The 70,330-nt window shown below is 54.5% G+C and overlaps 2 protein-coding genes across 2 annotated transcripts; one reads left to right on the top strand and one right to left on the bottom strand.

Moving 5' to 3' along the window:
- Positions 1-30,353: 30,353 nt before the first annotated feature.
- LOC137915008 (anoctamin-10-like) lies at positions 30,354-38,417 on the bottom strand (the record flags this gene model as incomplete). Its single annotated transcript, XM_068758487.1, has 10 exons — positions 30,354-30,407; positions 32,702-32,818; positions 33,544-33,672; positions 33,806-33,997; positions 34,085-34,273; positions 34,353-34,427; positions 34,517-34,572; positions 35,779-36,163; positions 37,878-38,062; positions 38,294-38,417. Coding segments are annotated over 10 exons (1,506 nt in total), but the record flags the coding sequence as incomplete, so codon positions are not given.
- A 1,773-nt stretch (positions 38,418-40,190) lies between these two features.
- LOC137915007 (SNF-related serine/threonine-protein kinase-like) lies at positions 40,191-55,338 on the top strand. Its single transcript, XM_068758486.1, has 7 exons — positions 40,191-40,246; positions 42,622-42,834; positions 51,889-52,023; positions 53,168-53,366; positions 53,456-53,559; positions 53,728-54,358; positions 54,919-55,338. The coding sequence occupies exons 1-7, from the start codon at positions 40,191-40,193 to the stop codon at positions 55,336-55,338; spliced, it is 1,758 nt and encodes a 585-aa protein (XP_068614587.1).
- Positions 55,339-70,330: the final 14,992 nt, after the last annotated feature.

Genomic DNA, 70,330 nt, shown 5'->3' with positions numbered 1-70,330 from the left:
GTGGAGCGCCGTCCGTGGGGTAGATGTCCCCTGAGGACCACTTTGGAGCGACGTCTGACGGCCGCGGGGTAGATGTCCCCTGAAGATGACTGTGGAGCGACGGCACGGGTAGCTGTGGTTTGAGTACCGCTGTGGAGCGCCGTCTCGAGGTAGATGTCCTTTGAGGACCGTTGTGGAGCGACGTCCATGGGGTAGATGTCCCCTGAGGAGCACTGTGGAGCGACGTCTCCAGGGTAGATGTCCCCTGAGGACCGCTGTTGAGCGACGTCCGCAGGTAGCTGTCCTTTGAGGACGACTGTGGAGCGCCGTCTCCAGGTAGATGTCCTATGAGGACCGCTGTGGAGCGCCGTCTCGAGGTAGATGTCCTTTGAGGACCGTTGTGGAGCGCCGCCTGTGGGGTAGATGTCCCCTGAGGACCATTTTGGAGCGATGGCCGACGGCCGCGGAGTAGATGACCCCTGAAGACGACTGTGGAGCGACGGCGCGGGTAGCTGTGGTTTGAGGACGACTGTGGAGCGACGTCTCCAGGTAGATGTCCTCTGAGGACCGCGGTGGAGCGCCGTCTCGAGGAAGATGTCCTTTTAGGACCGCTGTGGAGCGCCGTCTCCAGGTAGATGTCCTTTGAGGACAACTGTGGCGCGACGTCTCCGGGTAGCTGTGCTTTGAGGACGACTGTGGAGCGACGTCTCCGGGTAGATATCCTTTGAGGACGACTGTGGAGCGACGTCTCCAGGTAGATGTCCTCTGAGGACCGCGGTGGAGCGCCGTCTCGAGGAAGATGTCCTTTTAGGACCGCTGTGGAGCGCCGTCTCCAGGTAGATGTCCTTTGAGGACAACTGTGTCGCGACGTCTCCGGGTAGCTGTGCTTTGAGGACGACTGTGGAGCGACGTCTCCGGGTAGATATCCTTTGAGGACGACTGTGGAGCGACGTCTGGAGGTAGCTGTCTCCTGAGGACCATTTTGGAGCGATGGCCGACGGCCGCGGAGTAGATGACCCCTGAAGACGACTGTGGAGCGACGGCGCGGGTAGCTGTGGTTTGAGGACGACTGTGGAGCGACGTCTCCAGGTAGATGTCCTCTGAGGACCGCGGTGGAGCGCCGTCTCGAGGAAGATGTCCTTTTAGGACCGCTGTGGAGCGCCGTCTCCAGGTAGATGTCCTTTGAGGACAACTGTGGCGCGACGTCTCCGGGTAGCTGTGCTTTGAGGACGACTGTGGAGCGACGTCTCCGGGTAGATATCCTTTGAGGACGACTGTGGAGCGACGTCTCCAGGTAGATGTCCTCTGAGGACCGCGGTGGAGCGCCGTCTCGAGGAAGATGTCCTTTTAGGACCGCTGTGGAGCGCCGTCTCCAGGTAGATGTCCTTTGAGGACAACTGTGTCGCGACGTCTCCGGGTAGCTGTGCTTTGAGGACGACTGTGGAGCGACGTCTCCGGGTAGATATCCTTTGAGGACGACTGTGGAGCGACGTCTGGAGGTAGCTGTCTCCTGAGGACCATTTTGGAGCGATGGCCGACGGCCGCGGAGTAGATGACCCCTGAAGACGACTGTGGAGCGACGGCGCGGGTAGCTGTGGTTTGAGGACGACTGTGGAGCGACGTCTCCAGGTAGATGTCCTCTGAGGACCGCGGCGGAGCGCCGTCTCGAGGAAGATGTCCTTTTAGGACCGCTGTGGAGCGCCGTCTCCAGGTAGATGTCCTTTGAGGACAACTGTGGCGCGACGTCTCCGGGTAGCTGTGCTTTGAGGACGACTGTGGAGCGACGTCTCCGGGTAGATATCCTTTGAGGACGACTGTGGAGCGACGTCTCCAGGTAGATGTCCTCTGAGGACCGCGGTGGAGCGCCGTCTCCAGGTACATGTCCTTTTAGGACCGCTGTGGAGCGCCGTCTCCAGGTAGATGTCCTTTGAGGACGACTGTGGAGCGCCGTCTCCAGGTAGATGTCCTTTGAGGACCGCTGTGGCGCGCCGTCTCGAGGTAGATGTCCTTTGAGGACCGCTGTGGAGTGCCATCTCGAGGTAGATGTCCTTTGAGGACCGTTGTGGAGCGCCGTCCGTGGGGTAGATGTCCCCTGAGGACCACTTTGGAGCGACGTCTGACGGCCGCGGGGTAGATGTCCCCTGAGGACCACTTTGGAGCGACGTCTGACGGCCGCGGGGTAGATGTCCCCTGAGGACCACTTTGGAGCGACGTCTGACGGCCGCGGGGTAGATGTCCCCTGAAGATGACTGTGGAGCGACGGCGCGGGTAGCTGTGGTTTGAGTACCGCTGTGGAGCGCCGTCTCGAGGTAGATGTCCTTTGAGGACCGTTGTGGAGCGACGTCCGTGGGGTAGATGTCCCCTGAGGAGCACTGTGGAGCGACGTCTCCAGGGTAGATGTCCCCTGAGGACCGCTGTTGAGCGACGTCCGCAGGTAGCTGTGCTTTGAGGACGACTGTGGAACGACGTCTGGAGGTAGCTGTCTCCTGAGGACCATTTTGGAGCGATGGCCGATGGCCGCGGAGTAGATGACCCCTGAAGACGACTGTGGAGCGACGTCTGGAGGTAGCTGTCTCCTGAGGACCATTTTGGAGCGATGGCCGACGGCCGCGGAGTAGATGACCCCTGAAGACGACTGTGGAGCGACGGCGCGGGTAGCTGTGGTTTGAGGACGACTGTGGAGCGACGTCTCCAGGTAGATGTCCTCTGAGGACCGCGGTGGAGCGCCGTCTCGAGGTAGATGTCCTTTTAGGACCGCTGTGGAGCGCCGTCTCCAGGTAGATGTCCTTTGAGGACAACTGTGGCGCGACGTCTCCGGGTAGCTGTGCTTTGAGGACGACTGTGGAGCGACGTCTCCGGGTAGATATCCTTTGAGGACGACTGTGGAGCGACGTCTCCAGGTAGATGTCCTCTGAGGACCACGGTGGAGCGCCGTCTCCAGGTACATGTCCTTTTAGGACCGCTGTGGAGCGCCGTCTCCAGGTAGATGTCCTTTGAGGACGACTGTGGAGCGCCGTCTCCAGGTAGATGTCCTTTGAGGACCGCTGTGGAGCGCCGTCTCGAGGTAGATGTCCGTTGAGGACCGCTGTGGAGCGCCGTCTCCAGGTAGATGTCCTTTGAGGACCGCTGTGGAGCGCCGTCTCGAGGTAGATGTCCGTTGAGGACCGCTGTGGAGCGCCGTCTCCAGGTACATGTCCTTTTAGGACCGCTGTGGAGCGCCGTCTCCAGGTAGATGTCCTTTGAGGACAACTGTGGCGCGACGTCTCCGGGTAGCTGTGCTTTGAGGACGACTGTGGAGCGACGTCTCCGGGTAGATATCCTTTGAGGACGACTGTGGAGCGACGTCTCCAGGTAGATGTCCTCTGAGGACCACGGTGGAGCGCCGTCTCCAGGTACATGTCCTTTTAGGACCGCTGTGGAGCGCCGTCTCCAGGTAGATGTCCTTTGAGGACGACTGTGGAGCGCCGTCTCCAGGTAGATGTCCTTTGAGGACCGCTGTGGAGCGCCGGCGCGGGTAGCTGTGGTTTGAGTACCACTGTGGAGCGACGGCCGCAGGGTAGATGTCCCCTGAGGAGCACTGTGAAGCGACGTCTCCAGGGTAGATGTCCCCTGAGGACCGCTGTGGAGCGACGTCCGCAGGTAGCTGTGCTTTGAGGACGACTGTGGAGCGACGTCTCCAGGTAGATGTCCTCTGAGGACCACGGTGGAGCGCCGTCTCCAGGTACATGTCCTTTTAGGACCGCTGTGGAGCGCCGTCTCCAGGTAGATGTCCTCTGAGGACCGCAGTGGAGCGCCTTCTCGAGGTAGATGTCCTTTTAGGACCGCTGTGGAGCGCCGTCTCCAGGTAGATGTCCTTTGAGGACGACTGTGGAGCGCCGTCTCCAGGTAGATGTCCTTTGAGGACCGCTGTGGAGCGCCGTCTCGAGGTAGATGTCCGTTGAGGACCGCTGTGGAGCGCCGTCTCCAGGTACATGTCCTTTTAGGACCGCTGTGGAGCGCCGTCTCCAGGTAGATGTCCTTTGAGGACAACTGTGGCGCGACGTCTCCGGGTAGCTGTGCTTTGAGGACGACTGTGGAGCGACGTCTCCGGGTAGATATCCTTTGAGGACGACTGTGGAGCGACGTCTCCAGGTAGATGTCCTCTGAGGACCACGGTGGAGCGCCGTCTCCAGGTACATGTCCTTTTAGGACCGCTGTGGAGCGCCGTCTCCAGGTAGATGTCCTTTGAGGACGACTGTGGAGCGCCATCTCCAGGTAGATGTCCTTTGAGGACCGCTGTGGAGCGCCGTCTCGAGGTAGATGTCCGTTGAGGACCGCTGTGGAGCACCGTCTCCAGGTACATGTCCTTTTAGGACCGCTGTGGAGCGCCGTCTCCAGGTAGATGTCCTTTGAGGACGACTGTGGAGCGACGTCTCCGGGTAGATGTCCTCTGAGGACCACGGTGGAGCGCCGTCTCGAGGTAGATGTCCTTTTAGGACCGCTGTGGAGCGCCGTCTCCAGGTAGATGTCCTTTGAGGACGACTGTGGAGCGCCGTCTCCAGGTAGATGTCCTTTGAGGACCGCTGTGGAGCGCCGTCTCGAGGTAGATGTCCGTTGAGGACCGCTGTGGAGCGCCGTCTCCAGGTACATGTCCTTTTAGGACCGCTGTGGAGCGCCGTCTCCAGGTAGATGTCCTTTGAGGACGACTGTGGAGCGACGCCTCCAGGTAGATGTCCTCTGAGGACCGCGGTGGAGCGCCATCTCGAGGTAGATGTCCTTTTAGGACCGCTGTGGAGCGCCGTTTCCAGGTAGATGTCCTTTGAGGACGACTGTGGAGCGCCGTCTCCAGGTAGATGTCCTTTGAGGACCGCTGTGGAGCGCCGTCTCGAGGTAGATGTCCTTTGAGGACCGCTGTGGAGCGCCGTCTTGAGGTAGATGTCCTTTGAGGACCGTTGTGGAGCGCCGTCCGTGGGGTAGATGTCCCTTGAGGACCACTTTGGAGCGACGTCTGACGGCCGCGGGGTAGATGTCCCCTGAAGATGACTGTGGAGCGACGGCGCGGGTAGCTGTGGTTTGAGTACCGCTGTGGAGCGCCGTCTCGAGGTAGATCTCCTTTGAGGACCGTTGTGGAGCTCCGTCTCGAGGTAGATGTCCTTTGAGGACTTTTGTGGAGCGCCGTCCGTGGGGTAGATGTCCCCTGAAGACGACTGTGGAGCGACGGCGCTGGTAGCTGTGGTTTGAGGACGACTGTGGAGCGCCGTCTCGAGGTAGATGTCCTTTTAGGACCGCTGTGGAGCGCCGTCTCCAGGTAGATGTCCTTTGAGGACGACTGTGGAGCGCCGTCTCCAGGTAGATGTCCTTTGAGGACCGCTGTGGAGCGCCGTCTCGAGGTAGATGTCCTTTTAGGACCGCTGTGGAGCGCCGTCTCCAGGTAGATGTCCTTTGAGGACAACTGTGGCGCGACGTCTCCGGGTAGCTGTGCTTTGAGGACGACTGTGGAGCGACGTCTCCGGGTAGATATCCTTTGAGGACGACTGTGGAGCGACGTCTCCAGGTAGATGTCCTCTGAGGACCACGGTGGAGCGCCGTCTCCAGGTACATGTCCTTTTAGGACCGCTGTGGAGCGCCGTCTCCAGGTAGATGTCCTTTGAGGACGACTGTGGAGCGCCGTCTCCAGGTAGATGTCCTTTGAGGACCGCTGTGGAGCGCCGTCTCGAGGTAGATGTCCGTTGAGGACCGCTGTGGAGCGCCGTCTCCAGGTAGATGTCCTTTGAGGACCGCTGTGGAGCGCCGTCTCGAGGTAGATGTCCGTTGAGGACCGCTGTGGAGCGCCGTCTCCAGGTACATGTCCTTTTAGGACCGCTGTGGAGCGCCGTCTCCAGGTAGATGTCCTTTGAGGACAACTGTGGCGCGACGTCTCCGGGTAGCTGTGCTTTGAGGACGACTGTGGAGCGACGTCTCCGGGTAGATATCCTTTGAGGACGACTGTGGAGCGACGTCTCCAGGTAGATGTCCTCTGAGGACCACGGTGGAGCGCCGTCTCCAGGTACATGTCCTTTTAGGACCGCTGTGGAGCGCCGTCTCCAGGTAGATGTCCTTTGAGGACGACTGTGGAGCGCCGTCTCCAGGTAGATGTCCTTTGAGGACCGCTGTGGAGCGACGTCTCCAGGGTAGATGTCCCCTGAGGACCGCTGTGGAGCGACGTCCGCAGGTAGCTGTGCTTTGAGGACGACTGTGGAGCGACGTCTCCAGGTAGATGTCCTCTGAGGACCACGGTGGAGCGCCGTCTCCAGGTACATGTCCTTTTAGGACCGCTGTGGAGCGCCGTCTCCAGGTAGATGTCCTCTGAGGACCGCAGTGGAGCGCCTTCTCGAGGTAGATGTCCTTTTAGGACCGCTGTGGAGCGCCGTCTCCAGGTAGATGTCCTTTGAGGACGACTGTGGAGCGCCGTCTCCAGGTAGATGTCCTTTGAGGACCGCTGTGGAGCGCCGTCTCGAGGTAGATGTCCGTTGAGGACCGCTGTGGAGCGCCGTCTCCAGGTACATGTCCTTTTAGGACCGCTGTGGAGCGCCGTCTCCAGGTAGATGTCCTTTGAGGACGACTGTGGAGCGCCGTCTCCAGGTAGATGTCCTTTGAGGACCGCTGTGGAGCGCCGTCTCGAGGTAGATGTCCTCTGAGGACCACGGTGGAGCGCCGTCTCCAGGTACATGTCCTTTTAGGACCGCTGTGGAGCGCCGTCTCCAGGTAGATGTCCTCTGAGGACCGCAGTGGAGCGCCTTCTCGAGGTAGATGTCCTTTTAGGACCGCTGTGGAGCGCCGTCTCCAGGTAGATGTCCTTTGAGGACGACTGTGGAGCGCCGTCTCCAGGTAGATGTCCTTTGAGGACCGCTGTGGAGCGCCGTCTCGAGGTAGATGTCCGTTGAGGACCGCTGTGGAGCGCCGTCTCCAGGTACATGTCCTTTTAGGACCGCTGTGGAGCGCCGTCTCCAGGTAGATGTCCTTTGAGGACGACTGTGGAGCGCCGTCTCCAGGTAGATGTCCTTTGAGGACCGCTGTGGAGCGCCGTCTCGAGGTAGATGTCCGTTGAGGACCGCTGTGGAGCGCCGTCTCCAGGTACATGTCCTTTTAGGACCGCTGTGGAGCGCCGTCTCCAGGTAGATGTCCTTTGAGGACGACTGTGGAGCGACGCCTCCAGGTAGATGTCCTCTGAGGACCGCGGTGGAGCGCCGTCTCGAGGTAGATGTCCTTTTAGGACCGCTGTGGAGCGCCGTCTCCAGGTAGATGTCCTTTGAGGACGACTGTGGAGCGCCGTCTCCAGGTAGATGTCCTTTGAGGACCGCTGTGGAGCGCCGTCTCGAGGTAGATGTCCTTTGAGGACCGCTGTGGAGCGCCGTCTTGAGGTAGATGTCCTTTGAGGACCGTTGTGGAGCGCCGTCCGTGGGGTAGATGTCCCTTGAGGACCACTTTGGAGCGACGTCTGACGGCCGCGGGGTAGATGTCCCCTGAAGATGACTGTGGAGCGACGGCGCGGGTAGCTGTGGTTTGAGTACCGCTGTGGAGCGCCGTCTCGAGGTAGATCTCCTTTGAGGACCGTTGTGGAGCTCCGTCTCGAGGTAGATGTCCTTTGAGGACTTTTGTGGAGCGCCGTCCGTGGGGTAGATGTCCCCTGAAGACGACTGTGGAGCGACGGCGCTGGTAGCTGTGGTTTGAGGACGACTGTGGAGCGCCGTCTCGAGGTAGATGTCCTTTTAGGACCGCTGTGGAGCGCCGTCTCCAGGTAGATGTCCTTTGAGGACGACTGTGGAGCGCCGTCTCCAGGTAGATGTCCTTTGAGGACCGCTGTGGAGCGCCGTCTCGAGGTAGATGTCCGTTGAGGACCGCTGTGGAGCGCCGTCTCCAGGTACATGTCCTTTGAGGACCGTTGTGGAGCGGCGTCCGTGGGGTAGATGTCCCCTGAGGACCACTTTGGAGCGACGTCTGAAGGCCGCGGGGTAGATGTCCCCTGAAGATGACTGTGGAGCGCCGTCTTGAGGTAGATGTCCTTTGAGGACCGTTGTGGAGCGCCGTCCGTGGGGTAGATGTCCCCTGAGGACCACTTTGGAGCGACGTCTGAAGGCGGCGGGGTAGATGTCCCCTGAAGACGACTGTGGAGCGACGGCGCGGGTAGCTGTGGTTTGAGTACCACTGTGGAGCGACGGCCGCGGGGTAGATGTCCCCTGAGGAGCACTGTGGAGCGACGTCTCCAGGGTAGATGTCCCCTGAGGACCGCTGTGGAGCGACGTCCGCAGGTAGCTGTGCTTTGAGGACGACTGTGGAGCGACGTCTGGAGGTAGCTGTCTCCTGAGGACCATTTTGGAGCGATGGCCGACGGCCGCGGAGTAGATGTCCCCCGAAGACGACTGTGGAGCGACGGCGCAGGTAGCTGTGGTTTGAGTACCACTGTGGTGCGACGGCCGCGGGTTAGATGTCCCCTGAGGAGCACTGTGGAGCGATGTCTCCGGGGTAGATGTCCCCTGAGGACCGCTGTGGAGCGACGTCCGCAGGTAGCTGTGCTTTGAGGACGAATGTGGCGCGACGTCTCCGGGTAGCTGTGCTTTGAGGATGACTGTGGAGCGACGTCTCCGGGTAGATATCCTTTGAGGACGACTGTGGAGCGACGTCTCCAGGTAGATGTCCTCTGAGAACCACGGTGGAGCGCCGTCTCCAGGTACATGTCCTTTTAGGACCGCTGTGGAGCGCCGTCTCAGGTAGATGTCCTCTGAGGACCACGGTGGAGCGTCGTCTCCAGTTACATGTCCTTTTAGAACCGCTGTGGAGCGCCGTCTCCGGGTAGATGTCCTCTGAGGACCGCGGTGGAGCGCCGTCTCGAGGAAGATGTCCTTTTAGGACCGCTGTGGAGCGCCGTTTCCAGGTAGATGTCCTTTGAGGACGGCTGTGGAGCGCCGTCTCCAGGTAGATGTCCTTTGAGGACGACTGTGGAGTGCCGTCTCCAGGTAGATGTCCTTTTAGGACCGCTGTGGAGCGCCGTCTCCAGGTAGATGTCCTTTGAGGACAACTGTGGAGCGACGTCTCCAGGTAGATGTCCTTTGAGGACGACTGTGGAGCGCCGTCTCCAGGTACATGTCCTTTGAGGACAACTGTGGAGCGCCGTCTCCAGGTACATGTCCTTTGAGGATGACTGGAGCGCCGTCTCCAGGTACATGTCCTTTGAGGACGACTGTGGAGCGCCGTCTCCAGGTAGATGTCCTTTGAGGACCGTTGTGGAGCGCCGCTTGTGGGGTAGATGTCCCCTGTGGACCGCTTTGGAGCGACGTCTGACGGCCACGGGGTAGATGTCCCCTGAAGACGACTGTGGAGCGACGTCTGGATGTAGCTGTCGCCTGAGGACCACTGGAGCGACGTCCGTGGGGTAGATGTCCCCTGACGACCACTTTGGAGCGACGGCAGATGGCCGCGGGGTAGATGTCCCCTGAAGACGACTGTGGAGCGACGGCGCGGGTAGCTGTGGTTTGAGTACCGCTGTGGAGCGCCGTCTCGAGGTAGATGTCCTTTGAGGACCGTTGTGGAGCGCCGTCCGTGGGGTAGATGTCCCCTGAGGACCAGTTTGGAGCGACGTCTGACGGCCGCGGGGTAGATGTCCCCTGAAGACGACTGTGGAGCGACGGCGCGGGTAGCTGTGGTTTGAGTACCACTGTGGAGCGACGGCCGCGGGGTAGATGTCCCCTGAGGAGCACTGTGAAGCAACGTCTCCAGGGTAGATGTCCCCTGAGGACCGCTGTGGAGCGACGTCCGCAGGTAGCTGTGCTTTGAGGACGACTGTGGAGCGACGTCTCCAGGTAGATGTCCTCTGAGGACCACGGTGGAGCGCCGTCTCCAGGTACATGTCCTTTTAGGACCGCTGTGGAGCGCCGTCTCCAGGTAGATGTCCTCTGAGGACCGCGGTGGAGCGCCTTCTCGAGGTAGATGTCCTTTTAAGACCGCTGTGGAGCGCCGTCTCCAGGTAGATGTCCTTTGAGGACGACTGTGGAGCGCCGTCTCCAGGTAGATGTCCTTTGAGGACCGCTGTGGAGCGCCGTCTCCAGGTATATGTCCTTTTAGGACCGCTGTGGAGCGCCGTCTCCAGGTAGATGTCCTTTGAGGACAACTGTGGCGCGACGTCTCCGGGTAGCTGTGCTTTGAGGACGACTGTGGAGCGACGTCTCCGGGTAGATATCCTCTGAGGACGACTGTGGAGCGACGTCTCCAGGTAGATGTCCTCTGAGGACCACGGTGGAACGCCGTCTCCAGGTACATGTCCTTTTAGGACCGCTGTGGAGCGCCGTCTCCAGGTAGATGTCCTTTGAGGACGACTGTGGAGCGCCGTCTCCAGGTAGATGTCCTTTGAGGACCGCTGTGGAGCGCCGTCTCGAGGTAGATGTCCGTTGAGGACCGCTGTGGAGCGCCGTCTCCAGGCACATGTCCTTTTAGGACCGCTGTGGAGCGCCGTCTCCAGGTAGATGTCCTTTGAGGACGACTGTGGAGCAACGTCTCCAGGTAGATGTCCTCTGAGGACCGCGGTGGAGCGCCGTCTCCAGGTAGATGTCCTTTGAGGACCGCTGTGGCGCGCCGTCTCGAGGTAGATGTCCTTTGAGGACCGCTGTGGAGCGCCGTCTCGAGGTAGATGTCCTTTGAGGACCGTTGTGGCGCGCCGTCCGTGGGGTAGATGTCCCCTGAGGACCACTTTGGAGCGACGTCTGACGGCCGCGGGGTAGATGTCCCCTGAAGATGACTGTGGAGCGACGGCGCGGGTAGCTGTGGTTTGAGTACCACTGTGGAGCGCCGTCTCGAGGTAGATGTCCTTTGAGGACCGTTGTGTAGCGCCGTCCGTGGGGTAGATGTCCCCTGAGGACCAGTTTGGAGCGACGTCTGACGGCCGCGGGGTAGATGTCCCCTGAAGACGACTGTGGAGCGACGGCGCGGGTAGCTGTGGTTTGAGTACCACTGTGGAGCGACGGCCGCAGGGTAGATGTCCCCTGAGGAGCACTGTGAAGCGACGTCTCCAGGGTAGATGTCCCCTGAGGACCGCTGTGGAGCGACGTCCGCAGGTAGCTGTGCTTTGAGGACGACTGTGGAGCGACGTCTCCAGGTAGATGTCCTCTGAGGACCACGGTGGAGCGCCGTCTCCAGGTAGATGTCCTCTGAGGACCGCAGTGGAGCGCCTTCTCGAGGTAGATGTCCTTTTAGGACCGCTGTGGAGCGCCGTCTCCAGGTAGATGTCCTTTGAGGACGACTGTGGAGCGCCGTCTCCAGGTAGATGTCCTTTGAGGACCGCTGTGGAGCGCCGTCTCGAGGTAGATGTCCGTTGAGGACCGCTGTGGAGCGCCGTCTCCAGGTACATGTCCTTTTAGGACCGCTGTGGAGCGCCGTCTCCAGGTAGATGTCCTTTGAGGACAACTGTGGCGCGACGTCTCCGGGTAGCTGTGCTTTGAGGACGACTGTGGAGCGACGTCTCCGGGTAGATATCCTTTGAGGACGACTGTGGAGCGACGTCTCCAGGTAGATGTCCTCTGAGGACCACGGTGGAGCGCCGTCTCCAGGTACATGTCCTTTTAGGACCGCTGTGGAGCGCCGTCTCCAGGTAGATGTCCTTTGAGGACGACTGTGGAGCGCCGTCTCCAGGTAGATGTCCTTTGAGGACCGCTGTGGAGCGCCGTCTCGAGGTAGATGTCCGTTGAGGACCGCTGTGGAGCGCCGTCTCCAGGTACATGTCCTTTTAGGACCGCTGTGGAGCGCCGTCTCCAGGTAGATGTCCTTTGAGGACAACTGTGGCGCGACGTCTCCGGGTAGCTGTGCTTTGAGGACGACTGTGGAGCGACGTCTCCGGGTAGATATCCTTTGAGGACGACTGTGGAGCGACGTCTCCAGGTAGATGTCCTCTGAGGACCACGGTGGAGCGCCGTCTCCAGGTACATGTCCTTTTAGGACCGCTGTGGAGCGCCGTCTCCAGGTAGATGTCCTTTGAGGACGACTGTGGAGCGCCGTCTCCAGGTAGATGTCCTTTGAGGACCGCTGTGGAGCGCCGTCTCGAGGTAGATGTCCGTTGAGGACCGCTGTGGAGCGCCGTCTCCAGGCACATGTCCTTTTAGGACCGCTGTGGAGCGCCGTCTCCAGGTAGATGTCCTTTGAGGACGACTGTGGAGCAACGTCTCCAGGTAGATGTCCTCTGAGGACCGCGGTGGAGCGCCGTCTCCAGGTAGATGTCCTTTGAGGACCGCTGTGGCGCGCCGTCTCGAGGTAGATGTCCTTTGAGGACCGCTGTGGAGCGCCGTCTCGAGGTAGATGTCCTTTGAGGACCGTTGTGGCGCGCCGTCCGTGGGGTAGATGTCCCCTGAGGACCACTTTGGAGCGACGTCTGACGGCCGCGGGGTAGATGTCCCCTGAAGATGACTGTGGAGCGACGGCGCGGGTAGCTGTGGTTTGAGTACCACTGTGGAGCGCCGTCTCGAGGTAGATGTCCTTTGAGGACCGTTGTGTAGCGCCGTCCGTGGGGTAGATGTCCCCTGAGGACCAGTTTGGAGCGACGTCTGACGGCCGCGGGGTAGATGTCCCCTGAAGACGACTGTGGAGCGACGGCGCGGGTAGCTGTGGTTTGAGTACCACTGTGGAGCGACGGCCGCAGGGTAGATGTCCCCTGAGGAGCACTGTGAAGCGACGTCTCCAGGGTAGATGTCCCCTGAGGACCGCTGTGGAGCGACGTCCGCAGGTAGCTGTGCTTTGAGGACGACTGTGGAGCGACGTCTCCAGGTAGATGTCCTCTGAGGACCACGGTGGAGCGCCGTCTCCAGGTAGATGTCCTCTGAGGACCGCAGTGGAGCGCCTTCTCGAGGTAGATGTCCTTTTAGGACCGCTGTGGAGCGCCGTCTCCAGGTAGATGTCCTTTGAGGACGACTGTGGAGCGCCGTCTCCAGGTAGATGTCCTTTGAGGACCGCTGTGGAGCGCCGTCTCGAGGTAGATGTCCGTTGAGGACCGCTGTGGAGCGCCGTCTCCAGGTACATGTCCTTTTAGGACCGCTGTGGAGCGCCGTCTCCAGGTAGATGTCCTTTGAGGACAACTGTGGCGCGACGTCTCCGGGTAGCTGTGCTTTGAGGACGACTGTGGAGCGACGTCTCCGGGTAGATATCCTTTGAGGACGACTGTGGAGCGACGTCTCCAGGTAGATGTCCTCTGAGGACCACGGTGGAGCGCCGTCTCCAGGTACATGTCCTTTTAGGACCGCTGTGGAGCGCCGTCTCCAGGTAGATGTCCTTTGAGGACGACTGTGGAGCGCCGTCTCCAGGTAGATGTCCTTTGAGGACCGCTGTGGAGCGCCGTCTCGAGGTAGATGTCCGTTGAGGACCGCTGTGGAGCGCCGTCTCCAGGTACATGTCCTTTTAGGACCGCTGTGGAGCGCCGTCTCCAGGTAGATGTCCTTTGAGGACAACTGTGGCGCGACGTCTCCGGGTAGCTGTGCTTTGAGGACGACTGTGGAGCGACGTCTCCGGGTAGATATCCTTTGAGGACGACTGTGGAGCGACGTCTCCAGGTAGATGTCCTCTGAGGACCACGGTGGAGCGCCGTCTCCAGGTACATGTCCTTTTAGGACCGCTGTGGAGCGCCGTCTCCAGGTAGATGTCCTTTGAGGACGACTGTGGAGCGCCGTCTCCAGGTAGATGTCCTTTGAGGACCGCTGTGGAGCGCCGTCTCGAGGTAGATGTCCGTTGAAGACCGCTGTGGAGCACCGTCTCCAGGTACATGTCCTTTTAGGACCGCTGTGGAGCGCCGTCTCCAGGTAGATGTCCTTTGAGGACGACTGTGGAGCGACGTCTCCGGGTAGATGTCCTCTGAGGACCACGGTGGAGCGCCGTCTCGAGGTAGATGTCCTTTTAGGACCGCTGTGGAGCGCCGTCTCCAGGTAGATGTCCTTTGAGGACGACTGTGGAGCGCCGTCTCCAGGTAGATGTCCTTTGAGGACCGCTGTGGAGCGCCGTCTCGAGGTAGATGTCCGTTGAGGACCGCTGTGGAGCGCCGTCTCCAGGTACATGTCCTTTTAGGACCGCTGTGGAGCGCCGTCTCCAGGTAGATGTCCTTTGAGGACGACTGTGGAGCGACGCCTCCAGGTAGATGTCCTCTGAGGACGACTGTGGAGCGCCGTCTCGAGGTAGATGTCCTTTTAGGACCGCTGTGGAGCGCCGTCTCCAGGTAGATGTCCTTTGAGGACGACTGTGGAGCGCCGTCTCCAGGTAGATGTCCTTTGAGGACCGCTGTGGAGCGCCGTCTCGAGGTAGATGTCCTTTGAGGACCGCTGTGGAGCGCCGTCTTGAGGTAGATGTCCTTTGAGGACCGTTGTGGAGCGCCGTCCGTGGGGTAGATGTCCCCTGAGGACCACTTTGGAGCGACGTCTGACGGCCGCGGGGTAGATGTCCCCTGAAGATGACTGTGGAGCGACGGCGCGGGTAGCTGTGGTTTGAGTACCGCTGTGGAGCGCCGTCTCGAGGTAGATCTCCTTTGAGGACCGTTGTGGAGCGCCGTCTCGAGGTAGATGTCCTTTGAGGACTTTTGTGGAGCGCCGTCCGTGGGGTAGATGTCCCCTGAAGACGACTGTGGAGCGACGGCGCTGGTAGCTGTGGTTTGAGGACGACTGTGGAGCGCCGTCTCGAGGTAGATGTCCTTTTAGGACCGCTGTGGAGCGCCGTCTCCAGGTAGATGTCCTTTGAGGACGACGGTGGAGCGCCGTCTCCAGGTAGATGTCCTTTGAGGACCGCTGTGGAGCGCCGTCTCGAGGTAGATGTCCGTTGAGGACCGCTGTGGAGCGCCGTCTCCAGGTACATGTCCTTTGAGGACCGTTGTGGAGCGCCGTCCGTGGGGTAGATGTCCCCTGAGGACCACTTTGGAGCGACGTCTGAAGGCCGCGGGGTAGATGTCCCCTGAAGATGACTGTGGAGCGCCGTCTTGAGGTAGATGTCCTTTGAGGACCGTTGTGGAGCGCCGTCCGTGGGGTAGATGTCCCCTGAGGACCACTTTGGAGCGACGTCTGAAGGCCGCGGGGTAGATGTCCCCTGAAGACGACTGTGGAGCGACGGCGCGGGTAGCTGTGGTTTGAGTACCACTGTGGAGCGACGGCCGCGGGGTAGATGTCCCCTGAGGAGCACTGTGGAGCGACGTCTCCAGGGTAGATGTCCCCTGAGGACCGCTGTGGAGCGACGTCCGCAGGTAGCTGTGCTTTGAGGACGACTGTGGAGCGACGTCTGGAGGTAGCTGTCTCCTGAGGACCATTTTGGAGCGATGGCCGACGGCCGCGGAGTAGATGTCCCCCGAAGACGACTGTGGAGCGACGGCGCAGGTAGCTGTGGTTTGAGTACCACTGTGGTGCGACGGCCGCGGGTTAGATGTCCCCTGAGGAGCACTGTGGAGCGATGTCTCCGGGGTAGATGTCCCCTGAGGACCGCTGTGGAGCGACGTCCGCAGGTAGCTGTGCTTTGAGGACGAATGTGGCGCGACGTCTCCGGGTAGCTGTGCTTTGAGGATGACTGTGGAGCGACGTCTCCGGGTAGATATCCTTTGAGGACGACTGTGGAGCGACGTCTCCAGGTAGATGTCCTCTGAGAACCACGGTGGAGCGCCGTCTCCAGGTACATGTCCTTTTAGGACCGCTGTGGAGCGCCGTCTCAGGTAGATGTCTTCTGAGGACCACGGTGGAGCGTCGTCTCCAGTTACATGTCCTTTTAGAACCGCTGTGGAGCGCCGTCTCCGGGTAGATGTCCTCTGAGGACCGCGGTGGAGCGCCGTCTCGAGGAAGATGTCCTTTTAGGACCGCTGTGGAGCGCCGTTTCCAGGTAGATGTCCTTTGAGGACGGCTGTGGAGCGCCGTCTCCAGGTAGATGTCCTTTGAGGACGACTGTGGAGTGCCGTCTCCAGGTAGATGTCCTTTTAGGACCGCTGTGGAGCGCCGTCTCCAGGTAGATGTCCTTTGAGGACAACTGTGGAGCGACGTCTCCAGGTAGATGTCCTTTGAGGACGACTGTGGAGCGCCGTCTCCAGGTACATGTCCTTTGAGGACAACTGTGGCGCGCCGTCTCCAGGTACATGTCCTTTGAGGATGACTGGAGCGCCGTCTCCAGGTACATGTCCTTTGAGGACGACTGTGGAGCGCCGTCTCCAGGTAGATGTCCTTTGAGGACCGTTGTGGAGCGCCGCTTGTGGGGTAGATGTCCCCTGTGGACCGCTTTGGAGCGACGTCTGACGGCCACGGGGTAGATTTTCCCTGAAGACGACTGTGGAGCGACGTCTGGATGTAGCTGTCGCCTGAGGACCACTGGAGCGACGTCCGTGGGGTAGATGTCCCCTGACGACCACTTTGGAGCGACGGCAGATGGCCGCGGGGTAGATGTCCCCTGAAGACGACTGTGGAGCGACGGCGCGGGTAGCTGTGGTTTGAGTACCGCTGTGGAGCGCCGTCTCGAGGTAGATGTCCTTTGAGGACCGTTGTGGAGCGCCGTCCGTGGGGTAGATGTCCCCTGAGGACCACTTTGGAGCGACGTCTGAAGGCCGCGGGGTAGATGTCCCCTGAAGACGACTGTGGAGCGACGGCGCGGGTAGCTGTGGTTTGAGTACCACTGTGGAGCGACGGCCGCGGGGTAGATGTCCCCTGAGGAGCACTGTGGAGCGACGTCTCCAGGGTAGATGTCCCCTGAGGACCGCTGTGGAGCGACGTCCGCAGGTAGCTGTGCTTTGAGGACGACTGTGGCGCGACGTCTCCGGGTAGCTGTGCTTTGAGGATGACTGTGGAGCGACGTCTCCGGGTAGATATCCTTTGAGGACGACTGTGGAGCGACGTCTCCAGGTAGATGTCCTCTGAGAACCACGGTGGAGCGCCGTCTCAGGTAGATGTCCTCTGAGGACCACGGTGGAGCGTCGTCTCCAGGTACATGTCCTTTTAGGACCGCTGTGGAGCGCCGTCTCCGGGTAGATGTCCTCTGAGGACCGCGGTGGAGCGCCGTCTCGAGGTAGATGTCCTTTTAGGACCGCTGTGGAGCGCCGTTTCCAGGTAGATGTCCTTTGAGGACGACTGTGGAGTGCCGTCTCCAGGTAGATGTCCTTTGAGGACCGCTGTGGAGCGCCGTCTCCAGGTACATGTCCTTTTAGGACCGCTGTGGAGCGCCGTCTCCAGGTAGATGTCCTTTGAGGACAACTGTGGAGCGACGTCTCCAGGTAGATGTCCTTTGAGGACGACTGTGGAGCGCCGTCTCCAGGTACATGTCCTTTGAGGACGACTGTGGAGCGCCGTCTCCAGGTACATGTCCTTTGAGGACGACTGTGGAGCGCCGTCTCCAGGTACATGTCCTTTGAGGACGACTGTGGAGTGCCGTCTCCAGGTAGATGTCCTTTGAGGACCGTTGTGGAGCGCCGCCCGTGGGGTAGATGTCCCCTGTGGACCGCTTTGGAGCGACGTCTGACGGCCACGGGGTAGATGTCCCCTGAAGACGACTGTGGAGCGACGTCTGGAGGTAGCTGTCGCCTGAGGACCACTGTGGAGCGACGGCCGCGGGGTAGATGTCCCCTGAGGACCACTGTGGAGCGACGTCCGTGGGGTAGATGTCCCCTGACGACCACTTTGGAGCGACGGCCGACGGCCGCGGGGTAGATGTCCCTTGAAGACGACTGTGGAGCGACGGCGCGGGTAGCTGTGGTTTGAGTACCACTGTGGAGCGACGGCCGCGGGGTAGATGTCCTCTGAGGACCGCTGTGGAGCGCCGTCTCCAGGTACATGTCCTTTTAGGACCGCTGTGGAGCGCCGTCTCCAGGTAGATGTCCTTTTAGGACCGCTGTGGAGCGCCGTCTCCTGGTAGATGTCCTTTGAGGACAATTGTGGAGCACCGTTTCCAGGTAGATGTCCTTTGAGGACAACTGTGGAGCGCCGTCTCCAGGTACATGTCCTTTGAGGACGACTGTGGAGCGCCGTCTCCAGGTACATGTCCTTTGAGGACGACTGTGGAGCGCCGTCTCCAGGTAGATGTCCTTTGAGGACCGTTGTGGAGCGCCGCCCGTGGGGTAGATGTCCCCTGTGGACCGCTTTGGAGCGACGTCTGACGGCCACGGGGTAGATGTCCCCTGAAGACGACTGTGGAGCGACGTCTGGAGGTAGCTGTCGCCTGAGGACCACTGTGGAGCGACGTCCGTGGGGTAGATGTCCCGTGACGACCACTTTGGAGCGACGGCCGCGGGGTAGATGTCCCCTGAGGACCACTGTGGAGCGACGTCCGTGGGGTAGATGTCCCCTGACGACCACTTTGGAGCGACGGCCGACGGCCGCGGGGTAGATGTCCCCTGAAGACGACTGTGGAGCGACGGCGCGGGTAGCTGTGGTTTGAGTACCACTGTGGAGCGACGGCCGCGGGGTAGATGTCCTCTGAGGACCGCTGTGGAGCGCCGTCTCCAGGTACATGTCCTTTTAGGACCGCTGTGGAGCGCCGTCTCCAGGTAGATGTCCTTTTAGGACCGCTGTGGAGCGCCGTCTCCTGGTAGATGTCCTTTGAGGACAATTGTGGAGCACCGTTTCCAGGTAGATGTCCTTTGAGGACAACTGTGGAGCGCCGTCTCCAGGTACATGTCCTTTGAGGACGACTGTGGAGCGCCGTCTCCAGGTACATGTCCTTTGAGGACGACTGTGGAGCGCCGTCTCCAGGTAGATGTCCTTTGAGGACCGTTGTGGAGCGCCGCCCGTGGGGTAGATGTCCCCTGTGGACCGCTTTGGAGCGACGTCTGACGGCCACGGGGTAGATGTCCCCTGAAGACGACTGTGGAGCGACGTCTGGAGGTAGCTGTCGCCTGAGGACCACTGTGGAGCGACGTCCGTGGGGTAGATGTCCCGTGACGACCACTTTGGAGCGACGGCCGCGGGGTAGATGTCCCCTGAGGACCACTGTGGAGCGACGTCCGTGGGGTAGATGTCCCCTGACGACCACTTTGGAGCGACGGCCGACGGCCGCGGGGTAGATGTCCCCTGAAGACGACTGTGGAGCGACGGCGCGGGTAGCTGTGGTTTGAGTACCACTGTGGAGCGACGGCCGCGGGGTAGATGTCCTCTGAGGACCGCTGTGGAGCGCCGTCTCCAGGTACATGTCCTTTTAGGACCGCTGTGGAGCGCCGTCTCCAGGTAGATGTCCTTTTAGGACCGCTGTGGAGCGCCGTCTCCTGGTAGATGTCCTTTGAGGACAATTGTGGAGCACCGTTTCCAGGTACATGTCCTTTTAGAACCGCTGTGGAGCGCCATCTCCAGGTACATGTCCTTTGAGGACCGTGGAGCGCCGTCTCCAGGTAGATGTCCTTTTAGGACCGCTGTGGCGTGCCGTCTCCAGGTAGATGTCCTTTGAGGACGACTGTGGAGCGCTGTCTAGAGGTAGCTGTCGCCTGAGGACGACTGTGGAGCGATGTCTGGAGGTAGCTGTCGCCTGAGGACCACTGTGGAGCGACGTCTGACGGCCACGGGGTAGATGTCCCCTGAAGACGACTGTGGAGCGACGTCTGGAGGTAGCTGTCGCCTGAGGACCACTGTGGAGCGACGTCCGTGGGGTAGATGTCCCGTGACGACCACTTTGGAGCGACGGCCGACGGCCGCGGGGTAGATGTCCCCTGAGGACCACTGTGGAGCGATGTCTGGAGGTAGCTGTCGCCTGAGGACCACTGTGGAGCGACGTCTGACGGCCACGGGGTAGATGTCCCCTGAAGACGACTGTGGAGCGACGTCTGGAGGTAGCTGTCGCCTGAGGACCACTGTGGAGCGACGTCCGTGGGGTAGATGTCCCGTGACGACCACTTTGGAGCGACGGCCGACGGCCGCGGGGTAGATGTCCCCTGAGGACCACTGTGGAGCGACGTCCGTGGGGTAGAGTTCCCCTGACGACCACTTTGGAGCGACGGCCGACGGCCGCGGGGTAGATGTCCCCTGAAGACGACTGTGGAGCGACGGCGCGGGTAGCTGTGGTTTGAGTACCACTGTGGAGCGACGGCCGCGGGGTAGATGTCCCCTGAGGAGCACTGTGGAGCGATGTCTCCGGGGTAGATGTCCTCTGAGGACCGCTGTGGAGCGCCATCTCCAGGTACATGTCCTTTTAGGACCGCTGTGGAGCGCCGTCTCCAGGTAGATGTCCTTTTAGGACCGCTGTGGAGCGCCGTCTCCTGGTGGATGTCCTTTGAGGACAATTGTGGAGCACCGTTTCCAGGTAGATGTCCTTTGAGGACAACTGTGGAGCGCCGTCTCCAGGTACATGTCCTTTTAGAACCGCTGTGGAGCGCCGTCTCCAGGTACATGTCCTTTGAGGAACGTGGAGCGCCGTCTCCAGGTAGATGTCCTTTTAGGACCGCTGTGGAGTGCCGTCTCCAGGTAGATGTCCTTTGAGGACAACTGTGGAGCGCTGTCTAGAGGTAGCTGTCGCCTGAGGACCACTGTGGAGCGACGTCCGTGGGGTAGATGTCCCCTGAGGACCACTTTGGAGCGACATCCGACGGCCGTGGGGTAGATGTCCCCTGAAGACGACTGTGGAGCGACGGCGCGGGTAGCTGTGGTTTGAGTACCACTGTGGAGCGATGGCCGCGGGGTAGATGTCCCCTGAGGAGCACTGTGGAGCGACTTCCACAGGTAGCTGTGCTTTGAGGACGACTGTGGCGCGACGTCTCCAGGTAGATGTCCTTTGAGGACCGCTGTGGAGCGCCGTCTCCAGGTACATGTCCTTTTAGGACCGCTGTGGAGCGCCGTCTCCAGGTAGATGTCCTTTGAGGACAACTGTGGAGCGCCGTCTCCAGGTAGACGTCCTTTGAGGACCGCTGTGGAGCGCCGTCTCCAGGTAGATGTCCTTTGAGGACGACTGTGGAGCGCCCTCTCCAGGTAGATGTCCTTTTAGGGCCGCTGTGGAGCGCCGTCTCCAGGTAGATGTCCTTTTAGGACCGCTGTGGAACGCCGTCTCCAGGTAGATGTCCTTTGAGGATGACTGTGGAGCGCCGTCTCCAGGTACATGTCCTTTTAGGACCGCTGTGGAGCACCGTCTCCAGGTACATGTCCTTTTAGGACCGCTGTGGAGCACCGTCTCCAGGTACATGTCCTTTGAGGACGACTGTGGAGCGCCGTCTCCAGGTAGATGTCCTTTGAGGACGACTGTGGAGCGCAGTCTCCAGGTAGATATCCTTTGAAGACGACTGTGGAGCGCCGTCTCCAGGTAGATGTCCTTTGAGGACCGCTGTGGAGCGCCGTCTCGAGGTAGATGTCCTTTGAGGACTGTTGTGGAGCGCCGTCCGTGGGGTAGATGTCCCCTGAGGACCACTTTGGAGCGACGTCTGACGGCCGCGGGGTAGATGTCCCCTGACGATGACTGTGGAGCGACGGCGCGGGTAGCTGTGGTTTGAGGACGACTGTGGAGCGACGTCCCCTGAGGACCACTTTGGAGCGACGTCCGACGGCCGCAGGGTAGATGTCCCCTGAAGACGACTGTGGAGCGACGGCGCGGGTAGCTGTGGTTTGAGTACCACTGTGGAGCGATGGCCGCGGGGTAGATGTCCCCTGAGGAGCACTGTGGAGCGACGTCTCCGGGGTAGATGTCCCCTGAAGACGACTGTGGAGCGACGGCCACGGGGTAGATGTCCCCTGAGGAGCACTGTGGAGCGACGTCTCCAGGTAGATGTCCTTTGAGGACGACTGTGGAGCGCCGTCTCGAGGTAGATATCCTTTGAGGACGACTGTGGAGCGCCGTCTCCAGGTACATGTCCTTTGAGGACCGCTGTGGAGCGCCGTCTCCAGGTAGATGTCCTTTTAGGACCGCTGTGGAACGCCGTCTCCAGGTAGATGTCCTTTGAGGATGACTGTGGAGCGCCGTCTCCAGGTACATGTCCTTTTAGGACCGCTGTGGAGCGCCGTCTCCAGGTAGATGTCCTTTTAGGACGACTGTGGAGCGACGTCTGGAGGTAGCTGTCGCCTGAGGACCACTGTGGAGCAACGTCCGTGGGGTAGATGTCTCCTGAGGACCACTTTGGAGCGACGTCCGACGGCCGCGGGGTAGATGTCCCCTGAAGACGACTGTGGAGCGACGGCGCGGGTAGCTGTGGTTTGAGGACGACTGTGGAGCGACGTCTGGAGGTAGCTGTCTCCTGAGGACCACTTTGGAGCGACGTCCGACGGCCACGGAGTAGATGTCCCCTGAAGACAACTGTGGAGCGACGGCGCGGGTAGCTGTGGTTTGAGTGCCACTGTGGAGCGACGGCCGCGGGGTAGATGTCCCCTGAGGAGCACTGTGGAGCGATGTCTCCGGGGTAGATGTCCCCTGAGGACCGCTGTAGAGCGACGTCCGCAGGTAGATGTCCTCTGAGGACCGCTGTGGAGCGCCGTCTCCAGGTACATGTCCTTTTAGGACCGCTGTGGAGCGCCGTCTCTAGGTAAGGTAGATGTCCTTTTAGGACCGCTGTGGAGCGCCGTCTCCAGGTAGATGTCCTCTGAGGACCGCTGTGGAGCGCCGTCTCCAGGTACATGTCCTTTTAGGACCGCTGTGGAGCGCCGTCTCCAGGTAGATGTCCTTTGAGGACAACTGTGGAGCACCGTCTCCAGGTAGATGTCCTTTGAGGACAACTGTGGAGCACCGTCTCCAGGTAGATGTCCTTTGAGGACAACTGTGGAGCGCCGTCTCCAGGTAGATGTCCTATGAGGACCGCTGTGGAGCGCCGTCTCCAGGTACATGTCCTTTGAGGACCGCTGTGGAGTGCCGTCTCCAGGTAGATGTCCTTTTAGGACCGCTGTGGAGCGCCGTCTCCAGGTAGATGTCCTTTGAGGACGACTGTGGAGCACCGTCTCCAGGTACATGTCCTTTGAGGACGACTGTGGAGCGCCGTCTCCAGGTACATGTCCTTTGAGGACGACTGTGGAGCGCCGTCTCCAGGTACATGTCCTTTGAGGACGACTGTGGAGCGCCGTCTCCAGGTAGATGTCCTTTGAGGACCGCTGTGGAGCGCCGTCTCCAGGTAGATGTCCTTTGAGGACCGCTGTGGAGCGCCGTCTCCAGGTAGATGTCCTTTGAGGACCGCTGTGGAGCGCCGTCTCCAGGTAGATGTCCTTTGAGGACCGTTGTGGAGCGCCGTCCGTGGGGTAGATGTCCCCTGAGGACCGCTTTGGAGCGACGTCTGACGGCCACGGGGTAGATGTCCCCTGAAGACGACTGTGGAGCGACGTCTGGAGGTAGCTGTCGCCTGAGGACGACTGTGGAGCAACGTCCGTGGGGTAGATGTCCCCTGAGGACCACTTTGGAGCGACATCCGACGGCCGTGGGGTAGATGTCCCCTGAAGACGACTGTGGAGCGACGGCGCGAGTAGCTGTGGTTTGAGGACGACTGTGGAGCGACGTCTGGAGGTAGCTGTCTCCTGAGGACCACTTTGGAGCGACGTCCGACGGCCGCGGAGTAGATGTCCCCTGAAGACGACTGTGGAGCGATGGCCGCGGGGTAGATGTCCCCTGAGGAGCACTGTGGAGCGACTTCCACAGGTAGCTGTGCTTTGAGGACGACTGTGGCGCGACGTCTCCAGGTAGATGTCCTTTGAGGACCGCTGTGGAGCGCCGTCTCCAGGTACATGTCCTTTTAGGACCGCTGTGGAGCGCCGTCTCCAGGTAGATGTCCTTTGAGGACAACTGTGGAGCGCCGTCTCCAGGTAGATGTCCTTTGAGGACCGCTGTGGAGCGCCGTCTCCAGGTAGATGTCCTTTGAGGACGACTGTGGAGCGCCCTCTCCAGGTAGATGTCCTTTTAGGGCCGCTGTGGAGCGCCGTCTCCAGGTAGATGTCCTTTTAGGACCGCTGTGGAACGCCGTCTCCAGGTAGATGTCCTTTGAGGATGACTGTGGAGCGCCGTCTCCAGGAACATGTCCTTTTAGGACCGCTGTGGAGCACCGTCTCCAGGTACATGTCCTTTTAGGACCGCTGTGGAGCACCGTCTCCAGGTACATGTCCTTTGAGGACGACTGTGGAGCGCCGTCTCCAGGTAGATGTCCTTTGAGGACGACTGTGGAGCGCAGTCTCCAGGTAGATATCCTTTGAAGATGACTGGAGCGCCGTCTCCAGGTAGATGTCCTTTGAGGACCGCTGTGGAGCGCCGTCTCGAGGTAGATGTCCTTTGAGGACTGTTGTGGAGCGCCGTCCGTGGGGTAGATGTCCCCTGAGGACCACTTTGGAGCGACGTCTGACGGCCGCGGGGTAGATGTCCCCTGACGATGACTGTGGAGCGACGGCGCGGGTAGCTGTGGTTTGAGGACGACTGTGGAGCGACGTCCCCTGAGGACCACTTTGGAGCGACGTCCGACGGCCGCAGGGTAGATGTCCCCTGAAGACGACTGTGGAGCGGCGGCGCGGGTAGCTGTGGTTTGAGTACCACTGTGGAGCGATGGCCGCGGGGTAGATGTCCCCTGAGGAGCACTGTGGAGCGACGTCTCCGGGGTAGATGTCCCCTGAAGACGACTGTGGAGCGACGGCCACGGGGTAGATGTCCCCTGAGGAGCACTGTGGAGCGACGTCTCCAGGTAGATGTCCTTTGAGGACGACTGTGGAGCGCCGTCTCGAGGTAGATATCCTTTGAGGACGACTGTGGAGCGCCGTCTCCAGGTACATGTCCTTTGAGGACCGCTGTGGAGCGCCGTCTCCAGGTACATGTCCTTTGAGGACCGCTGTGGAGCGCCGTCTCCAGGTAGATGTCCTTTGAGGACCGCTGTGGAGCGCTGTCTCCAGGTAGATGTCCTTTGAGGACATCTGTGGAGCGCCGTCTCCAGGTAGATGTCCTTTGAGGACGACTGTGGAGCGCCGTCTCCAGGTAGATGTCCTTTGAGGACGACTGTGGAGCGCCGTTTCCAGGTAGATGTCCTTTGAGGACGACTGTGGAGCGCCGTCTAGAGGTAGATGTCCTTTGAGGACCGCTGTGGAGCGCCGTCCCGAGGTAGATGTCCTTTGAGGACCGCTGTGGAGCGCCGTCCCGAGGTAGATGTCCTTTGAGGACCGCTGTGGAGCGCTGTCCGTGGGGTAGATGCCCCCTGAGGACCACTTTGGAGCGACGTCTGATGGCCGCGGGGTAGATGTCCCCTGAAGACGACTGTGGAGCGACGGCGCGGGGTAGATGTCCCCTGAGGAGCACTGTGGAGCGACGTCTCCGGGGTAGATATCCCCTGAGGACCGCTGTGGAGCGACGTCCGCAGGTAGCTGTGCTTTGGGGACGACTGTGGCGCAACGTCTCCGGGTGGCTGTGCTTTGAGGACGACTGTGGAGCGACGTCTCTGGGTAGATGTCCTTTGAGGACGACTGTGGAGCGCCGTCTCCAGGTACATGTCCTTTGAGGACGACTGTGGAGCGCCGTCTCCAGGTAGATGTCCTTTGAGGACGACTGTGGAGCGCCGTCTCCAGGTAGATGTCCTTTGAGGACCGCTGTGGAGCGCCGTCTCAAGGTAGATGTCCTTTGAGGACCGTTGTGGAGCGCCGTCCGTGGGGTAGATGTCCCCTGAAGACGACTGTGGAGCGACGGCACGGGTAGCGGTGGTTTGAGGACGACTGTGGACCGACGGCCGCGGGGTCGATGTCCCCTGAGGAGCACTGTGGAGCGACGTCTCCGGGGTAGATGTCCCCTGAGGACCGCTGTGGAGCGACGTCTCCGGGGTAGATGTCCCCTGAGGACCGCTGTGGAGCGACGTCCGCAGGTAGCTGTGCTTTGAGGACGACTGTGGAGCGACGTCTCCGGGTAGATATCCTTTGAGGACGACTGTGGAGCGCCGTCTCCAGGTACATGTCCTTTGTGGACCGCTGTGGAGCGCCGTCTCCAGGTACATGTCCTTTTAGGACCGCTGTGGAGCGCCGTCTCCAGGTACATGTCCTTTTAGGGCCGCTGTGGAGCACCGTCTCCAGGTAGATGTCCTTTGAGGACGACTGTGGAGCGCCGTCTCCGGGTACATGTCCTTTGAGGACGACTGTGGAGCGCCGTCTCCAGGTAGATGTCCTTTGAGGATGACTGGAGCGCCGTCTCCAGGTAGATGTCCTTTGAGGACCGCTGTGGAGCGCCGTCTCCAGGTACATGTCCTTTTAGGACCGCTGTGGAGCACCGTCTCCAGGTAGATGTCCTTTGAGGACGACTGTGGAGCGCCGTCTCCAGGTAGATGTCCTTTGAGGATGACTGGAGCGCCGTCTCCAAGTAGATGTCCTTTGAGGTCCGTTGTGGAGCGCCGTCCGTGGGGTAGATGTCCCCTGAAGACGACTGTGGAGCAACGGCGCGGGTAGCTGTCCTTTGAGGACCACTTTGGAGCGACGTCTGACGGCCGCAGGGTAGATGTCCCCTGAAGACGACTGTGGAGCAACGGCGCGGGTAGCTGTCCTTTGAGGACCACTTTGGAGCGACGTCTGACGGCCGCGGGGTAGATGTCCCCTGAAGACGACTGTGGAGTGGCGTCTCCAGGTAGATGTCCTTTGAGGACCGCCGTGGAGCGCCGTCTCCAGGTACATGTCCTTTTAGGACCACTGTGGAGCGACGGCCGCAGAGTAGATGTCCCCTGAGGACCGCTGTGGAGCGACGTCTTCAAGCAGGTGTCCTCTGAGGACGACTGTAAAACGACGTCTCCGGGTAGATGTCCTTTGAGGACGACTGTGGAGCGCCGTCCCCAGGTAGATGTCCTTTGAGGACGGTTGTGGAGCGCCGTCTCCAGGTACATTTCCTTTGAGGACGACTGTGGAGCGCCGTCTCCAGGTACATGTCCTTTGAGGACCGCTGTGGAGCGCCGTCTCCAGGTACATGTCCTTTGAGGACGACTGTGGAGCGCCATCTCCAGGTAGATGTCCTTTGAGGACCGCTGTGGAGCGCCGTCTCCAGGTACATGTCCTTTGAGGACGACTGTGGAGCGATGTCTGGAGGTAGCTGTCCCCTGAGGACCGCTGTGGAGCGACGTCTGCAAGCAGGTGTGCTCTGAGGACGACGTCTGCAGGTAGGTGTCCTCTGAGGACGACTGTGGAGCCACGTCTGCAGGTAGGTGTCCTCTGAGGACGTCTGTCCCGGAACAGTTCATTTCATTAGCTAACTGTCCCTGAAGGTTTGTTGTCCTGCTTCACTGAGTGAACCATCGCTGCTCCTTCGTGTCTCTCCAGGAGGTAAGAAATACTCGGGACAGTGGTTGGACACTCAGCGTCATGGCAACGCTGTTGTCTGCTCCCAGTACGGCGTGTATTATGAACAACAGGATGAGTACAAGTATTCATAACATACCTTTGAGGTGTGGCCTGAGGAGCTGCAGGCGCCAGCGGGCTCCGTTCAGGTCATTTGTGTGATTCAGGAATACGTAATAGAAGCATGCTTTTCTAGTTTGTTTGTTTTTTGCATTCTTTCAGTACTTCTAAATACGCACTCGACACGTGTCCCTAAACGGGACATTCTGTTTGTTGAACTGAGGCAACATTATACTGAAGTGTAACTTGAAACATTATAAATGTTGAAAGTGTTTTATTGTGTTCCTGAAAGTCCGCGTCTTTATTCAGCAGCAGCTTCACCCCATCAGACGTTTGGGGAGCCCATACAGGAAGTCAAGCCTGTGCTCCACGGCGACTTCCTGTGGTGCACGGATGACCTGCTTCCTCTCTTCCTCCATGTGGTGCGTTGTCTCTCACACACACACACACACACACACACACACACACACACAGATCTGTTTGCTGCTCTACTCCACAGGATCAGGAATCTGGGAGCTGAGGTCAGTCTGATGGAACATTGAATGGATCCCAATGTCCTGCAGGGGGAGCTGTGACTGCAGGTAGGACCCCCCCCCCCCCCTAACACAGATAATAATCTGATCTACTGCCGACTCTTTGCACATTGTTAAAACACAAAATTCCAATTGCGGTTGATAACTAAATCATCATGGATATATTGCTAAATGATATTTAGAGGGCTGTGCAGCGTTTTTATCTGATATCTAATATTCTGCATCGTCCTTTAACCAGCACTTAATGACTCTGCTACAGGCCAGCAGGAGGCGCCGAGGGAGGAGCTCACACCGAAAAGATCACACCGAGGAGCCATCAGAAACGAAACCAGTCCAAACCACTGCCCTCTACTGGAGGACTCTGGACACTGCACCGGGCCGAGGCAGTGGGACAAAACCAGTCCAAACCACTGCCCTCTGCTGGAGGACTCTGGACACTGCACTGGAGCGAGGCAGTGGGATAAAACCAGTCCAAACCACTGCCCTCTACTGGAGGACTCTGGACACTGCAATGGGGCGAGGCAGTGGGATAAAACCAGTCCAAACCACTGCCCTCTGCTGGAGGACTCTGGACACTGCACTGCGTTACTCCTTCACATTCTGCCTCAGGACAAGGAGAAGCTCTTCACTGATCAGTGTAACATGGCAGCACATCAGTCCCTGGTTTTCACAGTGAAGCAGCACGTCGCCCTCTAGTGGACAATTTAAAACTCCCCAAAGTGAACTCCAGTGTTTAAAAGTCTATAAATGATATATTTCTAAATGTTTCACTTGACAGTATTTTAATATGACACCATGGTAAATCATTGACAGTCTAAAAAGGTGCAGCTATCTATTATAGCAGGGGCCTAAGTCATATTCTCCGAGGGCCACATCAGCCTTATGGTTGTCTTCAAAGGGCCAGTTGTAACTAACGCACTGTAAATGTAACTTACGATGCAACGGTGACGCACCGAGCGGTCGGCCGCTTCATTTCAAGATTTATTAGCGCAGCATAACGGTAAAGTTAACTTTCACACTGAGAACCGGGGGTTTCAGACAAGGTGGGGGTCGGAGTCCATGTTCATGGAGGAAGCTGGAGAACCTGCGTGTCTTCTGTGTGGAGGAAGTGAGGCGGTACTGAAAGAGTATAATCTGAGACATTATGGAACGAAACACGGACAAAAACAAGAATACGGACACGGAACAAAGGATGCAGAAGGTTGAGGAATTAAAACGAGGCCTCAGATCTCAACAGGCTCTGTTCAGAAAAGCCAAATCACAAATCAGGCTGTCGTCAAGGGCAGTTTGTTTGGCAGAAGAGATCGCTAAATCAACAATTGATGGAATCTTACGAAGATTGTCTGATTTGAAGATTGTATCTGCTGTAAAATCCGGATCTCTGGATATTTATCTCAAATAAACCATTTCTTGCTCTTTAAATTTCATACCTTTAATAATTCTTTGACAGACCTTAATGTTTCCTATACAAGTGTTTTCTCATGCTGAGTCTGAATATGGCAGATTTTATTAACTGTACCTTATTTGTTTCCGTCACTTATCCAAACATTCACCTGAGCTACTTTCAAGATGTCTCTGTCTGGCAGCCCGAACCCAACCCCCCCCCCCCCCCCCCCCCCCTGCATCCCCTGATTATAGATTATAGCTACAGACATGAGGCCGTGATCCCGGTCACTGAAGGTGCTGAAACCAAGTCGGTGGTAATAAACATGCTACTTGAGACTTAGGAGGTTTCGTGCTACAACCGAGCTGCTGCTGGACCAAGTTGCTCACAAACAGTGTTTTCAGACACGGTCCCTCCATCACGTCCCACCCAGGAAGGCGTCTCTTTATTTTCTCAGCATCAGATTGAATGCATGATGCACAAAGCAGAGTTGATGCATAGTTTCACTTCCTGCCAACGTACCCCCCCCCCCCCCCCCCCGCTGCGTCATTGACTCATCTAAATAGCTAGCAGTGAGAGTTCAACATTAAACGTTGGTGCTGAAGCTGAAAGGAGACAATTAAATGCTGCCCTTTGAAACGCATCGATCCGATTGGTTGATTTGACGTCGGCAGAGCACCGGACAGAGAGTTGATCTGATCTCAGTTCAGTCCGTCGCACTCTAGACTGTTGTCTCCAGAGTCCTACACATGTAGACTACAGTATGTGGTAGACCCTACGCTGATGTCATCAGACCCTTTTAGCCAATCATCGAACCCGTCCTCCAGAAGGTTTGTTCAGAACCTTTTGAGTAAACCCAACAACAAACAAACAGACAAAACCTCCTTGAAGGTAAACCTAAACCTAAAGTTCAACCCAAAGTGAAGGGAACATGGCGTTCTGATACAAAATCAATATGTTCTAGATTATTAGCATGTCATAATTACAACCATCATTTGTTCCACCTTCCGAAAATAAAACGTTATTACAGTACATCTCATTAAAATGTCAGGCGTTGGTAAGCAGCTGTTCTAAAACCGAGGTCAGCTCCTGGGGGGGCGCGTCGCTGACCCTCGTCAGCTCCTGGGGGGGGCGCGTCGCTGACCCTCCCCTCCTCGGTGACAGTAAAGAGACGTTGCAGGGAAACGGCACACACAAAGCAGCATCGTGTGAAAACACGGGAGTGAGGTGTGTCGACGCCGCCCATCAGCACCTGTAGCCCCGCCTCTCCTCACTGAGCTCCGAGGCTTCAAGCATTTTCTGCAAACAGAACAAAACACACAATGTGGATTTGTTGCAGGGGGGGGGGGGGCATCCCCTCCTTCCTTGTTAGCTGTGTTTCTAAAAGGCAGGGGGGACGCAGAGCTCGGAGTGGCTGAACGTCAGACCGCATCTAACTGGGAGAGACATGGAGGACATTAATGGACTGTGTGCAGCGCTGGACGACAACGCGGTGCCATGACCTGCCTGAAGGACACATCCAATGGTTGGCTGATGCCCTTTCATTGAGTTCAGTTAATCTGGTGCAGATTCTAAATGTACATCTAACTTGAACATGCATGAAGAGGACATGTTTCCTTGACGCCTGAAAGACCTCGACCAAATATGGGACCTGCGTGTTTCTTACATCAAACTGTAAAGGCAATTGATCAGATTCCCTTTTTGAATCAATAAATGCCCACGGTGAGGCGGCGGCCTGGTGTGGGCTTGCTTAGCACCACAACTCAGCCGCCATGTGTTGGAGTTCACCCCAGTGAACGAAAGGGTCGCGTCCCTGTGCCTTCAGGTCAGGGACAGGCGTCTCCTTGGTGTGAGTTCAGTGCAGAGTACCTGGCCTTCTTGGAGTCCTTGGGAGGGGTGCTGGTACTCCATTGTTCTTCTGGGGGATTTCAGCACTCATGTGGGCAGTGACAATGAGACCTGGAGGGGGGGTGATTGGGGTGAATGGCCTCCTTGATGCTGTTGGACTTCTGTGCTAGTCACAGTTTGTCCATAACGAACACCTTGTTCAAGCACAGAGATGTCCATAAGTGCACGTGGCACCAGGACACCCCAGGCCAGAGGTCGACGATCGACTTCATTGCTGTGTCATCTGACCTCTGGCTGCTTGTCTCGGACACTCGAGTGAAGAGAGGGGCAGAGCTGACAACTGATCACGACCTGGTGGCGAGTCGGATCCGCCGGCAGGTTAGGAGGCCTCAGTCAGTGCGGTGTTTGACTCCCACCTCCGGGAGAACTTTTACAAGATCCTGGAGGAGACTGAGGGCATTAAGTCCGAGTGGACCATGCTCTCCATGTCGTCTGCAGGCAGCAACCCCCGAACCCGGTGGTGGAGTCTGGAAGTAAGGGATACCGTCAAGCTGAAGAAGGAGTCTGATCGAGTCTTGTTGACTCGTAGGACTCGGGAGGCAGCTAACAGGTACCAGAAGGCTAAGCGTACTGCGGCCCGAGTGGTTATGGAGGCAAAAAACCCGGGCCTGGGAGGAGTTCGGCGAGGCCATGGAAAACGACCATCAGTCAGCCTCGAATACATTCTGGCGAATTGTCCGGCGCATCAGGAGGGGAAAGCGATCCACAGCCAACACTTTACAGCGAAAGCGGCGAGCTGCTGACCTCGACTGGCGATATTGTTGAACAGTGGGAAGAACAATTCAAAGGTCTCCTCAATCCCGGTACCGTGTCTTTTATGGAGGAAGCAGAGGCGGACGCCTCCACCACCGGGCTGAGGTGACTGAGGCGGTTCTCCAGCAGGACGAGATTCACCCTGACTATCTTAAGTCTCTGGATGTGCAGGGACTGTCCTTTTCAAGAAGGGGAAGTGGAGGGTGTGCTTTAACTGCAGGGGGTTCACGCTCATCAGCCTTCCAGGGCACTGGGAGGAGGATTTGACCAATAGTCAAACCTCGGATTCAGGACGAACAATGTGGTTTTCGTCAAGGTCAGAGAACACTGGATCAGCTGTACACCCTCGATCAGGTACTCGAGGGTTCGTGGGAGTTCTCCCAACCAGTCCACATGCGTTTTGTGGATTTGAAGAAGGCTTTTGCCTGGACTAAGTCATATTTAGATGTTGGTTTCTGCTGTTATTTCTCCAGACACCTTGTTCCGAGGCATCACGTTTTGTTTTTGCTGACACTGACAGGATGTTGGGAGGAAACCAGATCAAACTTTTATTGTCACAAATGGAGGCTCATTAAGACCTGAAAGCAAACGCAACATTCCTTCACTAATTACATGGATAACTGATCGTTTCCAGCATTCTACTGTCCCGCCTTCTTGTCCCGTGAGGGTTGCCACAGCAACCCAACCTCACGTAGTGAGGGAGGAAACGAGAGTGGCTGGTGTTGGGGAGGACGATGCAAAGGACAGGGTGAAGTGGAGAAGGTTGATCTGCTGCTGCTCACGGGACAAGACGAAAGGACAGGAGTTCTCAATGTGAGGACAGCACAGAAACAAACGGCACTGTGGTCGCTGTTGTTTGTAGTGTTGACGCCATCTTGCTGACTAAAGTGTTGAGATGTTGTCTTTGAAACGGCGTCTCTGCGGTGCTTCACCTTTTTCTTGAGGGCCTCCAGCGATTCAAACTCCAAGCGGGACAGTTTAATGCGGATGTGTTTGGGAACATCTGGGATGAGGAAGGCCAGGATGAACTTGAAGGCTAGCAGCACATGCTAAAATCACAGAATAGCAAACATCTTACATTAAAATACTTCTGGGACAGCTTTTATATGCATCATTTATTAAATAAAAACAGCAAGGACATGAACACGCTTTGAAAGGGAAGACCGTGCTATGCTTCTTAATAATGTTACCTAAGGGAAGCATATACAGCGTGAACAGAATAGGTCCAAGCACTGAACCCTGTGGAACTCCATATTTAACTTCTGTGTACATAGAAGATTTATCATGAACACGTACAAACTGAAATCTATCAGATAAATATGATCTAAACCAGTTCAATGCAGATCCTCTAACACCAACAGATTGTTCCAGCCTCTGTAACAGAATCTGATGATCTGTCAACACTGACATTAGCATTAGCATCTCGATTTTGTCTGCTCCTGCCCTGTCTCGCTATCGCTTCCCGATACATCTCCTTGTTTTTGACTCTCCTCCAGTCAGTCACACTCTCTCTGTCAACCCAGCCGGTCAGACAGATGGCCGTCCACCATGAGCCTAGGTTCTGTCCAAGGTTTCTGCCTGTTAAAGGGAAGTATTTTCTTGCCTCCGTCTCCAAAGTTCTTGCTCTTGTGGGTTAAGTTGGGTTCTGTGTTTCCCTGCTACTCCTGTAAAGTACCTTGAGATGACTTCCTGTTCTGATCTGGTGCTATAGAAACTCAATTGACTTAAAATAGAATTGAGTTGAATAACCAACATCTGTGCGTCGGTGAATTACCTCAATGGCTGCTGTCCAAAGTATGAGCTGTGTCTCTGATGCTGGGAAGTAAGCCTTGACTTGTGGAGATATGCCGATCAGCGCACAATTTGTCACAACAGCAATCACACTCATGGCCTCGAAGGCGAGCTAGACAGAGACGACAGAGACAGAGACAGAGACAGAGACAGAGACAGAGACAGAGACGTCCGACACATTGTCTTAAGCTCTTGAGGTGGTGTGAATTTGCTTGTATAGTCAGATGTTCGGTTTCTTCCATCACCTGCCAGACGCCCATGTTGGCCGCCGGGTCAGAGAAGGGACGTTGGAACACACGACACATCTTGAAGGCATCAGAGTACATCTCTGTGAAGTTGTTCAACAACACCAGGACAGCAGCCAGAGGGTAGACACAGGAGAACAGGCTGACGTACCCGAACAGCAGAAACAGCTCCAGGTAGTCGTCGAAGGTACCCTGACGGGGCGAGACGCAGACACGCAGATCTACGTAGCACACACACGAACGAACAGGAGAGCAAGATGCAGATCTGCGTGAACCTACCAGGTACGTGCTCATGTAGGCCTCCAGCCGGACCTGCTCCGCCAGAGGAAGCTCTTTGTCCTGCAGAGAACTTGTCACCTGGACTTTCCGGATCATCTTCTTGTTACGTCTCCTCTGAAGCCAATAAGGCATGAAGGCTTCCATAAACTGATTCAAGATCTGACTGGTGATCAACAAGGTGGCCAGACTCTGGACAGAAGAGCACAATGCTAACCAGGACGAGTGGAGCAGCGGCTCGGGTGGGCAGACGGGGGGACAGAAAGCCTACCTGCCTCAGAAGCACCATGTCCTGCATGACGAAGGCGATGTAGAACAGTGAGGAGAAACAGTTGACGAAGTTGAACTGTGAAAATGAAAAGAAATTCTGCACTCTGATCACGGAAGCATGAAAGTGGCAAAGCTGAAAGACATAAGTATGCGATTCCTACTCACGACCAACACTTTGAGGACCAAGTGATTCTGATACGAAGACTTCAGCCTGTGATTTTCTAAAGGCACAGAGAAGAGAAGCCGTTTGGAGCAGGAGCATGGAAGCTACAGCTAATGGAAGCTACAGCTAATGGCAGCTACAGCTAATGGCAGCTACAGCTAATGGAAGCTACAGCTAATGGCAGCTACAGCTAATGGAAGCTACAGCTAATGGCAGCCACAGCTAATGGCAGCCACAGCTAATGGCAGCTACAGCTAATGGCAGCTACAGCTAATGGCAGCTACAGCTAATGGCAGCCACAGCTAATGGCAGCTACAGCTAATGGCAGCTGTGTCCACGGAGACACGCGTCCTCACGCATACAGCGTCACAAAAAAAGGTATCTGCTGTACTGCAGTAGCAGGTAGAAGCAGTATCTGCTGTACTGCAGTAGCAGGTAGAAGCAGTATCTGCTGTACTGCAGTAGTAGCAGGTAGAAGCAGTATCTGCTGTGCTGCAGTAGGAGCCGGTAGAAGCAGTATCTGCTGTTCTGCAGTAGTAGCCGGTAGAAGCAGTAGTAGTAGCAGGTAGAAGCAGTATCTGCTGTATTGCAGTAGTAGCAGGTAGAAGCAGTATCTGCTGTACTGCAGTAGTAGCAGGTAGAAGCAGTATCTGCTGTACTGCAGTAGCAGCAGGTAGAAGCAGTATCTGCTGTACTGCAGTAGCAGGTAGAAGCAGTATCTGCTGTACTGCAGTAGTAGCAGGTAGAAGCAGTATCTGCTGTACTGCAGTAGGAGCCGGTAGAAGCAGTATCTGCTGTCCTGCAGTAGTAGCCGGTAGAAGCAGTATCTGCTGTACTGCAGTAGTAGCAGGTAGAAGCAGTATCTGCTGTACTGCAGTAGTAGCAGGTAGAAGCAGTATCCTGTTTACTGCTGTAGTAGCAGGTAGAAGCAGTATCTGCTGTACTGCAGTAGTAGCAGGTAGAAGCAGTATCTGCTGTACTGCAGTAGTAGCAGGTAGAAGCAGTATCTGCTTTACTGCAGTAGTAGCAGGTAGAAGCAGTATCTGCTGTACTGCAGTAGTAGCAGGTAGAAGCAGTATCTGCTGTACTGCAGTAGGAGCCGGTAGAAGCAGTATCTGCTGTACTGCAGTAGTAGCCGGTAGAACGTGATACGTAACAGATCCTGCCTGTCAAACAGTCTGAAACTAGCACATATGTGTACTGTTGCGTACACAAACACGTTTCCACCACTGCATTGCAGCATTAAATACGCAGAACGACTCACCCCAGTCGGTCAGGAACTCGGCACCGCATCTGTAGATGAGATTCATCACCTCTATGACCACAGCGTAGACGATACTGGGCACGAACAGCAGCATGCCCGTCCAGAATGTGGGCTCCTCGTCGTGGAGGGCGTGTGCCCATCCCTCCATCACAAAGTAGATCATCATGACATGGAGGGAGAGGGAGAGGCAGAGCAGGACGAAGGGCAGGGACACAAGGTAGATGCGCAGCTGCCTCTTGGTGTTGGGGTAGAGAGGCTCCTCGCGGCCCGTCACGGGGTTGAGCCCGAGGACGCCGTGGAACCCAGGACGGGGCTCTTCGAAGGCCTTCTTCCTGCTCAGCGTGCCCCAGCGGTAGGCTAGAGAGGCACTGCGGCGCTTCCACAGCTGGAGGAGGAAAGCTTTTCTTACAAAGATATTCATCCCAGCAACAACTGGTCTCATTAAACTGGTTGTAGGCGTGGTGCTGGTGTGAGTATCTTCTAAGCCGGTGGGTTTATCACTATGTAGTATTTGACTAAGCAGCTGCTGTCAGAGCTCCTACAAACAGGACAGCAGTGGCAGCGCAAGCACCCATCGCCTCGGCCAGGGAGGGCCTGCCTTTGGTTGGAAAGCTGCTGCATGGATCTCGACGGAAATGTGTTTTTTTACCCTCGCCAAAGAGGAGGCGAGGGTATTGCAATTTGGTCCGCTTGTCTGTTCGTTTGAGCGCATAACTCAAAAACTAGTAATCCAATCGACTTGAAATTTTTACACAAGCAAGGTTCCGTCCGTGGCTCGGTCCTCCCCGAGAATGGCGTTGATCTGGATCTGGATCCAGATTCTAGAATTATTTTTACATCTGGAATTGTGCCTGTGCTGTAAACTGCCACTTTAAGAGGGAGGGACACGAATGGCATGATGGGAAAAAGAGTCCAGAAGGAGTCTTGTAGTACGTTCCGGAGCAGCAAGCTAGAGCAGGTTTGGCCCCTCTGATCCGGAAGCCCTGTTTACTGTCTCACAAGATCCAATAGTCTTTTGGAGGCGGGGTCTGCAATCTCTGATTGTCTTTCTAGTTTGAAGATGGTTCCCGGTCTAACTTAGATCCAATGAAATGTTCACTCTGTGGGAGGAGCCAATTGAGTCCAGTAATGAGAGGAAGGCAGTAGCAAGGCAGTCGTCACTGAATCTACATGAATGTTAAAATCTCCCACAACAAGTATCTGTTCTGCTTTCAGAACTAAGCTTGTTAAACATTCAGAACATTCTGACATGAAATCAGAGTCTGGGCCTGGAGGGCGGTAAACTAGAACAATCAGGACTGGCTGGCTTGATTTCCATGTTGGAAGTGACAGACTAAGAATAAGACTCTCAAAGGAGGTATAGTTTAATTTAGGTTTAGGGTTCATCTGGAGCTCAGAGTTATAGATGGCTCCGACTCCACCTCCTCGGCCGGCGTCTCCAGAAATGTGAGAGTTAACATAACTGGGAGGCGTGGCTTCATTTAAAGGGGACATGTTATGAAAAACTCACTTTTCCCATGTTTCTACTCTATTCTGGTGATTTTAGGTCCTGATCAACCAAAAGCAGAGAAATAAACCATCCAGTCGATCCTTCGTCGTTTGGTAAGTCTGGAATCACCTCCTGAAACACGTCTGGAAGAAATCTCTCCTGGCTTGACGTCAAGCGGGGGAACGTGCACAAGATGTGCGTCCCTGTATCCGTGCTCTGCGTCTAAATATATTTTATTTTGAAAAGTAACAGTAACCAAGTAACCATTACTAAAAGCTAAATGCCACTAAATAACGCAGACATAACTGTGTCCCACGGTTTATGTATGTTATACATAATCAGTCGGGTAAAACTAACCTAAACTAAGGAACTGTTAGTCATCGCTTTTTTTGTGGAATACCCGATGCCCCCCCCCCCGGCAATTTCAGTTTGAGACCCCTGATGCAGAGGACTTTAAGGACAGGACAGTTTCAAATAATCACTTTTTTCTTCCTCATGTGGCAAGTATGTGTATTAATTGTAAATAAATTGTTCAATTTTAAACTTTTTTCTTGACCTCTGGAAACTTTAATTCCAGTTCAGCTGAATAAATAAACACAACCGTCCATACCTCCAGGAGAACGGTGCACCAGATCAAGTTGAACACAGCTAAGACGACATATTTGTCGTAGTCCTCCCAGTCAAACAAGTAGTAAGGCACTCCAATGAAAGCCATAGGCAACAGCGCGAAGGTGAAGTACTCCAGGAAGCCAAAGTAGAGGGCCAGACCCTCCCCATAGTAGCGCCTGATGTTATCTAGGGATAATGAGAGAGGACAGGTAGTGACGAGAAATATGAATGAGCATTTCAGCATTCCTAAAGGTTAACACCTCCATGGAGTCAAGGGCCAACAGGGCATTGTGAAGTCTGAGCTATTTCAGCATATGGGAGGAGCAACAACGAGGAACCAGATTCCCTCTGTACCCGAGAGCTGCTCATCCTGAATGTCGGGGATTCTGTGCTTATCGATGGGAACTCGGTACTGACCTAGAGGCTGAGGCGCCAGCTTCACCTTCTTGTACCAAGAGAAAGACAACCTCTTCAGCGCTTCCAGTTCTTGGAGAGGAAAGATTTGAATCAGGATCCCTTTGGACTGCAGTCTGCGGACTAAGGAGCAAAAAGGTTACTTCCTGTGTTCCGTGTTTCCCTTCCGGTTCTAATCCCTTTATTCCAGCGGCAGCACCACAGCATCCCTGCTTCACTCATCTCACGGCGTATACAGCAGGTAGCTGAGCAGGTCTGCTAAGCATGCCCATGATGTGGAACAGGTTTCAGTGACATTCAAACAGAATCCCTTCTTTGTTTGCCTGGACTTACTTTCCAAGCCAAATAATCCTGCAGCAAGGGCAGGCAAACAACGGCTGGGAGCCATCCCAGTGCAGGTGAGTGCCCAAGGCAAGCATCCTCACTGTTTGACGTAGAGCGACTAAACACAAGGACACGGACGCTCTATCGTGTCATCTGCCATTTCCTGAGTGCACCATTAGTCAAAACTGATTCGATTCCGCTTTAAGGCGACTCGTCAAACACGGTCCCTGAACGGAGGCACCCCATCCCAGCGCAAGTTCATCGCTTCCTTATCTTGCTTTGGGATTTGCGTATTTATTGCTTCCATGCTGCAGCACGGAGAGAGTGAGCGAGACATGGAAAGAGAGGGAGGTGCAGAGGCAGCAGGGGGGGGTGCTTGGTCGGGTAAGGTTGCTTCCAAGGACAGATGGAAGCAGAATGGCGAGTCCAGTTCTACTAATGTTCTTACATCAGGATTGTTGGATTCTTTGCATGGGATGCAGCTGCTAAACACAAGCCTGTCAACACGATTGCTTCCAAGCTTCCTGTCCCACTTCGAGCCCCCGCTGGAAAACAGGCAACCGCAGAAGCATCATCAGAATGAAGAACATTGAAACATGTTTGAAATATCAGTAATATTCTGATAAAACCCTGCTCAAGTATTCCTGAGTTCCACCCTCCCCCTCCCCCCCCTCCCCCTCCCCCTCCCCCCCCCTCCCCCTTACACAGGAGACAAATATTAAGTTTGATGCACCAGATTTTCTTGAGCACACTTCTAGCTTGTCCACATGTCATACAGTATTTCATCATCAGCCAATCAGAGCTTGACAAATCAGATTTAAGACGAGACGGTCAATGAAGACAGAAGTCTGTGGGAGACGGATAAAGCTTGAAATGCTGCAGAAAGAGCACAATGAGATGAAAGTGAAAACAATAATCACAGAAAGAAGGAACACAAATATTTGGTCCTGAGTGGCCGTCTCCATGTGAATAATGGATGCAGTAATTCTCATTGCTTTTCTCATTGGTACTCTAAATCAACATAATTTAGCAGCATTGGCTGGTATCAGATCTCCCTTCAGAGCTCACCAACTAACCGTCAGTTTCATTCTAAATTAATCAGTGAAATAATTCACGATAAAAATGAATGGTTTGTCATGGAATTGTCAGGCCTGGCCCAGATGGTGGAGCCCTGAAGTAGGAGGCAGAGGCGGAAGTAACAAATACCAAATTTATTACCAAAAAATAAAGGAAACGGAAACCAGAAACAACTAAGGCCTCTTCAATAAAAGTAACAACCAAGGGACCTACAAAGTAGCAACAGAACAGAGAAGGTACAACTAAGGAGAACCGCCAAACAAAAGGACAAAAGGCAAAAAGGGTGGCGGTGCCAGAGGCAAAACCTGAAAGATACCCAACCGCGGAATCAACGACCAGGTCAGAGTAAACAAGGCGGAGCACGGGAGATTCACCGAGGACCAGGGAGCAGGCAAGGCGATAGGCGGACGGAGGACTTGGTGACGGCATGGATGATGATATCCGAGTACCCGGTGCTGGTGGGACCTGGGGTTTTATGGAGGCAGTGTAATCAGGGGTGATGTGGTGCAGCTGCTCCGGTCTCAGGCCATCGCCCGTGCTCCGTGCCGCCATCTGGTGGGCAAAAAGCGGAAACCCAGTTGGCGTACGTCTGGGACCCTGACAGGAATGACGAGAAGATTCTGAAAATCACAAGTGTGCAGCTTTTTGAGGCCAAGGCCAGAGGATATACAAAATGTGTGTAGAAAGTCAGCACCCCGAGACCAGCCCTAATCAGGACATTTTACTGTTAGGCATCGATAGAAGACATTCAGAAATGCGGGACACCCGTCCCTACAGCCGTTCTGTTTCAGTCTGGATGTCGGTACTGCCAGCCGAACCGTGGAACCTCGGTTCTCCAACAAAGAAAACGGAGTTTAATATGCCTCGGAAGTCCAACGCATTTTCAGAATTCAAACACACGAGAGGAGCCGAGGCGAACCGAAGGTGGAGTCTCCCCGAGCAGGTTCAGCGTGACTGGAGCAGAAACACTGCAGCTTTTTAGCTTCGTGTGCACGTTTGCTCTGAGTTATTCTTTTGGATCTAAACAAAGGCGGCAGTAAGACGCCTGAAAAAGAGGAAAGCAGAGAGAACAACTGTTGAATTAAAGGAGGAAATAATCCACAAATATGAAAATGGCGTCCGTGTCTCGGATCTGCTGCAGGGCGGGACTTTACTATAGAACAGTGTTTCCCAACCGGTGTGTTTTTCTAATATCACCTAATTAACACTGTCGGGTGTCCTGCTGTAATAAAGTGTTCGTGCCGCCCGTAGATCGCGCTTCAGACTTTGAAGTGAACGACAGGAGCTGGTTTCCGTCATTGTGAGCCAAAAAAAAGTCTGTTAAAGTCTAACGTGATTGGTCGAGATGTGTGTGTGTGCGTGTGCGTGTCCACAGCGAGCAGGGGGGGGGTTACGCACACGCAGCACAGCGAGCGGACGAAACGAAAGGGAGGCAGGGAGAGAGAGAACTTTAGACCAGAGACAAACGACGCGCTAGAAAGGGTGAGAGAAAAAAACGAGTGATAGAAAACGTAGAAAAATCTGGAGACATTTTAACGCGGTTGACACAAAGGCAAAACAAAATAAAGTAAGATCGTATCTTGAGGAGCCGCTTATCCAAAGAAGTGCAGACCCACTGAGCTGGTGGGAGTCCAGGTGTTCAGTCTACCCACGTCTCACACACGCAATGGCACGGAGACTGTCCCCCCAGAGAGAGTCTCCAAAACAGGACAGATGATAACAGAAAGGAGAAACAGGATCAGCCCCTCCAAGCTGAGCCACTCGGTTTCCTTTGATGCCAATCTTCAGTAAAACAGTAGAACTGTTACCTGATGCTGCTTTATCTTTTGCACTTTTTAATTTATGTTTTCTTGATGTGTTGTTTCAGATTTACATGCAGAGATTTGACCTTGTTCTCTGTGAGATGTGTTTGGTTTGGTTTTGTATTTTATATTATATAATATGTTTATTGTAGCTAGCAGTGCAAAGAGGATTTAAATAAAGACATTTAATAAACATTTGATATATTGCATGTTTTTACATTAGTAGCTAATTTTACACAATGCACATGATTTGGTATTAAATAAATTTTGTCAACAAAAAATCTGAGGAGCCACTTGGGAGCCAAAAGAACCGGCTCTCTCAAAAGAGCCGGAATTCCCATCACTACACTGAACTGAAACAAGATGGTGGTTTAAAGCTAAACTTTGCTGATCTTCCTTTGGACAGTTTCTGGTTATCTGTTGCCAAGGAGTTCCCCGTTCTAGCCAACAAAGCTATTCTGACATTGCTCCCGTTTTCAACCACATATCTGTGTGAGCTGAGCTTCTCAAGCTCGACGGCGATAAAAACTACAAACAGAGAGACTGAGGAAGAGCTTTGTGTGTGTCTTTCTACCATTACTGCAGGATATCCATTTTGTGTTCATCAAAACAGCCCCAGGTTTCCCACTAAGTGTAAATACATTAAAAAACTATATTATTAACTCTATATATTATAATAAAGCTCATCTAATATAATGTGTACTGTGTTAGAACGTCATTTTGTGTCATTTTGGTTCGTGGTGTGCCGCGGCTCAAAAAAGGTTGGGAAACGCTGTAATAGACCTTTTGGGCAGCCGGACAGTAAGGAGTTGCAGTAGTCCAGTCTGGAAGTCACAAACGCATGGACTATCTATTCGGGTTAGTAGGTGGACATGTCCAAACCATCAAAGTCTGGTCTCTCTGACCTTGTCTCCAACACGTCTAACCTTCACTGTCCCTCTTATTGTCTCATTTCTAATCCTGTCCAACCTGGTCCCTCCCAAGGAGAACCTCAGCATCTTCATCTCCTCCACTTCTAGCTCCGCCTCCTGTCCTTTCCTCAGATGTTCCACTGATGTTAACTTTCAGATGCCGATTCTTCGTAATCATCTGTCCCTATCCCCTCCCTTGTCCCGTCCCTGATTTCAGTCTGATCGACCGTATGCTTCAGAGGGATCCAAAGCAACGCGCTTCATTGGAGGAGATCGAGAGCCATGCCTGGCTGCGGGGCGTTGACCCGTCCCCAGCGACCAAGTTCAGCACTCCACTGGTGTCCCATAAAAACCTCTCAGAGGAGGAACACGGCAGCATCATCCAGCGCATGGTCCTCGGAGACATCGCAGACCGAGAGGCCATAGTTGAGTAAGTTGTGCTGCATGTTCTTGTTAGGCCCGAGCGCCTATTCTAGGCGTAAGGGGCTATTGCTTTTGCAACGCAGAAGACGACAAGTTGACGAGCGCAGCTCGTCAACTCTCGACAAAGTTGACGAGCGCAGCTCGTCAACCCTCGACAAAGTTGACGAGCGCAGCTCGTCAACCCTCGGCATCCAACACACTCACGCACACACACACCGACACTCAACAGCACACACACACACACCGACACTAAACAACACAAATGCACACACACAGAGATCCACAAACACGAGTTGACGAGCGCAGCGAGTCAACTCGTGTTTGTAACTGTCTTCCGATGGTTGACGAGCGCAGCGAGTCAACCATCGGGCGACCAACACACCCACGCCCACACCCACGACACTCAACAGCACACACACACACACCCCGACACTAAACAACACAGACACACAGACACACACACACACACACAAACACGAGTTGACGAGCGAAGCTCGTCAACTCGTGTTTGTGTGCCCCCACAGACGCGTAGCCCTCGTCGAGACCATTCCGAAAATGTATTTTGTGTAGAAATCGCACACTCAGAAAAAAAGTTATATTGTTTTTGCAAAAATTCTTTATTAGGCCCGAGCGCCTATTCTAGGCGTAATTAGGCCCGAGCGCCTATTCTAGGCGTAAGGGGCTATTGCTTTTGCAACGCAGAAGACGACAAGTTGACGAGCGCAGCTCGTCAACCCTCGACAAAGTTGACGAGCGCAGCTCGTCAACCCTCAGCATCCAACTTTGCCATGCTGTTGAGGACGACCAACACACCCACGCACACACACACCGACACTCAACAGCACACACACACACCCCGACACTAAACAACACAAACACACACACACAGAGATCCACAAACACGAGTTGACGAGCGCAGCGAGTCAACTCGTGTTTGTAACTGTCTTCCGATGGTTGACGAGCGCAGCGAGTCAACCATCGGGCGACCAACACACCCACGCCCACACAAACGACACTCAACAGCACACACACACACACCCCGACACTAAACAACACAGACACGCAGACACACACACACACACACAAACACGAGTTGACGAGCGAAGCTCGTCAACTCGTGTTTGTGTGCCCCCACAGACGCGTAGCCCTCGTCGAGACCAATCCGAAAATGTATTTTGTGTAGAAATCGCACACTCAGAAAAAAAGTTATATTGTTTTTGCAAAAATTCTTTATTCTTTAGGCCCGAGCGCCTATTCTAGGCGTAAGGGGCTATTGCTTTTGCAACGCAGAAGACGACAAGTTGACGAGCGCAGCTCGTCAACTCTCGACAAAGTTGACGAGCGCAGCTCGTCAACCCTCAACAAAGTTGACGAGCGCAGCTCGTCAACCCTCGGCATCCAACACACTCACGCACACACACACCGACACTCAACAGCACACACACACACACACACCGACACTCAACAACACACACGCACACACACAGACATCGACAAACACAGTTGACGAGCGCAGCGAGTCAACTGTGTTTGTAACTGTCTTCCGATGGTTGACGAGCGCAGCGAGTCAACCATCGGGCGACCAACACACCCACGCCCACACCCACGACACTCAACAGCACACACACACACACCCCGACACTGAACAACACAGACACACAGACACACACACACACACACAAACACGAGTTGACGAGCGAAGCTCGTCAACTCGTGTTTGTGTGCCCCCACAGACGCGTGGCCTTCGTCGAGACCATTCCGAAAATGTATTTTGTGTAAAAATCGCATACTCAGAAAAAAAGTTATATTGTTTTTGCAAAAATTCTTTATTCTTCTTTATTCTTCTTCTTTGTTCTGCTGTTTAAACGGCAATTTGACCCCCTGAACATGCTCGAAAACTCACCAAACTTTGAACCAAGCTCAGAACCGGCGAAAAATTAATTATTTTATGTGTTTTAAAATTGGGCATGAAAAAGTGGCGCGCTAGCGCCACCTACAAAAATCACAATGCATTGTGCCTATGGGGGGTCCGACGCCAACTTTGTCGGACAGCCACGAAATTCGGTACACACATGCGTCAAGTCAAGGCAAAAAAAAAAAAGTATTATGGCCACGCCCCCAGACACACAGGAAGGCGGCCATATTGGATATAATTTTAAAAACTGCTGAGTCAGCGTTTGCACACACACACAATCCAATCCAAACCAGATTTTAAACACTTATTGACCCTTCCTACCTGGACATTTTAAAAGTGAAACTTTGACAATCAGCCTTACAGCGCCCCCTAGAGAACGATAACAAAAATTGAATGGGAATTAAAAAAATACTTTGCCAGAAATGATTGAAACTTACCAGAAAAGTCCCTCATGTGGTCCCGATCAAAAAACACAATCGTAACCATGTTGTTTTTACGCTGTTGCCATGGCGATGGCAACCCCTCCTATGGGGAGGGGTCCGACGCCAACTTTGTCGGACAGCCACGAAATTCGGTACAGACATGCGTCATGTCAGGGCAAAAAAAAAAAGTATTGTGGCCACGCCCCCAGACACACAGGAAGGCGGCCATATTGGATTGAAACTCCTGACGGCAGATGGCCATATAATCCAAATAACGATTTGACTAAACTGTGAGCTACTCATGCAGCTCAAATCTAAACACTTGCGAAGCACTCAGGACAAAAGCGGCGCGCGTCGGCGGGTCAGCTCAACGGCCTGTCGGCCGGCGAGGGCCTACAACGCCGCTTGCGGCTTTAATTCTTCTTTATTTTTCTTTTTCTTCTTTGTTCTGCTGTTTAAACGGCAATTTGACCCCCTGAACATGCTCGAAAACTCACCAAACTTTGAACCAAGCTCAGAACCGGCGAAAAATTAATTATTTTATGTGTTTTAAAGTTGGGCATGAAAAAGTGGCGCGCTAGCGCCACCTACAAAAATCACAATGCATTGTGCCTATGGGGGGTCCGACGCCAACTTTGTCGGACAGCCACGAAATTCGGTACACACATGCGTCAAGTCAAGGCAAAAAAAAAAAAGTATTATGGCCACGCCCCCAGACACACAGGAAGGCGGCCATATTGGATTGAAACTTAAAAACTGCAGAGTCAGCGTTTTCACACACACACTCCAATCCAAACCAAATTTTAAACACTTATTGACCCTTCCTACCTGGACACTTTAAAAGGGAAACTTTGACAATCAGCCTTACAGCGCCCCCTAGAGAACGACAACAAAAATTGAATGGGAATTAAAAAAATACTTTGCCAGAAATGATTGAAACTTACCAGAAAAGTCCCTCATGTGGTCCCGATCAAAAAACACAATCGTAACCATGTTGTTTTTATGCTGTTGCCATGGCGATGGCAACCCCTCCTATGGGGAGGGGTCCGACGCCAACTTTGTCGGACAGCCACGAAATTCGGTACAGACATGCGTCATGTCAGGGCAAAAAAAAAATGTATTGTGGCCACGCCCCCAGACACACAGGAAGGCGGCCATATTGGATTGAAACTCCTGACGGCAGATGGCCATATAATCCAAATAACGATTTGACTAAACTGTGAGCTACTCATGCAGCTCAAATCTAAACACTTGCGAAGCACTCAGGACAAAAGCGGCGTGCGTCGGCGGGTCAGCTCAACGGCCTGTCGGCCGGCGAGGGCCTACAACGCCGCTTGCGGCTTTAATTTTCTTTTTCTTTTTCTTTTTCTTTTTCTTTTTCTTTTTCTTCTTTGTTCTGCTGTTTAAACGGCAATTTGACCCCCTGAACATGCTCGAAAACTCACCAAACTTTGAACCAAGCTCAGAACCGGCGAAAAATTAATTATTTTATGTGTTTTAAAATTGGGCATGAAAAAGTGGCGCGCTAGCGCCACCTACAAAAATCACAATGCATTGTGCCTATGGGGAGTCCGATGCCAACTTTGTCGGACAGCCACGAAATTCGGTACACACATGCGTCAAGTCAGGGCAAAAAAAAAAAAGTATTATGGCCACGCCCCCAGACACACAGGAAGGCGGCCATATTGGATATAATTTAAAAAACTGCTGAGTCAGCGTTTGCACACACACACTCCAATCCAAACCAAATTTTAAACACTTATTGACCCTTCCTACCTGGACACTTTAAAAGGGAAACTTTGACAATCAGCCTTACAGCGCCCCCTAGAGAACGATAACAAAAATTGAATGGGAATTAAAAAAATACTTTGCCAGAAATGATTGAAACTTACCAGAAATGTCCCTCATGTGGTCCCGATCAAAAAACACAATCGTAACCACGTTGTTGTTTTTACGCTGTTGCCATGGCGATGGCAACCCCTCCTATGGGGAGGGGTCCGACGCCAACTTTGTCGGACAGCCACGAAATTCGGTACAGACATGCGTCATGTCAGGGCAAAAAAAAAAAGTATTATGGCCACGCCCCCAGACACACAGGAAGGCGGCCATATTGGATTGAAACTCCTGATGGCAGATGGCCATATAATCCAAATAACGATTTGACTAAACTGTGAGCTACCAATGCAGCTCAAATCTAAACACTTGCGAAGCACTCAGGACAAAAGCGGCGTGCGTCGGCGGGTCAGCTCAACGGCCTGTCGGCCGGCGAGGGCCTACAACGCCGCTTGCGGCTTTAATTCTTTATTAGGCCCGAGCGCCTATTCTAGGCGTAAGGGGCTATTGCTTTTGCAACGCAGAAGACGACAAGTTGACGAGCGCAGCTCGTCAACTCTCGACAAAGTTGACGAGCGCAGCTCGTCAACCCTCGACAAAGTTGACGAGCGCAGCTCGTCAACCCTCGGCATCCAACACACTCACGCACACACACACCGACACTCAACAGCACACACACACACACACCGACACTCAACAACACACACGCACACACACAGACATCGACAAACACAGTTGACGAGCGCAGCGAGTCAACTGTGTTTGTAACTGTCTTCCGATGGTTGACGAGCGCAGCGAGTCAACCATCGGGCGACCAACACACCCACGCCCACACCCACGACACTCAACAGCACACACACACACACCCCGACACTAAACAACACAGACACACAGACACACACACACACACAAACACGAGTTGACGAGCGAAGCTCGTCAACTCGTGTTTGTGTGCCCCCACAGGCGCGTAGCCCTCGTCGAGACCATTCCAAAAACGTATTTTGTGTAGAAATCGCATACTCAGAAAAAAAGTTATATTGTTTTTGCAAAAATTCTTTATTCTTTTTCTTTTTCTTTGTTCTGCTGTTTAAACGGCAATTTGACCCCCTGAACATGCTCGAAAACTCACCAAACTTTGAACCAAGCTCAGAACCGGCGAAAAATTAATTATTTTATGTGTTTTAAAATTGGGCATGAAAAAGTGGCGCGCTAGCGCCACCTACAAAAATCACAATGCATTGTGCCTATGGGGGGTCCGACGCCAACTTTGTCGGACAGCCACGAAATTCGGTACACACATGCGTCAAGTCAGGGCAAAAAAAAAAAAAAATTATGGCCACGCCCCCAAACACACAGGAAGGCGGCCATATTGGATATAATTTTAAAAACTGCAGAGTCAGCGTTTGCACACACACACTCCAATCCAAACCAAATTTTAAACACTTATTGACCCTTCCTACCTGGACACTTTAAAAGGGAAACTTTGACAATCAGCCTTACAGCGCCCCCTAGAGAACGATAACAAAAATTGAATGGGAATTAAAAAAATACTTTGCCAGAAATGATTGAAACTTACCAGAAAAGTCCCTCATGTGGTCCCGATCAAAAAACACAATCGTAACCATGTTGTTTTTACGCTGTTGCCATGGCGATGGCAACCCCTCCTATGGGGAGGGGTCCGACTTTGTCGGACAGCCACGAAATTCGGTACAGACATGCGTCATGTCAGGGCAAAAAAAAAAAAAATTATGGCCACGCCCCCAGACACACAGGAAGGCGGCCATATTGGATTGAAACTCCTGACGGCAGATGGCCATATAATCCAAATAACGATTTGACTAAACTGTGAGCTACTCATGCAGCTCAAATCTAAACACTTGCGAAGCACTCAGGACAAAAGCGGCGCGCGTCGGCGGGTCAGCTCAACGGCCTGTCGGCCGGCGAGGGCCTACAACGCCGCTTGCGGCTTTAATTCTTCTTTATTCTTCTTCTTTGTTCTGCTGTTTAAACGGCAATTTGACCCCCTGAACATGCTCGAAAACTCACCAAACTTTGAACCAAGCTCAGAACCGGCGAAAAATTAATTATTTTATGTGTTTCAAAATTGGGCATGAAAAAGTGGCGCGCTAGCGCCACCTACAAAAATCACAATGCATTGTGCCTATGGGGGGTCCGACGCCAACTTTGTCGGACAGCCACGAAATTCGGTACACACATGCGTCAAGTCAGGGCAAAAAAAAAAAAGTATTATGGCCACGCCCCCAGACACACAGGAAGGCGGCCATATTGGATATAATTTTAAAAACTGCTGAGTCAGCGTTTGCACACACACACACTCCAATCCAAACCAAATTTTAAACACTTATTGACCCTTCCTACCTGGACACTTTAAAAGGGAAACTTTGACAATCAGCCTTACAGCGCCCCCTAGAGAACGATAACAAAAATTGAATGGGAATTAAAAAAACACTTTGCCAGAAATGATTGAAACTTACCAGAAAAGTCCCTCATGTGGTCCCGATCAAAAAACACAATCGTAACCATGTTGTTGGTTTTACGGTGTTGCCGTGGCGATGGCAACCCCTCCTACGGGGAAGGGTCCGACGTCAACTTTGTCGGACAGCCACGAAATTCGGTACAGACATGCGTCATGTCAGGGCAAAAAAAAATGTATTGTGGCCACGCCCCCAGACACACAGGAAGGCGGCCATATTGGATTGAAACTCCTGATGGCAGATGGCCATATAATCCAAATAACGATTTGACTAAACTGTGAGCTACTAATGCAGCTAAAATCTAAACACTTGCGAAGCACTCAGGACAAAAGCGGCGTGCGTCGGCAGGTCAGCTCAACGGCCTGTCGGCCGGCGAGGGCCTACAACGCCGCTTGCGGCTTTAATTGGACTTCTTTCCCTTCATGTTGAGCATCTAAACACTCCTAACATAATAAACTGCTTCAGCCTGAACGCCGGCCTGAACACCAAAAATGCAGTAAGATACGATTTGACAGCCTTCAATAATGACGACCATTTTTGGTCACACCCTCCTGCTGGACACTGGATTACTGTGGGTCAAAGACAGAGACGAGGAAGAGGAGGAAGACGAGTGCATCAACAACGAGAGAAGAAGGAATGGAAGCGTTTAGGACTGAGAGTAGAGACTCTGAATGTTGGGACGATGACGGGGAAAGCTAGAGAGCCGGTGAACATGAGGAGGAGGAGGAGGAGGAGGAGGAGGAGGAGGAGGAGGAAGGTTGATGTGTGTCCAGGAGACCAGGAGGAAAGGAAGCAAGGCTAGAAGCTGAGGAGCAGGATTCAAGTTGTTCATAATGGAGGAGAGGAAAGAGGAATGGAGGAGGAGGAAGAGGAAGGAAGAGTTGGTGCAGAGTGTTCTAGAGGAGAAGGAGAAGTTCTTACGCTCCACAGGTAGGAGGTGAGTTAGAGGAGAAGGAGAAGTTCTTACGCTCCACAGGTAGGAGGTGAGTTAGAGGAGAAGGAGAAGTTCTTACGCTCCACAGGTAGGAGGTGAGTTAGAGGAGGAGGAGAAGTTCTTACGCTCCACAGGTAGGAGGTGAGTTAGAGGAGAAGAAGAAGTTCTTACGCTCCACAGGTAGGAGGTGAGTTAGAGGAGAAGGAGAAGTTCTTACGCTCTACAGGTAGGAGGTGAGTTAGAGGAGAAGGAGAAGTTCTTACGCTCCACAGGTAGGAGGTGAGTTAGAGGAGGAGAAGTTCTTACGCTCCACAGGTAGGAGGTGAGTTAGAGGAGGAGGAGAAGTTCTTACGCTCCACAGGTAGGAGGTGAGTTAGAGGAGAAGGAGAAGTTCTTACGCTCCACAGGTAGGAGGTGAGTTAGAGGAGAAGGAGAAGTTCTTACGCTCCACAGGTAGGAGGTGAGTTAGAGGAGAAGGAGAAGTTCTTACGCTCCACAGGTAGGAGGTGAGTTAGAGGAGGAGGAGAAGTTCTTACACTCCACAGGTAGGAGGTGAGTTAGAGGAGGAGGAGAAGTTCTTCTGCTCCACAGGTAGGAGGTCAGTTAGAGGAGGAGGAGAAGTTCTTCTGCTCCCAACCAGCATGTTGTCGTTCACCATTCTGAAGCTCCTCTTCCTGAGGTCTGTAACGTTGGTCGTTTTGCAGCAGTCGGTGGAATCATGCATTGTCTCTTTTCAAAACTCCATTCAATGTTGGATTGTCTTGCTTGCTTGAAAGAAGGTGTCCTGTTACTTAAAGGTGTCCTGTTACTTAAAGGCGTCCTGTTACTTAAAGAAGGCGTCCTGTTACTTAAAGAAGGCGTCCTGTTACTTAAAGAGGGTGTCCTCTTACTTAAAGAAGGCGTCCTGTTACTTAAAGAGGGCGTCCTGTTACTTAAAGGTGTCCTGTTACTTAAAGAAGGCGTCCTGTTACTTAAAGAAGGCGTCCTGTTACTTAAAGAAGGCGTCCTGTTCCTTAAAGAAGGTGTCCTGTTCCTTAAAGAAGGTGTCCTGTTACTTAAAGAGGGTGTCCTCTTACTTAAAGAAGGCGTCCTGTTACTTAAAGAGGGCGTCCTGTTACTTAAAGGTGTCCTGTTACTTAAAGAAGGCGTCCTGTTGCTTAAAGAAGGTGTCCCGTTACTTATTGACTGACTTTACCAATAGATGAGCTTTTCTTTTAGGACCCTAAGTCTGGACGGTTTCCTCCGATGCTCCTTGTGTTTACCTGGGCAGCGCCCTGGAGGTAGACTGGCCCCTCTCCAGTCAGCAGTCCTCACGCCGTATTGTCTTCTGGGCCGGGAATTGAACCGTTGACCCTTCAGTTCCCAACTCACTAAGCCACTGCCACCCAATAGTAATTAAATAGATAATATGTTCTTTACTCGTATTCAATGTTCCTCATAAACTATACCTGTGTCCTTCCAGAGCGTTGGAGACCAACAAGTACAACCACATAACAGCCACGTACTACCTGCTAGCAGAACGGATCCTCCGGGAGAAGCAGGAAAAGGACGTTCCCACCCGCTCCTCCAGCCCCAGCAACATCAAGGCACAATTCAGGTAAAGAACAGCGCAGGTCACAGCAGCCACGCGCACAGCTGCACGCTGCCATGGTAACCGAGCACACGCCCAGGCAGTGGCGGGCCGTGCACTTCACTCCTCGGCATTCGGTGATGTATTCTTGAATATGTACCCCTCATAGTACCACGGCTGCAGAAATGATGTACAGAAACACACTTCGCAGTATTTGGTGTGGCATCACCTCAATCGTGTACAACACGGGCTATTTTCCGGAGCATTTAAAAATCAATAAACCTGCATCAGCAATTAAAACTTATCACTATACGCGGTACTGTCAAACTTACAAATAAAAGGGGATTTCAAATAATTTGTCCAAAAAGTTTGAATAAATCCACCAAGAATAGGAAAGCTTTAACAATTGTGTACACTAAATAGCGAAATTTCAGTTTAATGTAAGAAAGACAGTTTAGGTAGCTCATTGTGTGTGTGTGGGGGTGTGTGTGTGTGTGTGTGTAGGTGTGTGTGTGTGTGTGTGTGTGTGTGTGTGAAACCGTGGAGTGGAGATAGAAGTGTGTAGTGAGGGAAAAGGACGACTGGTATCCAATCACAGGACGCGTAAATGTCACGTTCAACGTGAGGCCAGCTAGAAGGCGGTACTGTCGCCAACTCGTGATCTGATTGGCTATCACAACTATCTCTCAGCTATATGTGCCCGTTTTATATATTTATATACATATATAGGGAGAATAGATGTAAAATTAAATTAACTTTTATCATAAATATGATCATGACTTCTGGTTATCTTAGGCCAGCAGAGGAGGCCTTGCTGGCCCTGACGGCCCACCACTGCACCTCGGTCGTTTTCACACTGGCCCAAGAGGACTCGGTTCGATTGGGGAGCTGAGAGTCCCAACGCTGCTGCATTTATAGTTTATGGAAGGTCTGCTTTCACACCGTGGTTTCTAACGCGAAGCGAACTCTCTGAGCGGCGTCACGTGGCTGAACTGGGCGCTCGTCCGACTCCCATCGAGTCTGCGAGCTCCTGATCGGGCCGGGACATCCCGAGTATTGATTATTGCACGTGTCACCCTGTATGCATCGTGACTAAAGGCATGTTTGAGCTTGGAAGACATCTACTCGGTGTCTCAGGTCTGGGTTGACCCGGTCCGTCTGACTCCTCCAGGCAGTCGTGGCCGACCAGGGTGGACATGCACCAGGACATCGAGGACAGCCTGGCTGCGTCCCCCATCTCCCACGGTGGAGGCCCCCAGTCCCCGGCCCGCAGCACGGAGAACCTGCTCAATGGACATCGCTCCAAAGGCTTGCTGGAGCTGGGTCGGCGAGAGGAAACGGCGAGCGACTCTCCGGGGCAGCCGGCACAGGTCCGCTCATCGGCATCACGCCGTGGTCGGTCGCGCCCCCTGAATGATCCTAACACGAGTGCCTCGTCTTTTTGTTCATCTCCTATCAGGGTGCCTGTGCTGCCACCTCGGGCCCCGCTCCTGGTTCTGGTACCAGCAGGGCCCCCGCGCCGTCCACTTCAGCAGCAGCCAAGCAGAGGGCCTGCCTCTTCAGGTCAGCGGCGTGTTTGTGTCCGTTCTGGTTCTGGTTCTGGTTCTGGCTGATCCAGTTCCCGTCGAGCGTCCCGTGGGAACCCGCTAAAGAACCGCTGCACCGGAGATCGCCGTTCGTCTCGTCTCTTCTGATCTGGTGGTTAAAGTCTCGCCAATCGTGTTTTTTCAGGGTGGAGGAAGACGAGGAGGAGGAGGAAGAGCAGGAGCCACCCCCCGTCCGGACGCAGGTGGTCCTGCGCCGTAAGCCTCCCTCCATCACCAACCGCCTCACGTCCAGGAAGAGCGCTCCAGTGCTCAAGCAGATCTTTGAGGAGGGGGAGTCGGACGATGACTTCGGCCTGGACGAGGGCCTGCCCCCCAAACTCAGCCGCCTCAGGATGAACATGGCGGGACACGCCACCAACCTGAGCGCCGGTGCCAGGGCCTCCTCGTCCCCGGGGGCCACACAGAAGCGCTACCACTGGCGCAAAAGTCAGGGGAGGGGCTCCTCGTGTTCCAGCTCTGAGACCAGCGACGACGACTCCGAGAGTCACCGGAGGCGCCTGGACAAAGACTCCGGGTTTGGGTACAGCTGGAACCGGAGAGACAGCAGTGAGGGGCCGCCCAGCAGCCCGGGGGGGGGCAACGGGGGCAACGGGGGCGGCAGCAGCTCAGAGCCAAGCAAACCTCCTGGAGAGGGAGGGGGGACCTCTGGTCCAGACCGGGGAAGTCCTCCTGCTGGGGGTGGAAATGGAGGAGGCGGGGGAGGGGGGTGTAACAAAGGACAAGACAGCCCCTCCAGTTGTTGTAACAACAGCAGCATGACCAGCCCCTCCCTCCGTGCCCCGCCCCACACGAGCAGCCCCTCCCTCCGTGCCCCGCCCCACACGACCAGCCCCTCCCTCCGTGCCCCGCCCCACACGACCAGCCCCTCCCTCCGTGCCCCGCCCCACACGACCAGCCCCTTCCTCCGTGCCCCGCCCCACACGACCAGCCCCTCCCTCCGTGCCCCGCCCCACACGACCAGCCCCTCCCTCCGCGCCCCGCCCCACACGACCAGCCCCTCCCTCCGTGCCCCGCCCCACACGAGCAGCCCCTCCCTCCGTGCCCCGCCCCACACGACCAGCCCCTTCCTCCGTGCCCCGCCCCACACGACCAGCCCCTCCCTCCGTGCCCCGCCCCACACGACCAGCCCCTCCCTCCGTGCCCCGCCCCACACGACCAGCCCCTCCCTCCGTGCCCCGCCCCACACGGCCAGCCCCTCCCTCCGTGTCCCGCCCCACACGAGCAGCCCCTTCCTCCGCGCCCCGCCCCACACGAGCAGCCCCTCCCTCCGCGCCCCGCCCCACACGGCCAGCCCCCCCTCCGCGCCCCGCCCCACACGCCCAGCCCCTCCCTCCGCGCCCCGCCCCACACGGCCAGCCGCAGCGCTGCGCTGGTGGAGAGCCTGAAGCTGATGAGTCTGTGCCTGCAACACCACCGCAGTGGGGGGGGGCGCTTCATCATAGACCCCCGCAGCCTCTCAGGGGGGGAGATCCAGGAGAAATTAGCCTGGGGGGTGTGCATCAGCTCCACCGAGAGGCTGGACACCCTCCCCATCCCCCCTCCCGCCCCGGCTCGCACCCATTCGGTGCAGCACCACCACCGCAGGGCGGGGGGGCACGGACGGGCCGGCAGGGACCCCCCCAGCAACCTGAGCGCTCTGCTTCAACTACCTCTGTGTGAGAAGACCATCTCTGTCAACATCCAGCGGGGGGGGGGCTGTACCTCGGCCCCGCCCAGCTGCTGCCGGGTCATCTAAGCTCCCCCCACCTCTGTCCCCTCACACGCCGCTGCTCAGTGTGTCTGTCCAGTGTGGTCCCTCACGTCCCCCTCACCAGTTGTCCCGTCGTCTGACTTGTCCTCCATGCTTGTCTTCTCATGATGGACGGCGCAGGAGAAGACGTCGGGTAGACGTACGCGTCTTTACTCGCAGCAGAGTACTAGGTGCAAGAAAATATTTTTTTAAAGTACATTCTGAGTATAAGTATACGTAAATATTAGTAATTTATCAAGAATACTTTTAGGAGAAACGTTCATTTTGTGACGGACTGAGTTCATTTTAACGAATGAATGACGATAAATGTCTTTCTGTCCTCTCAAAATGACGACGTCCTCTTTTATTGTTCTCAAATGGAATGCTGACTTTCTGTCGGGCTCGTCTTTCTGTCCTTCCTGTTGAGCAGAGACAAGGAGGAGGAGCTATATGTCATGTGACAAAGGGAATCAACCAACCACAGCAAACTTCTTAACAATATTGTTTTTGACTGCGTCATTGTGATGAACGAAAACGCTCCAAATGCCACATTTAAGGGTTGTCCTGTCCTGCTTGTGTCCTCCCTTGCCCTGTCCTGCTTGTGTCCTCCCTTGTCCTGTCCTGCTTGTGTCCTCCCTTGTCCTGTCCTGTTTGTGTCCTCCCTTGTCCTGTCCTGTTTGTGTCCTCCCTTGCCCTGTCCTGCTTGTGTCCTCCCTTGCCCTGTCCTGCTTGTGTCCTCGTGTGGTGAGCGAACAGGGTGTCGGCACACTCGTCCTCCGGTGCTCTCTGGGAGTGTCTCCTGATGTCTTTGTTCCGTCGTCTCTTTAAGCCGCGGTTTGTTAAACCCTTTAAACGCCAGCTTGGTGACCGGGACGTGGCCCTTACTGCTGACCCTTACTGCTGACCCTTACTGCTGACCCTTACTGCTGGCCCTTACTGCTGGCCCTTACTGCTGGCCCTTACTGCTGACCCTTACTGCTGACCCTTACTGCTGGCCCTTACTGCTGACCCTTACTGCTGGCCCTTACTGCTGGCCCTTACTGCTGGCCCTTACTGTTGACCCTTACTGCTGGCCCTTACTGCTGGCCCTTACTGCTGGCCCTTACTGCTGACCCTTACTGCTGACCCTTACTGCTGGCCCTTACTGCTGACCCTTACTGCTGGCCCTTACTGCTGGCCCTTACTGCTGGCCCTTACTGCTGACCCTTACTGCTGACCCTTACTGCTGACCCTTACTGCTGACCCTTACTGCTGGCCCTTACTGCTGGCCCTTACTGCTGACCCTTACTGCTGGGAACTGGAGGGTTCCATCGAACCTCGTCCAATCAGCTGTCTGATGGGCCCGATGTCCCCAGGCGTGTTGCTCCTCATGCTCAGTGATCAGGGAGATTCAGTCGGTTCTTAGACTAGAATAGAAAGCCGTTATCGTCATGGCGTAGCGGCTACACAATGAGATTAGCAGCGCTGCTCCGTCTGGGGTCGAATAACGGCATCAAAGTCAAGTAATAGAAGACTAAGACGACGTCCTAGATCCGTCCTTTCAGCTGGGTCCCGTGTCCCCCGGCGCCCCACTGGGTTGGTCTCGGTGTTCTGGTGCGCTCTGCTTCGGACGCCTACCGTGCGTGGCTGAAGTGTGTCCACTTGTATCAGTATGTATATAGAATATGTTAAAGTAAAGTTTATTTTTAAAGCGTGTACATTTATTGTGTGATCTGATGGTCGGCTTGTTAAAGGAAAGGCGTGTTCAACGGTGGAAGCTGGCGGGTGCGGCGGGTGAAGCGGCAAAGTTCAGATGGGATTTTTTAAGGGCATTGGCAATAAGTTCTATTGTGTGTTGCAGCTATCTGTACAGCTCTACTTTCTAAACGGCCACATTGGACTAAAGAAAAAAGGACGCTGTTTTTAACGTTTTACTTCTCTTTGATTGTTGTCTGAGCTTTCCTTTGAAGACAAAGTGTAAATATGGTGCTCTTCATGTAGAACAGCGGGTTGCTAGCTGTACGCTAATCTAGCCTTATGATGATAGAAGTACACGAGCAGGTTCTGTTCACGCCGCCGGCCGTCTCTCTCGGATGTATCCAGATGTGCGTGTTTCAATGTTTGACGTTCAGAGTCGACCACAGAAATGTTGCTGGACCAAAAAACACCAGGGGGAGGGGAGCGAGAAATACTCTGTGTATTATTCTGTAGTTGATACCTGTTGTCAGAAGTTACATATAACTATGGTAATATCCAAAATAAATGTGGACTGTCTCCCTTGTGTGTCCCCTTCTTTGTCTCCCACTGGCTGGTTATCCGGGACCGGAAGGATTTGTCTTCATGGAGTCGGTTTGAACGACCGTATTTATTCGTGTGACTCTCGGTGTGTCCGGAGGAGGAGGAGGAAGAGGAAGAGTGAACGTGCTGCTGCAGAGGTCACCCCACGGGCTGGGGGTCAGCGACGCTCTGGAGCCGCTCTGTCTCTTCACTGGAGTCGGAGACGAACCTGTGACCATCTCGCTGTGAGGCAACAGCGCTTACCACTGCGCCACCGGGCCGCCTAAAGCACGCAATCAACCTTAGTGATCCCTGACTGTTTTGACTAATCGGTCTAAAAACACAAGTATTTACCGCTACTACGTAAATACATAGACAAAAATATACAAGAATTTCTTAAGCCATAACGTCCGTTTTGTTTGCGGGACGCCAATGTTGTTTAGGTCACAAGGCATTCTGGGTGTATATAATCATTTGGTCAAATTGATAAATGGCAATAATTAATCTGACCTGTGACCAGTTCTTATTGGGCGGATCCTCGAGGGGTCCGATGATGTTTGGAGGTTCTGCTGCTGACGCCCGACAGACGTGTGTCTGTTTATAAATGATAAATGTCCTTCATCGACCATGAAGGACATTTATCTTCTCATTTTACTTCACTTATTTTATTGTATCAATCAATTCCTTACATCTGGTGAATTACTTTTCCTCCATTCCTTTGTAATTATTTTTAATGCTGTAATTCAAAGTATATGGAAAAAGTACTTTTAATCTGAAGTTATGTTTGTGTGAGTTTTTCCTACTATAATATTTTCTGGTTTAAAGTCCAATTTCTCTCCAAATGTGAAATCTGTCCTTTGAAGTACTTCTTTCCAGTAAGATTGTGTTGTTTTTGCATGCATAACGAATATGTACATAGTCTGCATTTTTCTCCCCACAGTTCCTACAACATTTACTGTTTGCCCCCTTATATCTTTATATCTGGTGTCAAGAATACAAAAAAATACTCACAAAAACCAACAATGGATCCTGATGTCTTGGCTAACTATCGGACAATTTCAAACTCCATTCCTGTCGAAGCTTTTAGAGCACATATGTTAAAGTCAAGGCCCGGGGGCCACATCAGGCCCGCGAGAAGGTTTTCTCCGGCCCCTGGGATGATATTGATTTATTATTGGAACCGGCCCGCAGTAAGCCGGCAGCCTGCGGATCTTTTACACGCACCAATACTACATTTCCCACAATGCAACGGTGACGCACCGAGCAGTCGGCCGCTTCAATTCAATATTTATTAACGCAGCAGTCGTTAGCATAACGGTAAAGTTAACTTTCACACTGAGAACCGGGGGTTTCAGACAAGGTGGGGGTCGGAGTTCATGTTCATGGAGGAAGCTGGAGAACCTGCGTGTCTTCTGTGTGGAGGAAGTGAGGCGGTACTGAAAGAGTATAATCTGAGACATTATGAAACGAAACACGGACAAAAACAAGAATACGGACACGGAACAAAGGCTACAGAAGGTTGAGGAATTAAAACGAGGCCTCAGATCTCAACAGGCTCTGTTCAGAAAAGCCAAATCACAAATCAGGCTGTTGTCAAGGGCAGTTTTATTCTGGCTGAAGAGATCGCTAAATCAGCCCGGCCATTTACAGACGGGGATTTCATCAAGAAATGAATGCTTAAAGTTTGTGACGTAGTTTCCCCTGAAAAAAAGAAACTCTTTAAACGTGAGCCTGAGCAGGAACACCGTTCAGAGCGAATAGACCAGTCGATCAATAGATCAATCTAAAGAGCAGCTTGACTATATGCGGCCATTTTAACATTTATCAATGAGCATTCGATCAGTCCGGCCCTCGGCTTGTAGCTACATGTTTTATTTGGCCCTCTGTCCATTTGACTTTGACCCCCCTGCTTTACAACATCAGAATGTCCTTTTCTGCAATATCAAATATCAAGCTCATTAGTGTTCACATATCTAATCCTTATGAATAAAGGATAAAATAATGATTGCACTGTTCTCTGTAAATGTGTTATTCACAGTATACATAACTTTATAATGATGCCATTATCCTTTGTTCCTCTGCATTAGAGCAGTTTCAAAGAAACATGGCCAACCCGACAACCTTAATACATTTCTTTCTCAGTGCACATGAGCATGAATACCTCGAGTTTCTTCCGGGTCAAAGTGCTCCCGGGTCTGCTTTAGGTTTTGGATTTCACTGTTGAGAAACGTCTCTCACAGCCGACTGGACAGTGTTACTAGCAACTCAGTTAGCAGCGTCTCGTTCAAAGTGTTTACCACACACGGAAACATTTTTGCCCATTTTCACCGGAATATTACCACGAAAAATACACTTTATGCAGTGAAAATGCAGCAGGTAGCGGGGTCGACCCTCAGAGCGCAGACACACGTGCACGTTCTCCCGGCTTGATGTTAAACCGGGAGAGATTTCTTCCAGACGAGTTTCAGGAGGTGATTACAGACCTACCCAAACTGCGCAGGATTGACTGGATCAGGGGTCAGGAACCTATGGCTCGGGAGCCAGATGTGGCTCTTTTGATGGCTGCATCTGGCTCGCAGACAAATCTTGGATTATAAAAAAAATTGTTTTGTTTCAATCTTTGTAACTTTGTGCATGTGTGAACCGGCGACGAGAAAGCCGGTTCGCTATGAGGCAGCGATCAGGAAGTCCGGCTTACAAACGGCGTTCTGCTCACTGGGAAAGGGACAAACGGTGATTGATAGCGGGTCGATCTGCGTTCAGAAACAGTCAAAGCAGTCATTTCAGTAGGTAAGTAACATGCATGTCGTTGTGTCTGTATCTATCTATCCATCTATCGCCTAGGCAACGCAGATGAGGCAGCGACACTGTTCAAGTGGGGTTGCTGTATTTCGCTGTCGAAAATAGCAGTCGATGTGCAAAAGTGTCCGCCCAACGGCCGGTTGTGAGATCAGGAAGTAAACTTCCCTCGTTTTAATCGCGTTGTCGGCTCGCTAACTCTAGAAACCCTTTGGAGAAGATGGCTGAAAGAAAAAAAGACGAGGAGAATCGTACTTTTCACTTTGTTTTAGTTTTAGTGCAGCATTAATGGTAAGAAATATCCATCGTTGGTTAGAAACAGCATAACAATGTTATTACAAAGAATTCAGAGACTTATTGGCCTTTAAAAGTGTCATTACATAAAATGCACACATTTACTTGTATTTAGTTTTAAACATATTTTATGGCTCTCCCAGAATTACATTTAAAAATATTTGGTGTTCATGGCTCTCCCAGCCAAAAAGGTTCCCGACCCCTGGACTGGATGGTTTATTTTGCTGTTCATCCATGTGAAGGCGTTACGGTGCCTTACATGAGAATAAGGAGGAAACTCGGCCTTCATCCAGCCATGGTAAGTCATGTCAATATTATAAACACACTATGACAATGTTTCCATGGTTACTTCTGATTATTGTGGAAATAAATAATGGTGTGTGTTTATTCTCTTTTAAGCAGCCACCAGAAAACAGGATCTGGATGAAGCCCCTTGTCCCCCTGTCCCCCTGTCCCCCTGTCCCCTGTCCTGTACATCATTGTCCTCGTTCCTCGCCCTCTGCCTGATTATGCCTATAAAACATTGCACAACCTGCTATATTATATTACCATTTTGGGAACATTTAAGCTCATAGAATACATTCAAAAATGTATTAAACATATATGTGTTAATTTATGTACAGCAATTCTTTTTTTTACTTCATAGTCATTCCCAACAGACACAAAAATTCAATGCATCACACATGATGTGGTTCAGATACCGCTGCCTGCCATTAAACACTTGTCCAGTAGGGGGTTTCGTGAGCACCATTACTACTTGCCCCCAGTCCACCCAGACTGGACCTGATTATGTCTGAGAGTCTCATGAAGAGGTCAACATAAAATGGTTGTAACGTGCTAGAAATGGACTGTTGTGACTGTTAATGCTCATTTGTCACATTCTGCAGCGTTTGTAGAGCAAAAATGAAGAATGATTTTCAGTTCCACATTATTTCAATTTTATTCAGTTTACTTATTTTAAATGTATGTATTTTATTACCACATAATTGTATTCATCAGAAATTCAGTTCAATATTTTTGGATTTCAGATTTTGCGAATATTGACTTATATATTTGTTCTTGAAGCAACTTTATTTGTTCTAATTGCTCGCCTGTTCAGTGTTTCCACGAACCCAAGTTACCTGAGATACCTGTATGAGATAAAGCAACGTCCTTCAGATGATCACGCGTTTATTTTACAGGGTTTTATCCTGTTAAACTATCAGCGGACCTGATTTAGTTATTGAACACAAATCAAACCAAGACTCGAAATGAAAGTGTATATTAATATTTAAACGGGCCCCGGGCCCCTGTGTCCTGGGGAAACCCGGATCCAGAATGAGCGTCCGGACCGAGCGCTCCTCCTGCCGGCCTTTTCAGACATAACCAACCGATCGTGACGGGAACCCCTTTCGGCTTCTGCAGGCATAACTAATCAATTGTGGTCCGTCGATCACTCGTCCTGGATTCACTATTTGTTGTTTTCAAATATTTATGAGCCCAAAATAAAGGCTTTTACAATAATATATCTTCAACACGGAGCTTTCCAGTTTCAGACGTTTAAATGAAAGGAACAGAAACAGAAACATTTGTAGCGACGGGACACGATCAAAGCGAAATGACGCCGGTTGTTGTGACGTCATCTGCGACTATAAAAGACGCCTTCCCGCGGGCGGCTTTCATTAGTTGACTCTTTGAGGTGGAGAGCGGACGCGGAGGGACCCGGACCAGGACCCGTACCCGGAGGGACCCAGACCCGGACCCGGACCCGGACGCGGAGGGACCCAGACCCGGACCCGGGCCCGGACCCGGACGCGGACGCGGAGGGACCCAGAACCGGACCCGGAGGGACCCGGACCCGGACCCGCACCTGCAGACGCAGCGACAGGAAACCTTCATTTAGTAACTTTTCTTCAGAATATCTTCATCAAAGATTTCTTCTTCTTCTTGACAACTTTTCATGACTTTGTCTTTCGTTTAGGAGAAAATCTACGAACACGGTAAGTGCAAGTTTCAATTTAATCAAATGTAATTTCTCCATTCCAGTATTTTGAGAGTCTTGGAGTAAGAATTAGCAGGTAGAGGAGATAATTTCTGAGTCAATTGTAGGTATGTGTGTTGGATGTAGAGGAGCTAATGCTAATGCTAAAGCTAAAACTGCCGTTTGGCCCCGGCGGTTGAGTCAATAACGTGTGATTAAGGTAAGATATTGTATGGATTAAGGGTGATGCTAAACTAATCCGCTATGTTTCATGTGAATTAAGGTCTGGTCAACGTACAATAATTTAGAAAATTAAAAAATCTTCCAGTTCAGAGAAGCGAATCTGATTAAAGCAGAAACTGTTATTGATCCTGTTATCAGGAGACGCTGGAGAATTTTCTGTCTCTGCAGAAATCTGTAGAAATGAAGCAGACCGTTTGTTTCTGTTAAAAATCACGGGACAGAATTTCTGTAGGACATTGGAGAGTGTCTTTCTGCTCTAACCCACTCGGATTTAACAACAACAACAACAACTTTGGTGTCCTCTTTGAGCTCAGCCTCGGCGTCCCACTGACGGGCAGCGTCACGGTTACGGCTGAGCTCCGGAACGCGAGCCAATAATTCCCCCAGTGGGCGTATGTGACGACGTCTCCAGGTAGATGTCCTTTGAGGACCGCTGTGGAGCGCCGTCTCCAGGTAGATGTCCTTTGAGGACGACTGTAGAGCGACGTCTCCAGGTAGATGTCCTCTGAGGACCGCGGTGGAGCGCCGTCTCCGGGGTAGATGTCCCCTGAGGACCGCTGTGGAGCGCCGTCTCCAGGTAGATGTCCTTTTAGGACCGCTGTGGAGCGCCATCTCGAGGTCCGGTTTGAGGACCGCTGTGGAGCGCCGTCCCGAGGTAGATGTCCTTTGAGGACCGCTGTGGAGCGCCGTCTCCAGGTACATGTCCTTTGAGGACGGCTGTGGAGCGCCGTCTCCAGGTACATGTCCTTTGGGAATGACTGTGGAGCGCCGTCTCCAGGTACATGTCCTTTCAGGACCGCTGTGGAGCGCCGTCTCGAGGTCCGGTTTGAGGACCGCTGTGGAGCGCCGTCCCGAGGTAGATGTCCTTTGAGGACCGCTGTGGAGCGCCGTCTCCAGGTACATGTCCTTTGAGGACGGCTGTGGAGCGCCGTCTCCAGGTACATGTCCTTTGAGGACGGCTGTGGAGCGCCGTCTCCAGGTACATGTCCTTTGAGGACGGCTGTGGCGCGACGTCTCCGGGTAGATGTCCTTTGAGGACCGCTGTGGAGCGCCGTCTCCAGGTAGATGTCCTTTGAGGACAACTGTGGCGCGACGTCTCCGGGTAGCTGTGCTTTGAGGACGACTGTGGAGCGACGTCTCCGGGTAGATATCCTTTGAGGACGACTGTGGAGCGACGTCTCCAGGTAGATGTCCTCTGAGGACCACGGTGGAGCGCCGTCTCCAGGTACATGTCCTTTTAGGACCGCTGTGGAGCGCCGTCTCCAGGTAGATGTCCTTTGAGGACGACTGTGGAGCGCCGTCTCCAGGTACATGTCCTTTCAGGACCGCTGTGGAGCGCCGTCTCGAGGTCCGGTTTGAGGACCGCTGTGGAGCGCCGTCCCGAGGTAGATGTCCTTTGAGGACCGCTGTGGAGCGCCGTCTCCAGGTACATGTCCTTTGAGGACGGCTGTGGAGCGCCGTCTCCAGGTACATGTCCTTTGAGGACGGCTGTGGAGCGCCGTCTCCAGGTACATGTCCTTTGAGGACGGCTGTGGCGCGACGTCTCCGGGTAGCTGTGCTTTGAGGACCGCGGTGGAGCGCAGTCTCCGGGTAGATGTCCTTTTAGGACCGCTGTGGAGCGCCGTCTCCAGGTACATGTCCTTTGAGGATGGCTGTGGAGCGCCATCTCCAGGTACATGTCCTTTGAGGACGACTGGCGCGACGTCTCCGGGTAGCTGTGCTTTGAGGACCGCGGTGGAGCGCCGTCTCCAGGTACATGTCCTTTGGGAATGACTGTGGAGCGCCGTCTCCAGGTACATGTCCTTTCAGGACCGCTGTGGAGCGCCGTCTCCAGGTACATGTCCTTTGGGAATGACTGTGGAGCGCCGTCTCCAGGTACATGTCCTTTCAGGACCGCTGTGGAGCGCCGTCTCGAGGTAGATGTCCCCTGAGGACCGCTGTGGAGCGCCGTCTCGAGGTAGATGTCCCCTGAGGACCGTTGTGGAGCGCCGTCCGTGGGGTAGATGTCCCCTGAGGACCGTTGTGGAGCGAAGTCTGACGGCCGCGGGGTAGATGTCCCCTGAGGACCGTTGTGGAGCGACGTCTGACGGCCGCGGGGTAGATGTCCCCTGAAGACGACTGTGGAGCGACGGCGCGGGTAGCTGTCGCCTGAGGACCACTGTGGAGCGACGTCCGTGGGGTAGATGTCCCCTGAGGAGCACTGTGGAGCGACGATTCCAGGGTAGATGTCCCCTGAGGACCACTTTGGAGCGACGTTTGACGGCCGCGGGGTAAATGTCCCCTGAAGACGACTGTCGAGCGACGTCCGCAGGTAGCTGTGCTTTGAGGACGACTGTGGCGCGACGTCTCCGGATAGCTGTGCTTTGAGGACGACTGTGGAGCGCCGTCTCCAGGTACATGTCCTTTGGGGACGACTATGGAGCGCCGTCTCCAGGTACATGTCCTTTGGGAATGACTGTGGAGCGCCGTCTCCAGGTACATGTCCTTTCAGGACCGCTGTGGAGCGCCGTCCCCAGGTACATGTCCTTTAAGGACCGCTGTGGAGCGACGTCCGCAGGTAGCTGTGCTTTGAGGACGACTGTGGCGCGACGTCTCCGGGTAGCTGTGCTTTGAGGACGACTGTGGAGCGCCGTCTCCAGGTAGATGTCCTTTGAGGACGACTGTGGAGCGCCGTCTCCAGGTACATGTCCTTTGGGGACGACTGTGGAGCGCCGTCTCCAGGTACATGTCCTTTGGGAATGACTGTGGAGCGCCGTCTCCAGGTACATGTCCTTTCAGGACCGCTGTGGAGCGCCGTCTCCAGGTACATGTCCTTTAAGGACCGCTGTGGAGCGCCGTCTCGAGGTAGATGTCCCCTGAGGACCGTTGTGGAGCGCCGTCCGTGGGGTAGATGTCCCCTGAGGACCGTTGTGGAGCGACGTCTGACGGCCGCGGGGTAGATGTCCCCTGAAGACGACTGTGGAGCGACGGCGCGGGTAGCTGTTGCCTGAGGACCACTGTGGAGCGACGTCCGTGGGGTAGATGTCCCCTGAGGAGCACTGTGGAGCGACGATTCCAGGGTAGATGTCCCATGAGGACCGCTGTGGAGCGACGTCCGCAGGTAGCTGTGCTTTGAGGACGACTGTGGAGCGACGTCTGGAGGTAGCTGTCTCCTGAGGACCACTTTGGAGCGACGTTTGACGGCCGCGGGGTAGATGTCCCCTGAAGACGACTGTCGAGCGACGTCCGCAGGTAGCTGTGCTTTGAGGACGACTGTGGCGCGACGTCTCCGGGTAGCTGTGCTTTGAGGACGACTGTGGAGCGCCGTCTCCAGGTACATGTCCTTTGAGAACGACTGTGGAGCGCCGTCTCCAGGTACATGTCCTTTGGGGACGACTGTGGAGCGCCGTCTCCAGGTACATGTCCTTTGGGAATGACTGTGGAGCGCCGTCTCCAGGTACATGTCCTTTCAGGACCGCTGTGGAGCGCCGTCTCCAGGTACATGTCCTTTAAGGACCGCTGTGGAGCGCCGTCTCGAGGTAGATGTCCCCTGAGGACCGTTGTGGAGCGCCGTCCGTGGGGTAGATGTCCCCTGAGGACCGTTGTGGAGCGACGTCTGACGGCCGCGGGGTAGATGTCCCCTGAAGACGACTGTGGAGCGACGGTGCGGGTAGCTGTTGCCTGAGGACCACTGTGGAGCGACGTCCGTGGGGTAGATGTCCCCTGAGGAGCACTGTGGAGCGACGATTCCAGGGTAGATGTCCCATGAGGACCGCTGTGGAGCGACGTCCGCAGGTAGCTGTGCTTTGAGGACGACTGTGAAGCGACGTCTGGAGGTAGCTGTCTCCTGAGGACCACTTTGGAGCGACGTTTGACGGCCGCGGGGTAGATGTCCCCTGAAGACGACTGTCGAGCGACGTCCGCAGGTAGCTGTGCTTTGAGGACGACTGTGGCGCGACGTCTCCGGGTAGCTGTGCTTTGAGGACGACTGTGGAGCGCCGTCTCCAGGTACATGTCCTTTGAGAACGACTGTGGAGCGCCGTCTCCAGGTACATGTCCTTTGAGGACGACTGTGGAGCGCCGTCCCGAGGTAGATGTCCTTTGAGGACCGCTGTGGAGCGCCGTCCGTGGGGTAGATGTCCCCTGAGGACCACTTTGGAGCGAAGTCTGACGGCCGCGGGGTAGATGTCCCCTGAAGACGACTGTCGAGCGACGTCCGCAGGTAGCTGTGCTTTGAGGACGACTGTGGAGCGACGTTTCCAGGGTAGATGTCCTTTGAGGACCGCTGTGGAGCTCCGTCTCCAGGTACATGTCCTTTGAGAACCGCTGTGGAGCGCTGTCTCCGGGTACATGTCCTTTGAGTACCGCTGTGGAGCGCCGTCTCCAGGTACATGTCCTTTGAGGACCGCTGTGGAGCGCCGTCTCCAGGTACATGTCCTTTGTGGGCCGCTGTGGGGCGCCGTCTCCAGGTAGATGTCCTTTGAGGGCCACTGTGGAGCGCCATCTCCAGGTAGATGTCCTTTGAGGGCCGCTGTGGAGCGCCGTCTCCAGGTAGATGTCCTTTGAGGGCCGCTGTGAAGCGCTGTCTCCAGGTAGATGTCCTTTGAGGGCCGCTGTGGAGCGCCGTCTCCAGGTAGATGTCCTTTGAGGACGACTGGAGCGCTGTCTACAGGTAAATGTCCTTTGGGAACAACTGTGGAGCGCGGTCTCGAGGTAGATGTCCCATGAGGACCATTGTTGAGCGACGTCTGACGGCCGCGGGGTAGATGTCCCCTGAAGACGACTGGAGCAACGTCCGCAGGTAGCTCCTTTGAGGACGACTGTGGCGCGACGTCTCCGGGTAGCTGTGCTTTGAGGACGACTGTGGAGCGCCGTCTCCAGGTACATGTCCTTTGAGGACGACTGTGGAGCGCCGTCTCCAGGTAGATGTCCTTTGAGGACCGCTGTGGAGCGCCGTCTCGAGGTAGATGTCCTTTGAGGACCGTTGTGGAGCGCCGTCCGTGGGGTAGATGTCCCCTGAGGACCACTTTGGAGCGACGTCTGAAGGCCGCGGGGTAGATGTCCCCTGAAGACAACTGTGGAGCGACGGCGCGGGTAGCTGTGGTTTGAGTACCGCTGTGGAGCGCCGTCTCGAGGTAGATGTCCTTTGAGGACCGTTGTGGAGCGCCGTCCGTGGGGTAGATGTCCCCTGAGGACCACTTTGGAGCGACGTCTGACGGCCGCGGGGTAGATGTCCCCTGAAGATGACTGTGGAGCGACGGCGCGGGTAGCTGTGGTTTGAGTACCGCTGTGGAGCGCCGTCTCGAGGTAGATGTCCTTTGAGGACCGTTGTGGAGCGACGTCCGTGGGGTAGATGTCCCCTGAGGAGCACTGTGGAGCGACGTCTCCAGGGTAGATGTCCCCTGAGGACCGCTGTTGAGCGACGTCCGCAGGTAGCTGTGCTTTGAGGACGACTGTGGAACGACGTCTGGAGGTAGCTGTCTCCTGAGGACCATTTTGGAGCGATGGCCGACGGCCGCGGAGTAGATGACCCCTGAAGACGACTGTGGAGCGACGGCGCGGGTAGCTGTGGTTTGAGGACGACTGTGGAGCGACGTCTCCAGGTAGATGTCCTCTGAGGACCGCGGTGGAGCGCCGTCTCGAGGAAGATGTCCTTTTAGGACCGCTGTGGAGCGCCGTCTCCAGGTAGATGTCCTTTGAGGACAACTGTGGCGCGACGTCTCCGGGTAGCTGTGCTTTGAGGACGACTGTGGAGCGACGTCTCCGGGTAGATATCCTTTGAGGACGACTGTGGAGCGACGTCTCCAGGTAGATGTCCTCTGAGGACCGCGGTGGAGCGCCGTCTCGAGGAAGATGTCCTTTTAGGACCGCTGTGGAGCGCCGTCTCCAGGTAGATGTCCTTTGAGGACAACTGTGGCGCGACGTCTCCGGGTAGCTGTGCTTTGAGGACGACTGTGGAGCGACGTCTCCGGGTAGATATCCTTTGAGGACGACTGTGGAGCGACGTCTGGAGGTAGCTGTCTCCTGAGGACCATTTTGGAGCGATGGCCGACGGCCGCGGAGTAGATGACCCCTGAAGACGACTGTGGAGCGACGGCGCGGGTAGCTGTGGTTTGAGAACGACTGTGGAGCGACGTCTCCAGGTAGATGTCCTCTGAGGACCGCGGTGGAGCGCCGTCTCGAGGTAGATGTCCTTTTAGGACCGCTGTGGAGCGCCGTCTCCAGGTAGATGTCCTTTGAGGACAACTGTGGCGCGACGTCTCCGGGTAGCTGTGCTTTGAGGACGACTGTGGAGCGACGTCTCCAGGTAGATGTCCTCTGAGGACCACGGTGGAACGCTGTCTCCAGGTACATGTCCTTTTAGGACCGCTGTGGAGCGCCGTCTCCAGGTAGATGTCCTTTGAGGACGACTGTGGAGCGCCGTCTCCAGGTAGATGTCCTTTGAGGACCGCTGTGGAGCGCCGTCTCGAGGTAGATGTCCGTTGAGGACCGCTGTGGAGTGCCGTCTCGAGGTAGATGTCCGTTGAGGACCGCTGTGGAGCGCCGTCTCCAGGTACATGTCCTTTTAGGACCGCTGTGGAGCGCCGTCTCCAGGTAGATGTCCTTTGAGGACAACTGTGGAGCGCCGTCTCGAGGTAGATGTCCTTTGAGGACCGCTGTGGAGTGCCATCTCGAGGTAGATGTCCTTTGAGGACCGTTGTGGAGCGCCGTCCGTGGGGTAGATGTCCCCTGAGGACCACTTTGGAGCGACGTCTGACGGCCGCGGGGTAGATGTCCCCTGAAGATGACTGTGGAGCGACGGCACGGGTAGCTGTGGTTTGAGTACCGCTGTGGAGCGCCGTCTCGAGGTAGATGTCCTTTGAGGACCGTTGTGGAGCGACGTCCATGGGGTAGATGTCCCCTGAGGAGCACTGTGGAGCGACGTCTCCAGGGTAGATGTCCCCTGAGGACCGCTGTTGAGCGACGTCCGCAGGTAGCTGTCCTTTGAGGACGACTGTGGAGCGCCGTCTCCAGGTAGATGTCCTATGAGGACCGCTGTGGAGCGCCGTCTCGAGGTAGATGTCCTTTGAGGACCGTTGTGGAGCGCCGCCTGTGGGGTAGATGTCCCCTGAGGACCATTTTGGAGCGATGGCCGACGGCCGCGGAGTAGATGACCCCTGAAGACGACTGTGGAGCGACGGCGCGGGTAGCTGTGGTTTGAGGACGACTGTGGAGCGACGTCTCCAGGTAGATGTCCTCTGAGGACCGCGGTGGAGCGCCGTCTCGAGGAAGATGTCCTTTTAGGACCGCTGTGGAGCGCCGTCTCCAGGTAGATGTCCTTTGAGGACAACTGTGGCGCGACGTCTCCGGGTAGCTGTGCTTTGAGGACGACTGTGGAGCGACGTCTCCGGGTAGATATCCTTTGAGGACGACTGTGGAGCGACGTCTCCAGGTAGATGTCCTCTGAGGACCGCGGTGGAGCGCCGT

Source organism: Brachionichthys hirsutus, unplaced genomic scaffold, assembly GCF_040956055.1.
Source record: "Brachionichthys hirsutus isolate HB-005 unplaced genomic scaffold, CSIRO-AGI_Bhir_v1 contig_479, whole genome shotgun sequence".
In the NCBI taxonomy this organism is placed as follows: Eukaryota; Metazoa; Chordata; class Actinopteri; order Lophiiformes; family Brachionichthyidae; genus Brachionichthys; species Brachionichthys hirsutus.
The sequence above is the reverse complement of the archived record's forward strand: the minus strand, read 5'-3'. Positions and strand labels throughout refer to the sequence as shown.

Bases quoted from the DNA above. Each gene is read 5' to 3' on its own strand.
- LOC137915007 (XM_068758486.1), top strand. From the start codon at position 40,191: ATGTGGTGCAGCTGCTCCGGTCTCAGGCCATCGCCCGTGCTCCGTGCC. The intron at 40,247-42,621 runs GTGGGCAAAAAG...CCCTGATTTCAG, and splicing joins GTGCTCCGTGCCGCCATCTG to TCTGATCGACCGTATGCTTC. The intron at 42,835-51,888 runs GTAAGTTGTGCT...GTGTCCTTCCAG, and splicing joins GACCGAGAGGCCATAGTTGA to AGCGTTGGAGACCAACAAGT.